Here is a 72,089-nt window from a genome sequence, read left to right as displayed (position 1 = left end):
CTGTTTTCTATGGGAACTTTCTAAATGTCGACTAAAAATCACTGCACAAGTGAATGGAAACAGCTACTGACAGAGATAGCGAGAGACACAGAAAGAGAGGGAGGGAAAGAGAGAGACAGACAGAGAGTGCGAGAGGGGCGGGGAAAGAATGACATATTCAGTCACTAATAATGTAATAAAAACAACATTTCTCTGTGATTTACTCTCTGCATATCATGTGCTATTGTTTGAAGGACGAAAAATGCAGCGACCTGTTTGTAGAAAACATAGCGATATATAGGCCTACAGTAGATACATAACACATTATAGATGTTATAGTCATTTATAAGACCATGCTGGGAGGAACTCTAGTTACATCTCCTACATGCCTCGAGTGTCTCGGGACTCGGGAGCAACAGCTGGTGCCGGGTCATAAAGTTGATCCATATGTTGTGTATAAGCACTCAAGGGAGAAATAAACAACGCAAGCTGATTGCAACAGCACCATTGTCCTTGGCAGCGAGATATCTGCGTTTATCTATCACCACACAGCACTTCAATGGTGTTAACTATGATTTTAGGGAGTTATCAGGGAGCACTTTTTTTATTTTCAAGGAATATGCAGTTGTTGAAACTGTTGCGCTGGGTTCTAAAGAGGCTACAAAGACACACACCAATTTCCGACCTAAAACAAACAACGAATTCAGCTAAAATAGTGTGGCAAATTGGTGTATATCTACACATTTAGCTACCCCACTCTTACAGAGTAGCTAAATGGACTAGGAAATTGTTGTCAATTTAACATGGCTGTTTACTCGCATTGTCTGCAACAACAAATATCGAGTTGTCTGAAAATGTTTGAAGATGTGGTCCTGCTTATATTCAAGTAATGCTAAGCTTCAGATCTTAATCAAAGACTAATCTGAAATATTACACATGAATATATTATTTCCCTCAGGGTTGTGCATGGTGTTTTTTTTCCCGAAGTGATAATTGCAGTTATCAAATATGAGAGATTATTTGCCTTGATCTTGTTATTCTTAATGGCAAAATTTCAGTAAAACTATCATGCCAGTGTTCAATGTTGATTACATTGTACGCTACATTGATCTATATGCTGCCATTGGCATACATGTGGTGTTCTTTGAATACATCTTGCATGTATTTTTAAAGATCAAAGAAATATACAAACAAACAGGCTACTATGTAAGGTCTAACTGCATACTGCTAAATGCTAGTTTAAAGACAAATATATGGAGCGATTTCAGTGCCAACAGAAATTGTGTTTGAATTTTATCATTTCTAATTTGTATTAGGATATTGAATTTTAATTTAATATGTTTGAATGTTTAATGCACAAATTTATAAATATCATACATTTGAATAGTATTTCATCATTTGAGACTGAATTGAATTAATTTTGCATTCAGTTTTCAAATAAAATCTATATTTAATTGAATATTCAAATTTGATATTTCTATATTCAGTTTCAATATGGTAATTATTGCATTCATTGTTTACAAACCATCATGGGGCTAACACAGCCTAGTGACATGCAGGAGACCTGGTTCACACCCAGTCAATCACAAGAACAAGATGAAATAGGTAGTGGAGAGGCTATCCTTAGAAGGACTATAACTGGGCATTTCAACTATATTCTTATAGGGGCCAGATTTGAGTTTTCTAACGCAGCATGTGATCATCATAGAAGGGAACAGAAGGCACGTCCATGCTCCAGAGAGTAGTAGCTTTCAGGAATAGCTCCTAGCCAAAATGTCTCAAACACTAGAGCCAAATTAATTGAAGGAAAATAAATTAAACATGCCACCTTGGCTTCAGAAACTTACGACAGTGAGCGTTTGAATCTATCTGTTCTCCTGGCTTGCAGGAGTACCAGGACGTTGTCTCTGGCTTTGAATCTGAATTTAGAGAACTGAATTTGAAAACTGCATCTGAGAAGTTGAATTTGAAACTTTGATAAACTTGAAATGATAGTTTGTAAACTTGATACACAGACAATGAAAGCAATATCTACCATATTGAAACTGAATATTTAAATATTGAACTATATTGAAAGATCCTTAAATGAATAATCTTGCTCTTCTGTTACACACACACGCACACACACATGCACACACACACACTCTTTGGTCTGGTGAGTTAGTGACAAACTATAATGATGCTGACGCTAGCTTTTCTTTTCAAGGATAGTTGAGAAATGGACCAATAATGAGTGTGTGATTAGGAGGCCCTGGGAGTCTCTCTGCCATGCCATCAGTCCTGCTAATGTCCAGGCTGGGATGCTTACAGGCCTCGGGTGTATTCACATGGGAGGACCGGTGGGAGGGGACACAAACACTGGTGGTTTAAGAGAAGGAGAGAGAAGGAAAAATAGACAAAACAGGTAGCCTGCTGGTTCCATACCATATACTGTAGTCAACTTTTCTGCGAATGAGAGTTGTAGACTGAATAATAAATAGACTGGATCACTAGGCTAGCACAGTAACCAGGTGTAAAGGGGGAAGGAGGTCAAAAAAAGAGAGGGGTTAAACATACTAGTATATCTGTCTGTGCTATAACATTCACACTTCAGACAGAGGCTTCCATAGGGAGTGTTTTCATAGCACACTACAATCACAACCAATTTATTTCTAATTATTATGGTGTTTGTTTTTCCAGATGTGTCTGAAGGTGAAATAATGAGTGTGCACTGCACAATCAACTTATCTTACATCCATGCAAGAACCGTGGATTTCCTCCTCGATTTGACCAACATTATGTCTCCGCAAGAGTTTGCTGAGATATATTCAACATAATCTACCACGTTTACCAAGATAATCATCAGCTGCCTAAAATGACAGAGCGTCTATTGTATCATCTTTATATACAAAATATCAAAAACTAGGACATTTGGCTAAGAATTAAGACATGGCATATGCTCTGCCTATAAATATATGGCAATATGTTTGTTTGAAGTGCTTTGTTCACAGCCAGTGCAGCAGACAAGCTGGTTGGTAAGAACACAAACACCAGTGAAATATCCCTGAGTAAACTCATCCAAGTGCTTACACTGCATATAAAAAGCACAATTTTGCAACCATGTCAACAATAATTACACAGCATTATCATTAAAACAGCCTCAATCAATAGCTTCAACAGACGGATGGTGCCAGAAACAGACACCTCACAAGTCCTCAACTGGCAGCTTCATTAAATAGGACACGCAAAACACCCGTCTCAATGTCAACAGTGAAGAGGCGACTCCGGGATGCTGGCCATCTAGGCAGAGTTCCTCTGTCCAGTGTTTGTTCTATTGCCCATCTTAATCTTTCATTTTTATTAGCCAATCTGAGATATTGACTTACAAGATGGCGTAGCAGTCCTGTTTTGTTGGTCTTGTCCCGTCCCCTGTATATATCGTTTTCTTCGTACATATTTTTTATATTTTTAATCACAATTTCCATCTACGGACTGAAAATACTCTCCTGCAACCGCCTCACCCAATGTGGTATGGATCTGCTATTTCTAATACTTTAGAACCAGAACTCCCATCAGAAGCTAGCCAGCTAACTAACTAGCTTCTAGCTAGTAGTCAGTTAGCCACTGCTAGCGGTCATCACCATTAACTCGTGTGGCGGATGAATCAGAATTAGTTGGGTAACATAGATAATTAAGATGTCTTATCTGCATAATATGCTTATGTGATATACTTGTTATTAGAATGTATCCCTTTGGACTTTGGTGTTGGCAGTTGCACTTCTTCCCTCAGCTGGGGCTCAGTCACTTGGGGCCCAGAGATGGGAGAGGTCAGGCTCGTCTTTCACATGTCCTTGGTGCTATGCAGAATATCAGAAAGGGAAGAGGACAGGATGGAACATTGTCTTCATATGTGAATGTGTCTTTACCTATTCTTAAACCATGTGAAGGGATGGTGTGATTAATGGGGAACCAATTACTTGTCTCCACAATGTCTGTGCGCAAGTCACTCTCTCCTTTGGCACTGGGGGAGGTGTATGGCAGTGTCTGGAACCATTGTATGTCCTCTCTGATGTTGCACTTATCCTGGGATAGTATATGACCTAGAGGCTCACTCCCCTCAGTGAGCTTGTCCAGGAGTGGGGTCAAGAAGGGGTTTTACTTGAGATGGGAGTATCTGGAGTTGAACATTTATTTATGCCATTGGATGAGTTGGTGTTATTGTGCTATGAAGTACCAGGAACTCCCGGTCACTTTTCACTAGGACTCCCGGTCCTAGTGAAAAGCCAAATGTCCCGGTTGATATATTATCGAATAGATATTTGAAAAACACCCTGAGGATTGAATATAAAAAACGTCTGACATGTTTCTGTGGACATTATGTATATAATTTGGAATTTTTGTCTGCGTTGTCGTGACCGCTCTTTCCTGTGGATTCCTGGGCATAACGCACCAAACTAACGGAGGTATTTGGATATAAAAAATATCTTTATGGAACAAAAGGAACATTTGTTGTCTAACTGGGAGTCTCGAGAGTAAAAACATCCGAAGATCATCAAAGGTAAACGATTAATTTGATTGCTTTTCTGATTTTCGTGACCAAGTTATCTGATGCTAAGTGTACTTATTGTTTTGTCGAGCGATCGATAAACTTACACAAACGCTTGTATTGCTTTCGCTGTAAAGCATAATTTCAAAATCTGAGATGACAGGTGGATTAACAAAAGGCTAAGCTGTGTTTTGCAACATTGCACTTGTGATTTCATGAATATGAATATTTTCTAGTAATATTATTTGACTGTGGCGCTATGCTATTCAGCGTTGCTAATGACAATTATCCCAGATCCGGTATGGGTGGTTCAGAGAGGTTAAGTATAACTCTGACTCGTGTGATAAGTTTGTCTCTCCTCATTTGATAAAACAGAACTTAACCACCACACTCAGACATCAGCCAGCGTCAGCCCGGTCAATTCCTGCCAGTCTGCTCAGCGCGATATCAACCCAGAGCCTATCGGACTGCTTTTCTCTACCACATCTCCGGATTCCTCCCACAAACTCTGAACCTTTACAGCGGATCATCACAGCTAGCTAGCTGCTATCGAAGTGGCTACTCCTGGCCCGGGTATCCTGGAAGGATATTGACCTCATCCTGTCATTAGAGGATGCCTGGTTGCTCTTCAAAAGTGCTTTCCTCACCATCTTAAAAATGTAGAACTAAGAACAGATATAGCCCTTGGTTCACCCCAGACTTGACTGCCCTTGACCAGCACAAAAACATCCTGTGGCATTCTGCATTAGCATCAAATAGTCAGGAATAGTCAGGAACCAATTTACTCAGTCAGTTAGGAAAGCTAAGGCTAGCTTTTTCAAACAGAAATTTGCATCCTGTAGCATTAATTCCAAAAAGTTTTGGGACAAAGGCCATGGAGAATAAGAGCACCTGCCCAATGCACTGAGGATAGGAAACACTATCACCGCCGAAAAATCGATAAATCTACGATAATCAATCATTTCAATAAGCATTTTTCTACGGCTGGCCATGCTTTCGCCCTGGCTACCCCTACCCCGACCAACATCTCAGCACTCCCTGCAGCAACTTGCCCAAGTCCCCCCCCCCATTTCTCCACCCAAATCCAGACAGCTGATGTTCTGAAAGAGATGCAAAATCTGGATCCCTACAAATCAGCTGGGCTAGACAATCTAGACCCTCTCTTTCTGAAATGATCAGCCAAAATTGTTGCAAACCCTATTACTAGCCTATTCAACCTCTCTTTCGTGTCGTCTGAGATCCCCAAAGATTGAAAAGTTGCCACGGTCATAACCCTCTTCAAAGGGGGAGACACTCTAGACTGTTATACTGTTATAGACCTATATCTGTTATCTGTTATATCCAAACTGTTATAGACCTATATCCATCAGGTCCTGCCTTTCTAAAATCTTCAAAAGCCAAGTTAACAAACAGATCACCAACTATTTAGAATCCCACTGTACCTTCTCCACTATGCAATCTGGTTTCCGAGCTGGTCATGGGTGCACCTCAGCCACACTCAAGGACCTAAACGATATCACAACCGCCATTTTGCGGTCTTCCGGCGCCGAGAGAGATGGCCGCCTCGTTTCGCGTTCCTAGGAAACTATGCAGTTTTTTTTTTTTAACGTGTTATTTCTTACATTGGTACCCCAGGTCATCTTAGGTTTCATTACATACAGTCGGGAAGAACTACTGAATATAAGAGCAACGTCAACTCACCATCAGTATGACCAGGAATATGACTTTCCCGGAACGGATCCTGTGTTCTGCCTTTCACCCAGGACAACGGATTGGATCCCAGCCTGCGACCCAAAACAAAGACGTCGTAAAAGAAGGAAACGAAGCAGTCTTCTGGTCAGGCTCCGGAGACGGGCACATCGCGCACCACTCCCGAGCATACTTCTCGCCAATGTCCAGTCTCTTGACAACAAGGTTGATGAAATCCGAGCAAGGGTTGCCTTCCAGAGAGACATCAGAGACTGTAACGTTTTTTGCTTCAAGGAAACATGGCTCACTCGAGAGACGCTAACGGAATCGGTGCAGCCAGCTGGTTTCTCCACGCATCGTGCCGACAGAAACAAACATCTTTCTGGTAAGAAGAGGGGCGGGGGCGTATGCCTTATGGTTAACGATGTGTGGTCACAACAACATACAGGAACTCAAGTCCTTCTGTTCACTTGATTTAGAATTCCTCACAATCAAATGTCGACCGCATTATCTACCAAGGGAATTCTCTTCGATTATAATCACAGCCGTATATATTCCCCCACAAGCAGACACATCGATGGCTCTGAACAAACTTTATTTGACTCTTTGCAAACTGGAAACCACATATCCTGAGGCTGCATTCATTGTAGCTGGGGATTTTAACAAGGCTAATCTGAAAACAAGACTCCCTAAATTGTATCAGCATATCGATTGCGCAACCAGGGCTGGTAAAACCTTGGATCATTGCTATTCTAACTTCCGCGACGCATATAAGGCCCTCCCCCGCCCTCCTTTCGGAAAAGCTGACCACGACTCCATTTTGTTGCTCCCTGCCTACAGACAGAAGCTAAAACAAGAAGCTCCCGCGCTGAGGTCTGTTCAACGCTGGTCCGACCAATCTGATTCCACGCTCCAAGACTGCTTCCATCACGTGGACTGGGATATGTTTTGTATTGCGTCAAACAACAACATTGACGAATACGCTGATTCGGTGAGCGAGTTCATTAGAACGTGCGTTGAAGATGTCGTTCCCATAGCAACGATTAAAACATTCCCAAACCAGAAACCGTGGATTGATGGCAGCATTCGCGTGAAACTGAAAGCGCGAACCACTGCTTTTAATCAGGGCAAGGTGACCGGAAACATGACCGAATACAAACAGTGTAACTATTCCCTCCGCAAGGCAATCAAACAAGCTAAGCGTCAGTATAGAGACAAAGTAGAGTCGCAATTCAACGGCTCAGACACAAGAGGTATAAATAAATAACTTTAACTAAATAACTTTTTTGTCTGCTTTGAAGACAATACAGTGGCCCTGACACGGCCCACTACCAAAACATGTGGACTTTCCTTCACTGCAGCCGACGTGAGTAAAACATTTAAACGTGTTACCCACGCAAGGCTGCAGGCCCAGACGGCATCCCCAGCCGCGCCCTCAGAGCATGCGCAGACCAGCTGGCTGGTGTGTTTACGGACATATTCAATCAATCCTTATCCTAGTCTGCTGTTCCCACATGCTTCAAAAGGGCCACCATTGTTCCTGTTCCCAAGAAAGCTAAGGTAACTGAGCTAAATGACTACCACCCCGTGGCACTCACTTCCGTCATCATGAAGTGCTATCACCTCCACCCTACCTGACACCCTAGACCCACTCCAATTTGCTTACCGCCCAAATAGGTCCACAGGCGATGCAATCTCAACCACACTGACCTAACCCATCTGGACAAGAGGAATACCTATGTGAGAATGCTGTTCATCGACTACAGCTCAGCATTTAACACCATAGTACCCTCCAAACTCGTCATCAAGCTCGAGACCCTGGGTCCCGACCCCGCCCTGTGCAACTGGGTACTGGACTTCCTGACGGGCCGCCCCCAGGTGGTAAGGGTAGGTAACAACATCTCCACCCCGCTGATCCTCAACACTGGGGCCCCACAAGGGTGCGTTCTGAGCCCTCTCCTGTACTCCCTGTTCACCCACGACTGGGGGGCCACGCACGCCTCCAACTCAATCATCAAGTTTGCGGACGAAACTACAGTGGTAGGCTTGATTACCAACAACGACGAGACGGCCTACAGGGAGGAGGTGAGGGCCCTCGGAGTGTGGTGTTGGGAAAATAACCTCACACTCAACGTCAGCAAAACTAAGGAGATGATTGTGGACTTCAGGAAACAGCAGAGGGAGCACCCCCCTATCCACATCGATGGGACAGTAGTGGAGAGGGTAGTAAGTTTTAAGTTCCTCGGCGTACACATCACAGACAAACTGAATTGGTCCACCCACACAGACAGCATCGTGAAGAAGGCGCAGCAGCGCCTCTTCAACCTCAGGAGGCTGAAGAAATTCGGTTTGTCACCAAAAACACTCACAAACTTCTACAGATGCATAATCGAGAGCATCCTGTCGGGCTGTATCACCGCCTGGTACGGCAACTGCTCCGCCCACAACCGTAAGGCTCTCCAGAGGGTAGTGAGGTCTGCACAACGCATCACCGGGGGCAAACTACCTGCCCTCCAGGACACCTACACCACCCAATGTCACAGGAAGGCCATAAAGATCATCAAGGACAACAACCACCCGAGCCACTGCCTGTTCACCCCGCTATCATCCAGAAGGTGAGGTCAGTACAGGTGCATCAAAGCTGGGACCGAGAGACTGAAAAACAGCTTCTATCTCAAGGCCATCAGACTGTTAAACAGCCACCACTAACATTGAGTGGCTGCTGCCAACACACTGACTCAACTCCAGCCACTTTAATAATGGGAATTGATGGAAATTGATGGAAAATATATCACTAGCCACTTTAAACAATGCTACTTAATATCATGTTTACATACCCTACATTATTCATCTTATATGTATATGTATATACTGTACTCTATGATCTACTGCATCTTTATGTAATACATGTATCACTAGCCACTTTAAACTATGCCACTTTGTTTACATACCCTACATTACTCATCTCATATGTATATACTGTACTCGATACCATCTACTGCACTGCTTTGCTTTATATTGGCCAGGTCGCAGTTGTAAATGAGAACATGTGATGAGTTTCAGAAAAAAGTTATTTGTTTCTGGCCATTTTGAGCCTGTAATCGAACCCACAAAATGCTGATGCTCCAGATACTCAACTAGTCTAAAGAAGACCAGTTTTATTGCTTCTTTAAATCAGCACAACAGTTTTCAGCTTTGCTAACATAATTGCAAAAGGCCTTTCTAATGAAAAATTATCCATTTAAAATTTCTGAAACTTGGATTAGTTAACACAACGTGCCTTTGGAACACAGGAGTAATGGTTTCTGATAATGGGCCTCTGTACATATGTAGATATTCCATTAAAACGCTACAATAGTCATCTACAACATTAACAATGTCTACCCTGTATTTCTGATCAATGTGATGTTATTTTAAATGGACAAAAAAAAAGTGTGTTTTTGAAAGAAAAAATACATTTCTAAGTGACCCCAAACTTTTGAACAGTAGTGTAAGTATTCAGACCCTTTACTCAGTACTTTGTTGAAGCACCTTTGGTAACGATTACAGCCTTGAGTCTTCTTGGGTATGGCACACCTGTATTTGGGGAGTTTCTCCCATTCTTCTCTGCAAATCCTCTCAAGCTCTGTCAGGTTGGCTGAGAAGCAGAGCATTGCTGCACAGCTATTTTCAGGTCTCTCCAGAGATGTTCGATCAACTTCAAGTCCGGGCTCTGGCTGGGCCACTCAAGGACACTCAGAGACTTGTACCGAAGCCACTCCTGCATTGACTTGACTGTGTGCTTAGGGTCTTTGTCCTGTTGGAAGGTGAAACTTCACCCCAGTCTGAGGTCCTGAGCGCTCTGGAGCAGGTTTTCATTAAGGATCTCTCTGTACTTTGCTCCATTCATCTTTGCCTCGATCCTGACTAGTCTCCCAGTCCATGCCGCTGAAAAACATCCCAACAGCATGTTGTTTCCTCCAGATGGGAGGCTTGGCATTCAGGACAAAGAGTTCATGGTCTGAGAGTCTTTAGGTGTCTTTTGGCAAACTCCAAGCAGGCTGTCATGTGCCTTTTACTGAAGAGTGGCTTCCGTCTGGCCACTTTACCATAAAGGGCTGATTGGTGGAGTGCTGCAGAGATGGTTGTCCTTCTGGAAGTTTATCCCACCTAAAGCTCTGTCAGAGTGACCATCGGGATCTTGGCCACCTCCCTGACCAAGGCCCTTCTCCCCCAATTGCTCATGATGGCCGGGCGGCCAACTGTAGGAAGTTCCAAACTTGTTCCATTTAAGAATGATGAAGGCCCCTGTGTTCTTGGGCACTTTCAATGCTGCATAAATTAAATTAGGTATTAGATGAGGGGAAACAATACAATTTAATCTATTTTAGAATAAGGCTGTATCGTAACAAAATATAAAAAAAATTCAAGGGGTCTGAATACTTTCTGAATGCACTGTATTCTGAGGCAGAGCAGAGTGGTTGTAAAATAGACTGTAATGGCAACAGATGTGGTGTTCCATAAGACATTACATTTCTAACATCTACCACAGACTGCCAGCCTATAACAGGACGTGATTGGAGAGGAGAGACATTGTCTTGATGCTTCAAATAAGTAGCAACTGCCCTCCCTCCTGATTCCACAACAAATAGATGCATTTCCTGAACAAAGCAGGAAATAATACCTCTCATTGATAACAGAGGGGATGTGCACCACAAGTGAGGTCCTGTAATGTATAACACACACATTCACAAGCAGGCACAGAAACGCACACACACTGCCTTCTGCAATAGCCCTGACATAGCTGTGCACCAAATTGCCTTTGAACAGCCGAGAGGAGAGGCAAAAACAATTACCTGACAAGTGAAGGAAAGGAGGGAGACATATAATATCATTAAACGGTTGGCGTGTGGTCTTGGAAAAGCTAATTGGAGTTCATTTCGCTCTCAATTTTAATAAAGCTAATGAAGGGAGCAGTGTTGTCGCATCACACAACACTTCTCTTCCCATTATCTGGTAACCATAGCAGCGGGATGGCAGCGGTGTGTGCGTGTGTGTCTGTGGGCGTGCAGGATGGCGGTGTCTGGATGATGCAGCATGTAGATTTGATGTAGGAGAGAGAGAGAGTAAGTGTCACATGTAGTCATTAGGAATGGGACAGGAGTGACAGACGAGGACACACACAAACACAGTCATTAGGACTGGGGTAGGGTGGGAGTGACATGCTGAATACGGGGAGCATGCACCTGCGGGGAGCCGAGCCGTTTACATACGACTCCAGTGGGGACCATCAGTACGCGGGCAAGGCCCTAGGAGTCGAGCGACACCAGCCAGAGAGAAGGAGCGGACACTAGGGTGTACAGGGAGGGACGAGGAGAAAGAGGAGGAAAGGGAGGAGGAAGGGGAGGACGATAAGAGGAGTCACATGGAGGGAGTTGGCCCCTATAGGAGCACCAGCCACAGAGAAAGAGCCGAGATTAGTGCGTATAGGGAGGGAGGAGGAGAAAGAGGAGGAGGCGGGAAGAAGGAGGAGATGGTGGAGGAGGAAGAGAGACACAGGGATGGATGGGTCCTTAGGAGGAGCAGTAGCACCAATCAGAGAGAGAGGAGGACAGTCACAGCAAACAGAGGAAGAGAAGAGCCACAACTCACCCCGCCCCGATAGGACGGAAGCAACAAACTGACATTCAGCCTGTCTGTCACGAGGGTTCTGGAACCATTATCACCCATCAGGATTGAGGGAATGCAGCGTCAGCAACCAGCCCTCGACAACCAACACCCTGCTCTCACATTCACACAGGCAGACATTCTCCCAATCAATGGGCTTTAATGACGTCCATTTTCCCTCTTTCCCCTTCAATAAAGCCAGGAAAATGTCCCCAGGTCAATAGCTGCTAATAGCGGTATGTGAGAGGGAAATGTTTCATGCAGTGTCTGGGGAGCATTGAAGAAGGAAGAGTGTCGTTAGTTTGGTGTCACACTCGTCTATTACCTATATAATAGCCATGAGAGGGTGTAGATGGTCCCTAAATATGTCTTCTAGGGCCGGGGATTAGCTGTATTTAGCAGACTTCTCTCAATTTATTGCCTTAATTACATGGTATTTCCCCACCGTTATTTAACCAAGTCATTGAGAACACATTCTCTTTTACAATAACGACCCGACCAAGACAAGGCAATAACCTGTGCAGCAAAGAAGAAAGGTGAGGACATTACAAAGCACCCATTTCCTAAAAAAAACTCCAGAAAAAGCTAAATACATATTTACAACACATATCATTAAAACACAGGGGACACAACTAATAGCTACTGACTCTAAAAGCAGTCACAAGGCTAGATAACCAGGTCATGTAAACTGTTAATGAAACTGGGGGTGGAGATGAATTGGTTGGGTTTGAAATCCTGCTGGACTTTATTCCAGTCAGTAGCACCAGTGTTGAAATGTTTGGTAGCCAGAGTTGGAGCAGGATGTGGTTCACGTTTTACTTTCACCCCCCCCCCCCCCTCCCCCTTTACTATCCATTGTTAGTAAAGGAGGGTGGTGTTGACATTGACATAAGAGTGTGTAGGAGTGTATCGATTATCCTTGACGCTGCCATCCCTCACAGAGACATTCAACGAGAGAGGCTTGACCCTACGGTAAACTAGTCTCCATAGGCAGACGGGTTGCCTCCCACAAAGTATCCAATGTTCCAGCATACATGTATGCACATAATAGAACTGTGTGTATCCCCACACCACATTTTCATTATTGAATCTTTAATTAGGCAAGTCAGTTAAGAATAAATTCTTATTTACAATGACGGCCAAACGGGGAACAGTGGGTTAACTGCCTTGTTCAGGGGCAGAACAGATTTTTACCTTGTCAGCTCAGGGATTCGATCCAGCAACCTTTCAATTACTGGCCCAACGCTCTAACCACTAGGCTACCTGCCGCTAGTTTGCATCAATTATCTTCCCTAAAATCACTGCCAATGCTTTGCCTACGAACTTTGGTTTCAAATTGCGACATTGTTGCATGTCTGCCTCATGATTTGTTGGGACAGTGGTCTGTCTGAAGAGGACCCACCTTTTCCTCAAAGTTACCAAAAGAGTATGTCATATCCACCAGACCATAGTCACTGCTGTTGCCTAGGGTCGTATTTATGAGATTAATGGTAAACAATGACAAAGAGTCCTGTCATGCAGTACTATGATCTCAAATGATGACACTATCATTTATAACATACAATGACTGAGGCTGGAATTCAATCCGACATGCCATCTTAAAAAAGAACGAAAGAGGAGGGAGTGTACCTGGTAGTAGCAGTAGTAGGTTAGCCCAAAACCCCTCTGTGACTTGTGAAAAACACCTACTTTTTTAATATGACACGACTGTATGGTTTCAACTGAATCAAGCCCTACATCACCAGCTTGCTTTTATTATATATATTTTTTTAAAGAGTGAAAGAGGGCAGATTTCCTGTCTGTCTGTCACTATGTTGAAAGCAGACGCAGGCTTTTGAAGGACATTTATAGAGAACATACTCCATATGCCCGCGCCTCCCAAAAGGCCAGACCTAATCTGTCTTCAAAAAGCGAGAGACCTTTACTGAAGGGCCCCTGAAGACCCCTGTGGTTTCTGCAGTGCTGCTAGTGTGTGTGTGTGTGTACACAAATGCGAGTATGTGCTGGTACAAGCTCATTCAGACTGATGACTCCATGAGAGAGGCTGTCATCAAAGACATCTGTACCCACCTAACATCTATCCCTCAACACTATGACAGTGTCTATGTCCCAATGGCACTCTATTTCCTATTTAGTGCATTGCTTCTTTTGACTGGAGCTCTGGTCAAAAGTAGTGCAATATAGGGAATAGGGTGCCATTTGGGACACTGCCACAGTCTCTCTCCTGCTCTCACCCCTGGCCTTACTGAATAATATATGGAGGAAGCTGAGACGTGGCCGCTGAGGGGTAGGGTGAGGAAAGGAGTTGGTATTCTGATTCCATTTGGGTGCACAGGGTTCCTGGTGACAAGAAAGCTGTCCAGATATCCCTCCCTGCCCCATCAGATCAAATCAGAACAATAGTGATCTCACTTTCTCCAACAGGACCCAAAGTCATTGCTAAGGTTATTTCTTAAAGTGGCATGCATGCTCCAGAACGTTGCAAGCTGAAGTATGTCTAGGGCAATGTCTGAGTAGAGGTTAACTAGTAAAATCACTGGTCAATTTATGCCCAGTTTAAGACAGTTCTGAATAAATGAAAGTATGAGGAGAACAGAATAGTTACCTACTTTATCCTGCAAACATAAATCTTACAAATAGCTTTCTGGAAAACGTACTAACCTTGAAATGACAAAAACCTTGTTCAAAAGACCCTTATTTTCCTCTCAAATGGAACTATTCTGAATGCCACGACATGTACTATGGTAGAATTTTCTACATGTATTTATTTAAAAAGAATACTGTATACAGGCACCAACATTATATTCTGCTGCCAAGCAACCAAATGTGAATTCTGTCCTCTTCTGACTTTTCTTTGATCTCTATTCTCTCCTCAATGAGTTGTTTTTGTTTTGATTATTAAATGGTGACATATTATTATAAACCAAGCCAAGCTCTTGAGCATGCTTTAAATATAAAATAAAATATGCAAATTAATATAGTCACACTAAGAGAATAGACTCCCACTCAATGGACGATACAGAAATGTAATGCTTGTGTTTCGCACAACATACCACCAGCTTCCATTAGAATCTAAAGACGATTGTTTTTAAATCTAACAAAAATAACTGTCTCAAAATAGGGTGAGTGTGAAAACACTGCACATGTATCGACTCAGACAAGGTGCAAGGCATAGTACTTGATAGTAGACATTAAACTTGTTGATTATCATTAGGCATTTCTCATTTCTCTCAGATAACAAGTGTAGACCAACGCTGAAACGCTTACTTTTCCAACAATGCAGAGTTGTATTAATTAAAACATTAAAATAGTGACATGAAAAATAAATAGTAGTCCGGGTAGCCATTTGATGAACTATTTAGCCATCTTATGGATTGGAGGTAGAAGCTGTTGGTCAAAGACATCTGCGATTGAACAAAAACTAACAGGGCTGAGCTCGCAGTATGCAGGGTTGCATTGTGTAGGCCTTCCCAGCTAGCACATTTGGTTCCTTGGAAGTTGTGGGATAGTATGTTTTTGGTTTCCCATTGGTTCTGGGAACAAAGCCATACATTTTCTGACCGGTAAAAAAAAAAGTGTTTTTGAGAACAAAAGTGAACATTGCTTGTTCTGGGAAAACATTTTTTAGATTGCAGGTAGGTACTGTTTTTCTGTGCTCCATTTTATTTACTTAACAAATATGAAACACTCCGAATGTGCACTTATAAATCATAATTTTTAAAATCATAATAGAGCTGTAGACAGAAGTCAAAGATCAAACATCACACATACAACTGATGTCTCTCATGAGTTCTGCCCCATAGAAAAAGTCTAAGTTGCTTTTATCATGCCTGTAGTCAACCCCCTGTGATGTCATTGCATACGTCATTACCTGCTACTCCTCAGACCAAGCTCATGCATACACAGCTTTACTAACTTGCAAGAGATACAATAGTTCCAGTGTTTTCTAAGGCCTCAGCAGTAAATGTCCACTCCTCCAAGTTGATTTATAGAGGTATGTCTGACTAGCCTCTTATCTCTTCTACTCCCCTGCAGGGCTCTTTGTTCATCTTTGTAATGCTTTCTCACAGACCCCATTTATTTATAAGAGGCAGAGACTTAGAAAAGATTGGAACAATTCTAAAACCGTACAATGAATATATATATTGTTCATCTGTAGTCTAGGACCCTATAAAATGTAGACGAGGGGTCCCATAGCCCTTCCCCTTCTATTAATACAACATAAGAATAATCAATTATTATAATACATCAAACATTTGGTGCAGCCCCTATCATGACCCCATCAGTACTGTGAATGTTTTACTATGGTTCCCTGAATGTTTTCCTAGGTGGTTTTAATGTTTTGAGAACATGTTTTAATCAGTATTTTAATAACCCTCCTAGCCTAGTTTGGATTAGAAGCAGAGTAATTTTGCATGTTGACAAATCATGAGGAATTTTATTTAATATGTTTTGGGTGGCGGGTATTCGACTTTCACTTATACCCACATTTTCAGTCGCAATTTGCTTTTACCACATGTAAAGACTTGCACGATATCAATAAAAATAAAGCCTGGTTTGTTATAATGTTGTACGTTAAGCCTGTACTTTTATATTCAGATAAGAGGGTTAATCGTTAATTTTTGATAGGCTAACGTTACTTGATGAAGACATGCTGTAATATCCTCTGTGCTTTAGTCTTGAAGCTGAAATGTAATATGTAGCCTGCATACGAGGAAATAGCACATACATGCTTGTGAATTGTTGCATTAGTCAAGACATATGTTATGTTTCATATGTAATATGAAAAGTCTGTCATTGTTGAATAGTTTGTGATTACTGGCTAGTAGAGGCTACTGTGATATTTATGGTCAATTTGAGATTTGGACCAAGAATGTTTAGTTTCCAGTCATAATAAAAGGTAAGGCAAGGTTGTAATGTGAATTGAAAAGTAGAATTCTCTTTCGCCACCAAGCTCAACAGACTCCCCTTCATATCTCGTAGCGAGACTATGGTTAGAGACCCACACACACAGACGGATAGGGAGAGCAGTGGAGTGTATTCATGGATGCCAAGGGAGCCAGGCTTCCCCCAAAAAAATGTATCAAGAGAGAGATTTTTTAAATGTAATTTATTGTTAGTCCTCTCTGTGTTTCATAATTCCCCTTCAATTCACAAGAGGCTGAATGTATTTCACCGGAGAAAGCATCCGAGCCAGCGAAACAGCGCCCCTCTGTCTCTGAATGTGTAGCCCATCTAGCGGATTCTGTCTGGTCAAAATTAGGAGGACATTGTTGCCCCCTGTAGGATTGAATGCAAGGGAAGCCAGTGAGCATTTGGCCTCCATTGCTAAAAAAGTATCAAATAATATCCAATCGGTGTTGGGCTAAACTGAATGAACTCAACTTTGAATGGTTCTGGCGCACCAAGATAAAGTGTCAAGGGAAACTTGAATTGTTGCATCTCGTTGTGTCGTTGTCCTCCGGTGGCTAACTAGCTAGTTAAAATTTGCCCCCTCCTAAATTAGCCATGGATGGAGATACAGATTTGGACATGTGGTATACTTAATTCTCCGTACTGGCCAATGATAAAGGCGATTTTGATCCAAACATAAATTCCTACATTGTTGTGCCCCTGGCCTGAGATGGAAGTTCAATATGTAGCTAGATGTAGTAGGCCAATGTTAACTAGCTGTCTTATTGTTGCCCATGAAAAGGAGCAGGCACTTTAGCCAAGTAGGTTAGGACAACAAAAACTAAAAGCGTGCACTGTATGACAGAGTCAGAGACTGTTTTGCCAACATGAAAGAAGATGACATTGGCGTTTCTCTGCAAGTAGGGTGAGTCAACATGTTTTTTCTACTTGCACGAACGCACACAGAAATCAGAACCATGGCCAGCCACATCATATTTAGCTTATGTTGGACAAAAGTACTTTTGGTATCTTTTAGTTGTCACTGCATTAGACTAAGCATAGGTGATTTGATGTTGAAATGGTGCTGGAATAGTGGAGGCAACTCATGTTGTTTTCTTTGCGACTTGCGTTAACTCTCCATGGTTCTAAATCAAGAGTTGTTTAGTAGTCCGAAAATGTCAGAAACATCACCCACGTACAGCTACTTAGAAATAGGCGGAGACAGAGAGGAGGGTGGAGAACAGGGAGTGGTGAGGAAGGGAGACATTTTCTCTGGAATGTTGGAAGCTATCAGAACTGACATGTAACCATAGACATTCTCAAATCTCTGGCTTTATCTCTGTGCCTGTTGACCTGCATCTGTTGATATCTACCATCTGAACCCTAGCAGCGCATTGGAAAGAGGTACCTCTCTGTTACTTTAACAAGAGGAAAATATGGTCCGTCACGTTTACAAAATGGTCCACTAGGCCATGGATTGGCTGTGTTTTCTTCAATTGGTAGTAGACATATTTTGGTTTTGGTGACAGCTGGATTGGCACTGCTTTGTAATTCCTTTGTAAGAGCAAGCATCTATACTGTCTGCCTTCTTGACAATTGCTTGTCGCATAATAACCAAAGCCCTTGTGATTCACAGAGAGAAATCTGCTTCTCAAATGGTACTCTATTTCCTATATAGTCAACTACTTTTGACCAGAGCCCAATGGTCCCTACATAGGGAATAGGTTACCATTTGGGATACAAAGATGACTCAATGTGCAGGAAAGTCATTTGAGTGGAAAATCAGTCACCGCAAATGACAAGTGCAATGATCATCACTCTATCAAGGATGCCTGATTTTGTACTGTGTTGTACAAAGGTTTTCAGGTACATGTCAGTGAGTTGCTAATAAAGGAGAGTATTCAAATGGTCTGTTTACAAACAAATCATTAAGAAAGTGTAATCATAAATGGAACAAGCTTCATGATTTGCTGCAATCACAGTAACCTCTGGGGGGAAAATATTATAATATTTATGCTGGGAGTACACAGGTGCCCACTCTGCATTCATGTCGCATGTAATGAAAGTCTGCAATCTATTACGAATCAAACAGGTAAGGACCAGCGTGTACCATCCACAAACAGACGGGCTAGTTGAACACTTCAATAAGATCCCTAAAGCAGATGCTGAAGGTGGTCATCGAGAGATGGGAGGAACTGGGACCAGCTGATACCCCACCTGATGTTCTCGGTGCGCGAGGTACCCCAAGCGTCCACTGGGTTCTTCAACATTGAGCTCCTGTATGGCCATCAGCCCCGTGGACAGCTGGACCTATCCAAGGAGGCCTGAGAAGAGCAACCAATCCCCCTGCGCAGTGTGGTGGAGATGAGGGAGAGGATGATGGCGATTTGGCCAGTAGTGAGGGAACACATGGCCCAGGCGCAACACGCCCAGGAGCACGTATACAACCGGGGGGGCCCAACCACGAGAGTTCCACCCGGGTGAGAAGGTCTTGGTGCTGATCCCCATAAGAGAGCAAATTCCTGGCTATGTGGCATGGGACCTATGACATCGTTGAGTGGGTAGGCGACGTCAATTATAAGCTTTACCATGATAACTTACTGAAGAAGTGACACGCACGAGAGGCGCTGTGCGTAATGTGGACCCGGCCACTGCAGAACCAGCCCTCTGTCAAAGTTGCCATGAGGGAAGACCTCAGCCCGATCCATTAACAAGAGCTCAGAAAGTTGGTTCAGCAGAATACGGCCGTGTTCTCCGAGGTGCCAGGGCCCACGGATCTTGTGGAACATCATATCCACACACGTCCGAGTGAAAAAGTGAGTAAACGGCCATACCGGAAGCACGGAGAGCAGCGGTCAAGCGCGAAGTGACGACACAGTAAATTCAACGCCTACCCCATGCCCCGGGTGGACGAACTGATCGACCGCTTGGGGAAGGCAAGATAAGTCAGCACCCTGGACTTAACGAAGGGGTACTGGCAGGTTCCACTGGCAGCGACCTCCCGGGAGAAGACCACCTTCTCCACCTCAGGGGGGCTATACCACTACCGGGATCTTCGTTTCGGGCTCCATGGGGCCCCAGCAATCTTTCAGCGACTCATGGACCCAGTCCTGCGCCCGCACTTAGTACGCTGCTGCTTATTTGGATGACAATCGTACACAGTGACAGTTGAGAGTCCCATCTCTGTAGGTTACAGGCAGTGGTGGACGCGCTAAGGGATGCAGGGCTAACTGCAAACCCCCACAAGTGAAAGCTGGGCTACGCCGAGCTGGAGTCCCTGGGTTATCAAATCGGAAGGGGAAATGTGAAGCCGCAAGAGGAAGAAAAAAAACGCTGCCATTAGGGAATGGCTGGTCCCCCGAACCAAGAGGCAGGTGAAGTCGTTCCTGGGGTTAGCAGGCTACTACAGTCAATTTGTAGCGAACTATGCCACAATAGCTTCTCCCCTCACAGACCTAATGAAGGCACGTCTACCCCAGACTTTGTCTTCCGTCCATCGCACCGAGGTGGTGTTCCACTATGTTCGCAACCGGTACTCATCACCTTGGACTTCTCAAAACACCTCCTGGTCCAGACAGACACGTCTGACACAGGGGTAGGGGCTGTCTTGTCCCAAGAGCAGGAAGGCAAGGCGCACCTCATGTATGTCAGCAGGAAGCTCCTTGATTGTCGAGGAGTGCCTCGCCGTGAAGTGGGCACTATACACCCTCATGTATTACCTCAAGAGGAAGTTCACCCTGATCACTGACCATGCCCCCCCCCCTTATGTGGGTGGCAAGAGGTAAGGACACGAATGACAGTGTCACCCGCTGGTTCCTATCCTTATAGCGATTCTCTTTCTGTCATCTACAGGTCGGGGGCCCAGCACGGCAATGCGGACACCCTCTCCAGGAGGGATGCAAACAAAGCCCTGAGCACGCCTCCCTCCTAGTCCATAACACCATCTCCTCCATGCTTTACAGTTGGAAATACACATGCAGAGATCATCCGCTCACCCACAACGTGTCTCACAAAGACACGACGGTTGGAACCAAAAATCTCCAATTTGGACAAATCCACCTGGTCTAATGTCCTTTGCTCGTGTTTCTTGGCACAAGCAAGTCTCTTATTAATGGTGTCCTTCAGCAGTGGTTTCTTTGCAGTAATTTGACCATGAAGGCCCGATTTACCCAGTCTGCTCTGAACAGTTGATTCTGAGATGCGTCTGTTACTTCTCCTCTGTGAAGCATTTATTTGGTCTGCAATTTCTGAGGCTGGTAACTCTAATGAACTCTGGGTCTTCCTTTCCTGTGGCGGTCCTCATGAGAGCCAGTTTCATCATAGCGCTTGATGGCTTTTGCAACTGCACCTGAAAAAAAAACTTTCAAAGTTATTGAAATGTTCCGTATTGACTGACCTTCATTTCTTAAAGTAATGAGGGACAGTCGTTTCTCTTTGCATATTTGAGCTGTTCTTGACATAATATGGACTTTTTACCCTTTTACCCTATTTGGTAAAAGACCATCTTCTGTATACCACCCTACCTCATCACAACACAACTGATTGGTTCCAACACATTAAGGAAATAAATACCAGAAATGTACTTTTAAGAAGGCCCACCTGTTAATTGGTCCGCTCACAGACATTCAGAGACTTGTCCTGAAGCCACTCCTGCGTTGTCTTGGCTGTATGCTTAGGGTCGTTGTCCTGATGGAAGGTGAAACTTCACCCGTCTGTGGTCCTGAGCGCTCTGCAGCAGGTTTTCATCAAGGATCTCTGTACTTTGCTCTGTTCATCTTTGCCTCGGTCCTGACCAGTCTCCCAGTCCCTGCCGCTGAAAAACATCTCCACATGCTGCTGCCACCTGCCACGCCAGGTTTCCTCCAGACTCCTCCTTCCTCCAGTGAAGCTTGGCATTCAGGCTAGAGTTCAATCTTGGTTTCATCAGACCAGAGAATCTTGTTTCTCATGGTCGAAGTTTAGGTGACTTTCGGCAAACTCCAAGCGGGCTGTCATGTGCCTCTTACGGAGGACTGGCTACTGGCATCTGGCTACTCTACCATAAAGGTCTGATGTAGTGGAGTGATGCAGAGATGGGGAGAACCTTCCAGAAGGGAAACCATGTCCACAGAAGCTCTGTCAGAGTCACCATCAGGTTCTTGGTTACCTCCCTGACCAAGGTCCTTCTCCCCCGATTGCTCAGTTTGGCCAGGTGGACAGCTCTCAGATGAGACTCGGTGGTCCCAAACTCCTTCCTTTTAAGAATGGAGACCATTGTGTTTTTGGGGATCTTCAATGCTGCAGAAATGACAAGTGTGTGTTTGCGCCTTTCTAAATCATGTACAATCAATTGAATTTACCATGGGTGGAAGCATCTCAAGGATAATCAATGGAAACAGGATGCACCTGAGCCAATTTGAGTCTCATAGCAAAGGATCTGAATACTTATACAAATAACATATTTCAGATATTTAATTGGTAATGTGTGTTTAATACATTTTAGAATAAGGCTGTAACGTAACATTAAATAGTACACGCAAAACACCAGTCTCAATGTCAACAGTGAAGAGGCGACTCAGGGATGCTGGCCTTCTAGGCAGAGTTCCTCTGTCCAGTGTCTGAGTTCTATTGCCCATCTTAATCTTTTCTTTTTATTGGCCAGCCTGCAACTCTGCCTGGAAGGCCAGCATCCTGGAGTCACCTTGTCACTGTTGACGTTGAGACTGGTGTTTTGCGGGTACTATTTAATGAAGCTGCCAGTTGAGGACTTGAGGTGTCTGTCAAACTAGACACTAATGTACTTGTCCTCTTGCTCAGTTGTGTATTGAACTTAGGAAATCAAGTAAATGTATTGGACTTCATTATTTGCCCATGTTAATCATAAGACATCAACAAAATGTTCACAAGAATGCCTGTGTGCACGTTGTGCGCCTATGTCTAGTCTACTCTTTGTGTAGCCGTTAACGATAAGGCTAATGATAAGTCTGCGAATAGATGGAAAGGCTTTCCCAAAAACCTTCTCAATTAAACATTAACAAAAAAGAGAAAACAGAATGAATTTTCCCCCTGAAATACTTAAATCTGATTTTATAGGACCTCTCTCTCTCTTAAGACCACCAAAGGCAAGTCTAACAGATAGTACTGAGCAAGAGAGCTTTGGGCTGATGCGCTGCACACACACAGGGTGGAGTGAATACAGTTTAAGGAGAGGAAGAGGCTGCCACATACAGACACACAGTAGGAGGCTGCTGGGGTGGGGGGGGGTGGAGCTGATGGATTTGAATTGTGCCTTTATGCACACAAGCAATAACCACAGTGCAAAATGTCTCTAATGAGAGTTTCCCAACACATACACAGTGGGTGGAAGTGATGCTGATTTTCATTTACTAGCCCATTTATAGGCCACTTGGTGATAGCACAGTCAATATGCATTTTCGACAGCCAGCTCCTTAAATCAACATCATCCATGAGAGCTTTCAGTCCTGCAGAGCAATATGTAAATATATGGCTCTGGCCTAAAATAATGGCCCTGTACTCAAAGAAAATCAACATGTGAATTTTTACACTCACTGTCTGCCCACGTAGCAGACTCTATTGTCCTCAACCAAAGTGTCCATGTCGGTTTCCCTCTGAGCCAGGCGAGTATGTGTACGTGTTAACAGCAGCAGTCACATGCAGGTTTGGTCAGATAGCTCGCTGAGATTAGGCTACAGAATTTAGACGTTTACACACATCACTCCGGTTTCGGTTTTAGGAACCATGTGGTGTAGAGCTCTGTATTCAACAAAGTGTCTCAGAGTAGGAGTACTGATTTAGGACAAGCTTTGCCCTTCAGATAATGAATACAACAGGAGGAAACCTGGTCCTAGATCAGCACTTCTACTTTGAGAAGATACAGTGCCTTGCGAAAGTATTCGGCCCCCTTGAACTTTGCGACCTTTTGCCACATTTCAGGCTTCAAACATAAAGATATAAAACTGTATTTTTTTGTGAAGAATCAACAACAAGTGGGACACAATCATGAAGTGGAACGACATTTATTGGATATTTCAAACTTTTTTAACAAATCAAAAACTGAAAAATTATTCAGCCCCCTTAAGTTAATACTTTGTAGCGCCACCTTTTGCTGCGATTACAGCTGTAAGTCGCTTGGGGTATGTCTATCAGTTTTGCACATCGAGAGACTGACATTTTTTCCCATTCCTCCTTGCAAAACAGCTCGAGCTCAGTGAGGTTGGATAGAGAGCATTTGTGAACAGCAGTTTTCAGTTCTTTCCACAGATTCTCGATTGGATTCAGGTCTGGACTTTGACTTGGCCATTCTAACACCTGGATATGTTTATTTTTGAACAATTCCATTGTAGATTTTGCTTTATGTTTTGGATCATTGTCTTATTGGAAGACAAATGTCCGTCCCAGTCTCAGGTCTTTTGCAGACTCCATCAGGTTCTCTTCCAGAATGGTCCTGTATTTGGCTCCATCCATCTTCCCATCAATTTTAACCATCTTCCCTGTCCCTGCTGAAGAAAAGCAGGCCCAAACCATGATGCTGCCACCACCACCATGTTTGACAGTGGGGATGGTGTGTTCAGCTGTGTTGCTTTAACGCCAAACATAATGTTTTGCATTGTTGCCAAAAAAGTTCAATTTTGGTTTCATCTGACCAGAGCACCTTCTTCCACATGTTTGGTGTGTCTCCCAGGTGGCTTGTCGCAAACTTTAAACAACACTTTTTATGGATATCTTTAAGAAATGGCTTTCTTCTTGCCACTCTTCCATAAAGGCCAGATTTGTGCAATATACGACTGATTATTGTCCTATGGACAGAGTCTCCCACCTCAGCTGTAGATCGGCCAGGTCTTGGTAGATTTGCAGTGGTCTGATACTCCTTCCATTTCAATATTATCGCTTGCACAGTGCTCCTTGGGATGTTTAAAGCTTGGGAAATCTTTTTGTATCCAAATCCGGCTTTAAACTTCTTCACAATAGTATCTCGGACCTGCCTGGTGTGTTCCTTGTTCTTCATGATGCTCTCTGCGCTTTTAACGGACCTCTGAGACTATCACAGTGCAGGTGCATTTATACGGAGACTTGATTACACACAGGTGGATTGTATTTATCATCATTAGTCATTTAGGTCAACATTGGATCATTCAGAGATCCTCACTGAACTTCTGGAGAGAGTTTGCTGCACTGAAAGTAAAGGGGCTGAATAATTTTGCACACACAATTTTTCAGTTTTTGATTTGTTAAAAAAGTTTGAAATATCCAATAAATGTCGTTCCACTTCATGATTGTGTCCCACTTGTTGTTGATTCTTCACAAAAAAAATACAGTTTTATATCTTTATGTTTGAAGCCTGAAATGTGGCAAAAGGTCGCAAAGTTCAAGGGGGCCGAATACTTTCGCAAGGCACTGTATGTAATACAGGTTCTGAACAGGTAATTACATCCATTTAGAGAAGACTGACGTCAGTAGTACAGCAGGGGAATGGCAATGTCAATATTCACACTCCTGCTCAAAACCCCCATTGCACTTTGCTCTGAAATATCTGCAAATCACAGAGATGAGACATTGATCCAGGATCAATTAAAAAATGGCTTGGGTGAAAGCGGACATGCGGTAGTTAGATTTGTGACTGCAGACACGCCAACAGTAGATTTATGACTGATGATACGCACAGAGAAAGGCCCAGCCAGCAGAAAGATGTCCACAGTAATAATGGCTATCAAGTAAATGCTCTGCCATTAGCATTGCTACCCCATCGCAATCCACAAAGAGACCAATTCTTGATTAAAACCAACTAGACAGGAGAAAGCCATTTGTTACAGGCTCATTTAAAAAAAAGGACAGACACTGAGCACTCTGATCACATATGGGGCTTCCACAAACAGAGGTCAGGGCCTTGCATTTAGCGCCGACTAAGCAGCAAAAACACATTAATTGCCGATCCTTGAAAGGACTCTCCATTATGCGAGGCAAACAAACCGCTCATCGGGTTTAATTCAGATGAGGGGTGTAACGGAGACATGAGACAAACAACAAAAAGGCACTGAAGACATTGATGAATATTACTCCTGGCAAGGGGAGACTAATGTGCAGGGCCTATTGATTCAGAGTGTAAAGGTTGGGAGAGGGGGGGACATTGGATTCTAGTGGGGAAGGACTTGTCGGCCATTTCTACCTCAACAATCAGGGTCATAGAATTGAGATGGTGAGGCAACAGGTAAGGTAGAAACTGACCTGTTGTTAACATACCAGTACAGAATACTAGAGATCGGTGGTGACTGACAGGTGTACTGTATATAAAAAATAATAAAATGTATCCTCAACAGCAATGGTGTAAAGTACTTAAGTAAAAATACTTTCAGCCTGAAACTCTTTCTAAAGACTGACTTCTAGTGGAAGACCTAGGAACTGCAATTTGGGATGACTTGGGCTTATAATTATAGTACTAGCCATTGAAAATAGTGGTATATAGTGGTGTAAAGTGTTTTTTTGGGGCATATGTACTTTACTATTCAACTTATGCTTCACTACATTCCTAAAGACAATACTCCATACATTTTCCCTTACACCCTAGAGTACTAGTTACATTTTTAATGCTTAGCAGGATAGGAAAATGTTAAAATTCACGCACTTATCAAGAGAACATCCCTGGTCATCCCTACTGCCCCCGATCTGGCAGACTCACTAAACACAAATGCTACTTTTGTAAAGATTTCTTTGTGTTGGACTGTTCCCCGGCTAGCCATACATTTAAAAACTAGAAAATGGTGCTGTTTTGCTTTTACCCAAGTAGTATTTTACTGGGTGACTTTTACTTGTCATTTTCTATTAAAAAAGGTATTTTTACTTCTACTCAAGTATGACAATTGGGTACTTTTTCTACCACTGCTCAACAGTAAGTACAATGCATTCGGAAAGTATTCACACCTCATGACCTTTTCCACATATGCTACATTACAGCCTTGCTCTAAAATTGATTAAATAGATTTGTCCCCCTAATAATCTACACACAATACCCCTTAATGACAAAGCAAAAATATGTTTAGAAATTTTAGCAAATGTATCTTTTTAAAAATGACCTGCAAGATCACATTTACATACAGTACCAGTCAACCTTGGACAGGAATATTCATTCAAGGGTTCTTATTTATTTTGATAATTTTCTACATTGTTGAAAAATAGTGAAGACATCAAAATAATGAAATATCACATTGTTTGTAGTAAACAAACAAAAAAAGATATCAAAATATATTTTATATTTCAGATTCTTCAAATAGCCACCCTTTGCCTTGATGACAGCTTTGCACACTGGCATTCTCTCAACCAGCTCCATGAGGTAGTCTGGAATGGAATGCATCAAATAGGCGTGCCTTAAAAGTTATAATAATAAAATGTATTGTCACAGACATGGTTAGCCGATGTTATTGCAAGTGAAGCGAAGCGCTTGTGCTTCTAGTTCAGGCAGTGCAGCAATATCTAACAAGTAATCTAACAATTCCACAACAACTACCTAATACACACAAATCTAAGTAAGAGAGATGTACTAAGAATATGTACATATAAATATTGGAGGAGCAATGACTGAGCGGTATAGGCAAGACGCAATAGATGGTATAAAATACAGTATAAACACACATTTGTGGGCCTTGTATGCATGACGGAATTTAGAGTAGCAGTGATCCAGTGTTTTGCCAGCCCGGGTACTACAATCAATATGCTGATTGACATTTGATTTGTTAAAATCTCCAGCTACAATAAATGCAGCATCGGGATATGATTTCCAGTTTGCATAGAGTCCAGTGAAGTTCATTGAGGGCCATCGTGGAATCAAGCTTGAGGGGGGATATACACGGCTGTGACAATGACCGACGAGAATTCTTGGGAGATGATACAGTCGGCATTTGATTGCGAGGAATTCTAGGTCAGGTGAACAAAGGGACTTGAGTTCCTGTACATTGTTACAATTACACCATGAGTCATTCATCATGAAACAGCCCTCCTTCGCAGAGAGATGTTTATTTCTGTCAGCGTGACGCACAAAGAATCCCGGTGGCTGTACCAACTCCAACAGCATACCCCCAGAGAGCCATGTTTCCGTGAAACAGAGTATGCTACATTCCCTGATGTCTCTCTGGAAAACAAACCATGTCCTAATTTTGTCTACCTTGTTATCTAGAGACTGGACACTTGCGAGTAATATATTCAGAAGCGGTGGGAGGTGTGCACGCCTCTGAAGTCTGACCAGAAAGCTCCTCAAGTCTACATCATCTGCGGCAATGTTGTTTTGGGTCAGCCTCTGGAATCAGTTTGAATGCCTTGGTTGGTCAGAACAATGGATCAACTTCAGGAAAGCCGTATAAATGGTCGTAGTGCTGGTAAGTTGACGCCTCTGATATCCAATAGTTATTCCCGGCTGTATGTATAAACACTTACGGTTACCTGGGCTAACAATGTAAGAAATAATACATAGAAAATACTGCGAAGTTTACGGTCAAGCCAATCAGTTGTGTTGTGACAAGGTAAGGGTGGTATACATAAGATGACCCTATTTGGTAAAATACCAAGTCCATATTATGGCAAGAACAGCTCAAATAAGCAAAGAGAAACAATAGTCCATCATTACTTTAAGACATGGTCAGTCAATGCGGAAAATTAAGAACATTGAAAGTTTCTTCAAGTGCAGTTGCAAAAACTCATCAAGCTCTGATGGAACTGGCGCTCATGAGGACCGCCACAGGAAAGGAAGAACCCGAGTTACCTCTGCTGCAGAGGTTAAGTTCATTATCGTTACCAGCTTCAGAAATTGCAGCCCAAATAAATGCTTCGGAGTGTTCAAGTAACATCTCAACATGAACTGTTCAGAGGAGACTGCGTGAAATCAGGCCTTCAGGGTCAAATTGCTGCAAAGAAACCACTACTAAAAGGACACCAATAAGAACACTTGCCAAGAAACACGAGCAATGGACATTAGACAGTGAAAATCTGTCCTTTGATCAGAGACCAAATGTAAGATTTTTGGTTCAAACCAGTCTTTGTGAGACGCCGAATAGGTGAACAGATGAACTCTGCAAGTGTGGTTCCCACCGTGAAGCATGGAGGTGGTGGTGCTTTGCTTGCGACACCGATTTATTTAGAATTCAAGGCACACTAAACCAGCATGGCTACCCCAGCATTTTTCAGCTATACGCCATCCCATCTTGCATGCACTTAGTTGGACTATAATTTGTTTTTCAACAGGACAATGACCCAACACACCTCCAGGCTGTGTAAGAGCTATTTGACCAAGAAGGAGCGTGATGGAGTGCTGCATCAGATGACCTGGCCTCCACAATCACCCAACCTCAACCAAATTGAGATGGTGTGGGATGAGTTGGACTGCATTGTGAAGGAAAAGCAGCCAACAAGTGCTCAGCATATGTGGGAACGCCTTCAAGACCCTTGGAAAAACAATCCAGGTGAAGCTTGTTGAGAGAATGCCAAGAGTGTCCAAAGCTGTCAAGGCAAAGGGTGGCTATTTTGAAGAATCTAAAATGTATATTTTGATGTGCTTAACACTTTGTTTTAACACAATTCCATGTGGATTATTTCATAGTTTATATCTTCACTATTATTCTTCAATGTGGAAAATAGAAAGAAAATTAAGAAAAACCCTTTAATGAGATGTCAAACTTTTGACTGGTACTGTTAAGTTGTTAAGACCCTTTACTCAGTACTTTGTTGAAGCACCTTCGGCAGCGATTACAACCTCGAGTTTGACACTACAAGCTTGGCACACCTGTATGAGGAGTTTCTCCCATTCTTCTCTGAAGATCATCTCATACTCTGTCAAGTTTGATGGGGAGCATCGCTGCACAGCTATTTTCAGGTCTCTCCAGAGATGTTCGATCGGGTTCAAGTCCGGGCTCTGGCTTGGCCACTCAAGGATATTCAAAGACGTGTCTTGAAGTCCCTCCTGCGTTGTCTTGGATGAACCTGAGCTCAATTTCTGGTCTCATAGCAAAGGGTCTGAATACTTTTGTAAATAAGGTATGTTCCTTTTTTAAAATAAAATTTCAAAATTCTAAAAATCTTTTCACTTCGTCATTATTGGGTATTGTTTGTAGATTTGTCAACTCAAAGGCAATAACATCTTTAATAAATGGAACACACAAAACGTACAAAAATAAATTAAGTTTTATCTTCCCAGCCAAGTCCGATAGCTATTCCACGAGTGAATTAGACTCATCTAATGTCAATATCACAGATACAAATTCAAACCTTAAGTCAATTCAGTATATTATATATTTTTTTATAAGCAATAAAAAGGTCAATATAACAGGAGCAAAAAAACTATAAACAGACAATTTACCAGATGAAAAGACAATATGAAAATGTTGTGTCCATTTCCCCCTCCTCCACGTATTGATGGTGCAGTTCAGACAAGCATCGCTCTTAGAAAACATGGCATGATTCCGGCTGAATGGCAGATCAAGGAAACTGTTATAGAAATGTGTTAAGTGTAGAAAGAAATGTAAGTCCTATCCATCAGCTTTGAGCCCCTATGCACTTGTGTAGATCTGAGCGGAGTGGATAGTGTAAGCAAAATGGAAATAGTTCAGAAGTCACTCAGGCATGGTGGAGCTATTACAAAATGTCTTATACCAGGGCAATCCATTCCTTTCAGCTCTACACAAAGCCTACAGGCTATTTGGAACAGGGCTTGAATCATGACAATAGAATAAAAAGCTTCTAGGTAAAATGGTTCCACCTGTGCTGGAAGATGGCCAAAAATTTAAAAAGAAATGTAAAAAATGTTTTAAAAAATATAAATGGACAGAATGCTTGGTTACAGTCTTGCTCTTCCCTTCCAGTGGTCCTGATTGGTTGCAACTAGGGATGCAAGATAGATCTGTGAGCATATCAGAAATCTACCGATATTAACTAAAAATGCCAACATCGGCATTGGCCCTATGTCTAGTTTAACGACGATGTGCAAAACCGATTTCAAAGCTGACGCGCATACCTATATAATGTAGGAAGATGACGTAATGACGCCATGAAAAATACAGCACTACACAGAAAAGCAGAAAAATACTAAGCGCACACTTCCAACAACTAAACATCTGTTCCAAGATCGCGTAGCACTCAGACTTCTGTTTTTGTTTTGTACCGGGCAAATCTAGTTATATATATATATATATATTTTTTTTTATTATCTCAATTTCCATCTAGACTGAACATACTCTCCTGCAAACCGCTTCACCCAATGTGGCATGGATCTGAATTTTTTTATACTTTAGAACTGGAACCCCAATCAGTAGCTAGCCAGCTAACTAGTTAGTAGTCAGTTAGCTTGGACATAAGCCAGCCTCTTCGGGACAGCCTCTGTCTCTGTCCCGAAGCAAGCACCAGTTAGCCTGGAGCTAGCCTGGAGTTAGGACCATCTCCCGGCTAGCTGAAGAGATCCATCAGCCAATTCCTGGGCTTCAATACCTCTTTTGCCAATTGGCCTGGACCCCTTTACTGCCGATACGGAGCACCGCCGATCCATCACGACTAATCTGCCGACGACAGTGTCCAAGGGGGTTTCTACAGGCTCTTCCGTTGATGTCCCCCGCAGGCCCATCTGCTTGCCCCGGCCTGCTAGCTGTCTGAATCACCATGTCTCCAGCCTAGCTACTCACTGGACCCTATGATCACTCAGCTACACATGACTCTCCCTAATGTCAATATGCCTCGTCTACTGCCGTTTTGGTTGGTGATTGTCTTATTTCACTGTAGAGCCTCCAGCCCAGCTCAAAATGCCTTAGCTAGTCATTTTGTTCCACCCCCAACACATGCGGTGACCTCACCTGGCTTAAATGGTGCCTCTAGAGACAAAACCTCTCTCATCCTCACTCAACGCCTAGGTTTACCACCACTGTACTTACATCCTACCATACCCTTGTCTGTACATTATGCCTTGAATCTATTCTTCCGTGCTCAGAAATCTGCTCCTTTTACTCTCTGTTCCCAAACGCACTAGACGACCAGTTCTTATTGCCTTTAGCCGTACGCTTACCCTACTCCTCCTCTGTTGATGTAGAGGTAAACCCAGGCCCTACAGCCCCCAGCATCACTCCCATTCCCCCAGGCGCTCTCATTTTTTGACTTATGTAACCATAAAAGCCTTGGTTTCATGCATGTTAACATTAGAAGCCTCCTCCCTAAAAAAATTTAAAAAATCACTACTTCAGCACACTCCGCCAACCCGGATGTCCTAGCCGTGTTTGAATCCTGGCTTAGGAATTTCCACCCCTAACTATAACATTTTCCAACAAGCTAGAACTGCCAAAGGGGGCGGAGTTGCAATTTACTGCAGAGATAGCCTGCAGAGGTCTGTCATACTATCCAGGTCTGTGCCCAAACAAATCTCACACAAATTATCAAGGAACCTACCAGGTACAACCCTAAATCCGTAACCATGGGCACCCTCTTAGATATCATCCTGACCAACTCGCCCTCTAAATAGACATTTGCTGTCTTCAACCAGGATCTCAGCGATAACTGCCTGCGTGCGTAATGGGTCCGCTGTCAAACGACCACCCCTCAACACTGTCAAACACTCCCTTAAACACTTCAGCAAGCATGCCTTTCTAATCGACTTGGCCCAGGTATCCTGGAAGGATATTGACCTCATCCTGTCATTAGAGGATGCCTGGTTGCTCTTCAAATGTGCTTTCCTCAGCATCTTAAATAAGCATGCCCCATTCCAAAAAAATGTAGAACTAAGAACAGACATAGCTCTTGGTTCACTTCAGACTTCACTGCCCTTGACCAGTACAAAAACATCCTGTGGCGTTCTGCATTAGCGTTGAATAATCAGGTCAGGAACCAATATAGTCAGGAACCAATATACTCAGTCAGTTAGGAAAGCTTTTTCAAAACAGAAATTTGCATCCTGTAGCACTAATTCCAAAAAGTTTTGGGACACTAAAATGCATGGAGAATAAGAGCACCTGCTCCCAGCTGCCCACTGCACTGAGGATAGGAAACACTGTCACAGTTGATAAATCTAAGATAATCGAGAAATTCAATAAGCACTTTTCTACAGCTGGCCATGCTTTCCAACTGGCTACCCCTACCCCGGCCAACATCTCAGCACTCCCTGCAGCAACTTGCCCAAGCACCTCAACCACGCTGAAGGTCTTAAATGATATAACCTCCACCGATAAAAGACAGTACTGTGCAGCCGTCTTCATCAACCTGGCCAAGGCTTTCGACTCTGTCAATCACCGCATTCGTATCGGCAGAGCCAATAGCATTGGCTTCTCAAATGACTGCCTCGCCTGGTTCACCAACTACTTCTCAGAGTTCAGTGTGTCAAATCGGAGGGGCTGTTGTCCGGACCTCTGGCAGTCTATGGGGGTGCCACAGGGTTCAATTCTCGGGCCGACTCTTTTCTCTGTATATATCAACGTTATCGCTCTTCTTGCTGGTGATTCTCTGATCCACCTATACACCATTCTGTATACATCCAACCCTTCTTTAGACATTGTGCTAACAAAACTCCAACAGAGCTTCAACGCCATACAACATTCTTCCGTGGCTTCCAACTGCTTTTAAATGCTAGTAAAACTAAGTGCATGCTCTTTAAACGATTTCTGCCCGCACTCTCCCGCCCGACTAGATTCACTATTCTGGACGGTTCTGACTTAGAATATGTTGACAACTACAAATACCTAAGCGTCTGGTTAGTGTGAACTCTCCTTCCAGACACACATTAAGGATCTTCAATCCAAAATTAAATCTAGAGTCGGCTTCCTATTTCGCAAAAAAGCCGCCTTCACTCATGTCGCCAAACATACCCTTGTAAAACTATAATACCAATCCTTGACTTCGGCGCTGGCATTTACAAAATAGCCTCCAACACTACTCAGCAAACTAGATGTAGTCGATCATAGTGCCATCCTTTTTGTCGCCACCCACCACTGTGACTTGTATGCTCATTGGCTGGCCCTCGCTACATATTCATCACCAAACCCACTGGCTCCAGGTCATCTATAAGTCTTTGCTAGGTAAAGCCCCACCTTACCTCAGCTCACTGGTCACCATAGCAACACACACAACATGTGCTCCAGCAGGTATATTGCACTGGTCATCCCCAAAGCCAACACTTCCTTTGGCCACCTTTCCTTCCAGTTCACTGCTGCCAATGACAGGAACGAATTGCAACAAAAAAAAAATGACTGAAGCCTTGTATCTCCCTCTCTAACTTTAAGCATCAGCTGTCAGAGCAACTTACCGATCACTGTACCTGTACACAGCCAATCTGTAAATAGCACACCCAACTACAGAATCCCCATATTATTACTTACCCTCTTGCACCCCAGTATCTCTACTTGCACATTCATCATCTGCACATCTATCACTCCAGTGTTAATGCTAAATTGTAAATATTTCACCTCTATGGCCTATTTATTGCCTTACCGCCCCGCCTGACTCTTCTACATATGCACACACTGTACATTGATTTTCTACTGTGTTATTGACTGTACATTTATTTGTAACTGTTGTTTTTGTCACACTGCTTTGCTTTATTTTGGTGTGTGTAACTTTTAACTAGGCAAGTCGGTTAAGAACAAATTCTTATTTACAATGACGCCCTACCCCAGCCAAACCCAGAAGACACTGGGCCCTATGGGACTCCCAAACATGGCCAGATGTGATACAGCCTGGATTCAAACCAGGGACTGTAGTGACACCTCTTGCACTGAGATATAGTGCCTTAGACCGCTGCGCCCGTTTGCGTGTTAACTATTTAACTGTACTAGAACGCTTAAAAGGCCGCAAAAATGTTAAATATCGGGTATCGTTTTATTTGGCAAGGAAAATATCAATATTGGGCAAAAATGTTGTATCGGTGCATCCCTAGTTGAAACTTCAGAAAGTCATTGAGGAAACTTCCTCAGGCACACAGTAGGGCGGGGGATCAACATGAGGGAAGCCACATACTTTACTTACAAAAAGAGATAAAATGAGGGAGATGCTATAGAGATGGATGGAGAAACAGAAGGAAGGGGCATGTGTTCTATGCCGCCGACCGCCGTCGGATGACAAACGCTCCTCTCTGCAGTTGTCCCAGGTAGATCCTCATCTTTGTGCTGTCACTGGTCTTCCTCACCCAGATCTGTGAGGGGGAAACAGAACAAAATACTCATTAGCTCTCCATGCAATAAGAAAGAGCATCTGTAGGGGGAAATCACAAGTTCAGTGGATGAAAAAGCAGCAAAAATCTAAATGTCACAATTCCTAACATTCCACAGCATTTTAAGTCATGCAGTCTAAGATTCCAAAACTGTAGAAGACATACAGCTAAAACGCATAGCTGTATAGCCTGGCACCAGATCAGTTTGTGCCGTCTTGAACTACACTGAACAAAAATGCAACAATTTCAAAGATTATACTGTGTTACAGTTCATGAGGAAAAATCTGTCAATTTCTATCAATTACGCCCTGACCTATAGATTTCATATGACTGGGAATACAGATATGCATGTGGGTCACAGATACCTTAAAAATGTAGGGCCGTGGATCCAAAAACCAGTCAGAATCTGGTGTGACCAACTCTTGCCTCATGCAACATCTCCTTCAAATAGGAGTTGATCAGGCTGTTGATCGAGGCCTGTGGAATGTTGTCCCGCTCCTCTTTAATGGCTGTGCTTAGTTGCTGGATATTGGCGGTAACTGGAACACGCTGTCGTAAATCGATCCAGAGCATCCCAAACATGGGTGACATGTATACAGGCCATGGAAGAACTGGGACATTTTCAGCTTTCAGGACTTGTGTACAGACGCTTACGGCATCGGGCCTTACATTTTATGCTGAAACATGAGGTGATGGCGGAGGATGAATGGCACGACATGGGCCTCAGGATCTCGTCACATTATCTCTGTGCATTAAAATTACCATTGATAAAATGCTATTCTGTTCATTGTCTGTAGCTTATGCCTGGATATACCATAACCATGGGCACACTGTTCACGTTGTTGACATCAGGAAACCTCTCACCCACACAACGCCATACAAGCCGTCTGCCACCTGCCCGGTACAGTTCAACCGGGATTCATCGTGAAGAGCGCACTTCCCCAGCGTGCCAGTGGCCATCGAAGGTGAGCATTTGCCCACTGAAGTCTTTTAGGTCAAGACCCTGGTAAGGACGACGAACACGCAGATGAGCTTCACTGAGACGGTTCGTGCAGAAATTATTTGGTTTTGCAAACCCACAGTTCTATCAACTGTCCGGATGGCTGGTCTCAGACGATCCCGCAGGTGAAGAAGCCAAATGTGGAGGTCCCGGGCTAATGTGGTTACACATGGTCTACGGTTGTGAGGCTGGTTGGACATACTACCAAACTTTCTAAAATGACATTGGAGGCAGCTTATGGTAGAGAAATGAACATTACATTCTCTGGCAACAACTGGTGGACATTCCTGAAGTCAGCATGACAATAGCACATACCCTCAGAACTTGAGACATCTGTGGCATTGTGTTCTGTGACATTTTAGAGGGGCTTTTCATTGTCCCCAGCAAAAGGTGCATCTGTAATGATTGTGCTGTTTAATCAGCTTCTTGATATGCCACACCTGTCATGTGGATGGATTATCTTGGCAAAGGAGAAATGCTCAATAACAGAGACGTAAACAACATTTGAGAGAAATAAGCTTTTAGTGAGTATGGAACATTTCTGAGATCTTTTATTTCATCTCATAAAACATGGGACTAACACTAAATGTTGCGTTTATATTTTTTGTTCAGTGTAGTATACAAGGACTAAAGACAGCCGGTAGCCTGGTCTAAGATATTTGTGCTATAAGGGTGTGACACCCACCTCGTTTGTTCCCACAGAGCTGATGACACAGCTGATCTTGGTATTCTCCTTTGACTCCAGGTAGATGGCTTGGCCCTTATGGTACCTGACAGGGTCAAGACAAGAACAAAACTACATGAGCCAAAAAAACAGTAGCAATTAAACACTTCTCATGCTGGAAATGAAAGTAAGATCATTATCTTACCTTATAGTCAAGTAGCCATTTCAGACATTTCTAAGCAGTGTCCTTAAAAAAACGGACATTTAAATTAAAAAGACAAAATATTTAAATGTAGTTCCTCTAATGTTTAATCGACTGACATTGAGTGAGGGGGTAAGAGCAGGGATCAGTCCATTCAGGTAAGAATGTCATACACTACCAGACAAACGTTTGGACACCTACTCATTCAAGGGTTTTTCCTTTATTATTACTAATTTCTACATAATAAATAGTAGTGATGTAATCAAAACATATGGAATCATGTAGTAACCAGAAAAGTGTTAAATATAAAATATATTTTGATTTGCTTAATATTCTTCAAAGTAGCCACCCTTTGCCTTGATGACAGCTTTGCACATTCTTGGCATTCTCACAATCAGCTTCACCTGGAATGCTTTTCCAACAGTCTTGAAGGAGTACCCACATATGCTGAGAGCTTGTTGGCTGCTTTTCCGCCACTCTGCGGTCCTACTCATCTCAATTGGGTTGAGGTCGGGTGATTGTGGAGGCCACGTCATCTGATGCTGCCCTCCATCACTCCTTGGTCAAATATTCCTTACACAGCCTGGAGGTGTGTTGGGTCATTGTCCTGTTGAAAAACAAATGATAGTGGGACTAAGCACAAACCAGATGGGATGGCGTATAGCTACAGAATGCTGTGGTAGCCATGCTGGTTAAATAAAATCACAGACAGTGTCACCAGCAAAACACCATCAGACCGCCGCCATTCTTCACGGTGGGAACCACACATGTGGAGATCATCCGTTCACCTACTCTGCTTCTCACAATGACACAGTAGTTGGAACCAAAAAAAGTCACATTTGGACTCAGACCAAAGGACAGCTTTCCATCAGTCTAATGTCCATTGCTCGTGTTTCTTAGCCCAAGCAAGTCTCTTCTTATTGGTGACCTTTAGTAGTGGTTTCTTTGCAGCAACTCAACCACGAAGGCCTGATTTATGCAGTCTCCAATGAACAGTTGATGTTGAGTTGTGTCTGTTAATTGAACTCTGACACTTATTTGAGCTGCAATTTCTGAGGCTGGTAACTAATGAATATATCCGCTGAAGACGAGTTAACGCTGGGTCTTCCTTTCCTGTGGTTGTCCTCGAGAGCCAGTTTATCATAGCGCTTGGTTTTTGCGACTACACTTGAAGAAACTTTTAAAAAGTTGAAATCTTCCAGATTGACTGACCATGTCTTAAAGTAATGGACTGTCGTTTCACTTTGCTTATTTAAGCTGTTCTTGCCCAAATATGGACTTGATCTTTTACCAAAAAGGGCTGTCACAATTGATTGAGCCAAACACACTAAGTAAACACATTCCACAAATTAACTTAAGGCACACCTGTTGAATGAAATGCATTCTAGGCAACTATCTCATGAAGTTGGTTGAGAATTCCAAGCGTGTGCAAAGCCGTCAAGGCAAACGGTGGCTACTTTGAAGAATCTCAAATATATTTTGATTTGTTTAACACTTTCTTGGTTACTACTTTATTCCATGTGTTATTTCATAGTTTTGATGTCTTCACTATTATTCTACAATGTAGAAAATAGTAAAAAATAAAGAAACCCTGGAATGAGTAGGTGTCCAAACTTTTGACTGGTACTGCGCACACACACACTATTTAATGTAATTTTAAAGGTAATCTAACAGAATCTTCTTGTCCTGTATGACAGCCAGCCAGGTAATCTTGGATTATCATATACTCTGTCTGGGGAGAGTCATCCTGAGGTAAGAGCAGAAGCAGGTGGAACAGACAGTAATCACTTTGAAAGGAGATGTAGATAATACATTTCCCCATGGACGTGGTATATCCAGTATCCTCACCAAAGCCATATAGTTTCACGGTTAACAACAGAGTGAGACTGATAGCAGCAAGCACTACTTAGTGGTCCATCACCTGAGCCCTCCCTCATTTCAACATTTAGAGGCTACATGAAGGTCATGGAAAAGGAACAGATTTCAAATTTCCACTCTTCAAAAGGAATTATTAATTGACGTTTGATGTCCTATGCAGGGAGCGCTAGACTCTCCCTCTCTACCCAAAGGGCCTGAGAGGACAGATTATCCAAGTAAAGCCAACATTCAGTCCTTTCTGTCAGAATGGCCAATGCCATGTTCTTGCTCCATGATAGTGGAATGTAAATCCATGGTAGCAGATAACCAACATTCCCACCATTAGTAAGACATAACCTTTCTCTATTGACCAGAGGGCAGATAGTATTGTAGGTAAGTTCACTAAAACTTTGCAGACATGCCAGAAATACAGCCAGTAAAGGCTACAATTCCTGTTGTATAGTATTTATACGGGTGTGTGGCCATCTAGTGGCTAATAAGTCAACTGCATCATGGATTAAAAACTCAATATTCTATAATAAACCAGTTTAGTAGGTCACATGTTTTGCCCAATTTTTCGGGATTTAAAAAATGTGTCAATAAAAAGGACCACAGTGGACCTAAGTTTGACTTTATCAACCTAAATGAAAATCCCCTTTTTCTTCTGCGTTTTTAAAAAAGTCTAATAAAACTAATTAAAGTGAAGATAAACAAAGGCCATTGTGATTGAACAAGCTTCGCATGCATTTACATTCAACTTAAATTAAAAAGCAGTCTCGGATAGCCACCGGTCCCTTTTAAAAGGGGCGGCAGGTAGCCTAGTGGATAGATTGTTGGACCAGTAACCAAAAGGTTCTAAAATTGATTGAAGACATTTAATTCCCTCAATCTACACACAACATCCCATAATGACAAAGACAAAACATGTTTTATTATACACTGCTCAAAAAAATAAAGGGAACAACACAATGTAACTCCAAGTCAATCACACTTCTGTGAAATCAAACTGTCCACTTAGGAAGCAACACTGATTGACAATAATTTTCACATGCTGTTGTGCAAATGGAATAGACAACAGGTGGAAATTATAGGCAATTAGCAAAGACACCCCCATTAAAGGAGTGGTTCTGCAGGTGGTGACCACAGACCACTTCTCAGTTCCTATGCTTCCTGGCTGATGTTTTGGTCACTTTTGAATGCTGGCGGTGCTTTCACTCTAGTGGTAGCATGAGACGGAGTCTACAACCCACACAAGTGGCTCAGGTAGTGCAGCTCATCCAGGATGGAACATCAATGCGAGCTGTGGCAAGAAGGTTTGCTGTGTCTGTCAGCGTAGTGTCCAGAGCATGGAGGCGCTACCAGGAGACAGGCCAGTACATCAGGAGACGTGGAGGGAGCCGTAGGAGGGCAACAACCCAGCAGCAGGACCGCTACCTCCACCTTTGTGCAAGGAGGAGCACTGCCAGAGCCCTGCAAAATGACCTCCAGCAGGCCACAAATGTGCATGTGTCTGCTCAAACAGTCAGAAACAGACACCTACTCCATGAGTGTGATATGAGGGCCCGACATCCACAGGTGCTTACAGCCCAACACCGTGCAGGACGTTTGGCATTTGCCAGAGATCACCAAGATTGGAAAATTTGTCACTGGCGCCCTGTGCTCTTCACAGATGAAAGCAGGTTCACACTGAGCACATGTGACAGACGTGACAGTCTGGAGACGCCGTGGAGAACGTTCTGCTGCCTGCAACATTTTCCAGCATGACCGGTTTGGCGGTGGGTCAGTCATGGTGTGGGGTGGCATTTCTTTGGGGGGCCGCACAGCCCTCCATGTGCTCGCCAGAGGTAGCCTGACTGCCATTAGGTACCGAGATGAGATCCTCAGACCCCTTGTGAGACCATATGCTGGTGCGGTTGGCCCTGGGTTCCTCCTAATGCAAGACAATGCTAGACCTCATGTGTCAGCAGTTCCTGCAAGAGGAAGGCATTGATGCTATGGACTGGCCCGGCCGTTCCCCAGACCTGAATCCAATTGAGCACATCATGTCTCACTCCATCCACCACAGACTGCACCACAGACTGTCCAGGAGTTGGCGGATGCTTTAGTTCAGGTCTGGGAGGAGATCCCTCAGGAGACCATCCGCCACCTCATCAGGAGCATGCCCAGGCGTTGTAGGGAGGTCATACAGGCACATGGAGGCCACACACACTACTGAGCCTCATTTTGACTTGTTTTAAGGACATTACATCAAAGTTGGATCAGCCTGTAGTGTGGTTTTCCACTTTAATTTTGAGTGTGACTCCAAATCCAGACCGCCATGGTTTGATAAATTTGATTTCCATTGATAATTTTTGTGTGATTTTGTTGTCAGCACATTCAACTATGTAAAGAAAAAAAGTATTTAATAAGAATATTTCATTCATTCAGATCTAGGATGTGTTATTTTAGTGTTCCCTTTATTTTTTTGAGCAGTGTATTTCAGCAAATGTATTAAATGTATTTTATATATATATATTTATATATTTTTTAAATACCTTAACTATTCAGACCCTTTGCCATGAGACTCAAAATTGAGTTCAGGTACATCCTGTTTCCATTGATCATCCTTGAGATGTTTCTACAACTTGATTGGAGTCCACCTGTGGTAAATTCAAGTGATTGGACATGATTTGGAAATACACATACCGGTCTACATATTGTCCCAGTTGACAGTGCATATCAGAGCAAAGACCAAGCCATGAGGTTGAAGGAATTGTACTTAGAGCGCCAAGACAGGATTGTGTCAAGGCACAGCTCTGGGGAAGGGTATCAAAACATTTCTGCAGCAATGAAGGTCCTCAAAAACACCGTGGCCTCCATCATTCCTAAATGGAAGAAATTTGGGACCACCAAGGCTCTTGCTAAAGCTGGCAGCCCAACCAAACTGAGCAAACGGAGGAAAAGGTCCTTGGTCAGGGACGTGACCAAGAACACGATGGTCACTGACAGAGCTCCAGAGTCACTCTCTGTGGAGATGGGAGAACCTTCCAGAAGGACAACCATCTCCGCAGCACTCCACTAATCCAGCCTTTATGGTAGAGTGGCTAGATGGAAGCCACTCCTCAGTAAAAGGCAAATGACAGCCGCTTAGTTTGCCAAAAGTCACCTAAAGGCCTCTCAGACCATGAGAAACAAGATTCTCTGGTCTGATGAAACCAAGACTTAACTCTTTGGCCTTAATGCCAAGCGTCACCTGGCACCATCCCTACGGTGAAAAATGGTGGTGACAGCATCATGCTGTGGTGATGTTTTTCAGCAGCAGGGACTGGGAGACTAGTCAGGATCGAGGGAAAGATGAACGGAGCAGGGAGATCCTTGATGAAGTCCTGAGCGCTCTGGAGCAGGTTCTTAGTCTGGGGCGAAGGTTCACCTTTCAACAGGACAACAACCCTAAGCACACAGCCAAGACAACACAGGAGTGGCTTCTGGACAAGTCTCTGAATGTCCTTGAGTGGCCGAACCAGAGCGCTAACTTAAACCCGATCGAACATCTCTGGAGAGATCTGTTTTTGCTTTATCATTATGGGGTAGTGTGTGTAGATTAGGGGGAAAAAACAATTTAATCTATTTTAATATAAGGCTATAACATAACAAAATGTGGAAATGGTCAAGGAGTCTGAATACTTTCCGAATGCACTGTATGTACCATCTCTTGTCATAGTAGAGCTTTCCTTCTTCGATGCGGGCTTCATAGCGCTGTGAAGGGGCCTCTACTGGAGTGGTGGGCATATGGTCTGGAGAAGACGGAGACACTGGGGGAGAAAACATGGCATGAGAACACAAATCTATCTAGTCCTTTCAATGTAAATGGTTAACTTACTAACATGGCCTGGGCAGGTTTTTATATTAAACAATGGTATCTAAAATTAATATAATATTTTCTGAACTAAAATCCTTTAATAACTTGATGTACTTTTTCTCATTTTAGCTGAATAGGTCTTTATACTAACTGAAACAATCATAAGAGTAGTAAAACCTGGATGCTTGGGGGACTTCAGCTGCTTGTTCAGTGTTCGCAGATCTTCCATTATCTGTTCGTCTGTTAGCAAATAGTTTAACTGAGGTGTGCCTAGTTAAGGACAACTCATATCATAATTTGTACCCAGATACCCCAAATAATATTTCTGTAAATAACAATATCTGTTATAACAGCTGTGCAAATTAGAAATGGGAAATGTACTGTAACTAAAGAAAATAAGTAAAGACAAGATTGTTATTGAAGACAGATGGATTCTGCACAGCGCATAGCTCGGGTCAACCCTTATATAAACAAGCAGAGAGTTGTTAAGGATATCAGGTGCAGGTTTCCTTCGTTTGTCTGGAATGGGGACTGGATCGTTGGGCCTCCTCCTCAACTTCCGGGTCATGATGGGTTTCACCTCCATAGAATCTAGAGGGAAACAAACCATGAGCTCACTGCAGCTGACACTCAAAGAAATAACTAAAACTTATTAAATGTATATCAGTATATTGATAACTATAATATATGTAAAGTATTCTCATTACGTAAAGTTACATGACCTTACAGGTTTTAATAACATTACTACACAGTAACAAGATCATCGGCTAAGTGATTAGCATGAAATATGCACATTTTGAGTAAGAGAACACAATGCATCTAAGACTAGGCCATTTTAACTGGCACCCATGTTAATACCAAGGCTGTGAGATCTGAGATTGGCTTAAAAGCTATCCCTCTCATCTCTAAAACACTTCCACTGCATGAACAGAAATAAATGAGCCTACATAGTCTTCTTTCCTCAAATTCTCTTTCTCTCATTCTTTTTAATCCCCACATGAGGGGGGAAGATTTCTCTGTTATCTTATCTTTTTCAGTGATTCTCCTTACCGCCGGTCAACTCCATTGTTAATTTCTCATTCTCGATCATCTTCTTCTTCTCCTCCAGCTCAGAAATTAAATTTTCCTTCAGCTCAACCTTCTTATCGTCAAACTCCTTCACCGCCGCTTTTTTCTCTTTGATGTGGTTCCTTTCCACCTGTTCTGTCTGTGAAAGACAGAAAGAGAGGAGGAGAGGCCCAGGGATGTTCACTGTGTCAAAAGGACATCATGGCAGGCTAATTATTCAATGGAATTACAATGTTAAGTAATAATATCAAACATGTCTTACCTCGAGTTGGAGGAAGAGATCTGTAGGAAACAGACAACACAGCGGTAACGCTCATGTTAACTGAAACATCAGTTACTCCCTGTATGTCACATTGACTTGTCACAAAACCTGCACATCCTTGGGTGAGTTCAAGATCAAATTATAAAGAATATGGACTCTACACGTGGAAAACTACTAAAACACCCATCTAGTTCAAAAACAGTGCACAGTGATCTTACCAGCATTGCGAAGTCTCTCTTTATATTGCTGGTCCAGCTTCTTCATTCTCTTCTGGTACTCCTGAAGTGTTCCTGCAGGGATGAGAAAACAGCATGTAACGTCCAACGTTCAACCAATTTTTGCAAGGAACAACACTACCTCTGAAGTGTCATCGTAACAGTTGTGTCAAATGATAAATAAAGTAGCCTTGCACATGCCTTAGCTTGCGCGAGACAGAACAGCTCATAGGAGCAGGAGCCTATTTCTGTAGCGTGAGGCAGCTTGATGTACAAATATACCCCATGGACAGGATACTAGTCCATCACAGGGCTTTACCGCCAATCTATCTCCGAGATGCATCGGGTCCCATTTTTACAGTCTTGGTTATGACTCAGCTAGGACCCAAACTCCCAATCTCAGGGCGGACACTAACCACAAGGCCACGGAGTAGGTTGAATTCATAAATTAAAGGGCTCCTGAGAGAGGCAGCGGTCTAAGGCACTGTATCTCAGTGGTAGAGGCGTCAGTACAGACCCTGGTTCAATATCACAACCGGACGTGAGTGTGCCGCTCTATGGGACTCCCAATCGGCCCAGTGTCTTCCAGGTTTGGACGGGGTAGGGCGTCATTGTAAATAAGAACTTGTTCTTAACGGATTTGCCTAGTTAAAAAAAAAAAAAATTAATTACAAAAAATAACTACAGTGAGGATAATTAGAAACAGTGACATTACCTTCTTGGAGTTGCGTCAACTGCCTTTTCAATGATGCCAACTTGTCTTTGTACATCCTGCAACAAAACAAACATGATTATCACAACCAAACTACTGTATCTGTACATTTAGTCCTTCAAGATCGGGTTACATTTTGAACATAATTTGGTCCATGTTGTCATCTATTCCAGGGCTCTCCAACCCTGTTCCTGTACAGCTACCCTCCTGTAGGTTTTTGCTCCTACCCCAGTTGTAACTAACCTGATTCAGCTTATCAACAAGCGAATTATTAGAATCAAGTGCGTTACATTAGAGTTGGAGTGAAGGACCTAGCGCTCCGGGAGCAGGGTTGGAGAGCCTTGATTAATCTATCCAGCGTAACCATGCATTTTGGAGAAAACTCACTGTTCTTTAATTTCCACATAGTCATCCTCGTTGTGTTTCGCTAGGTCAGTTTCACTGGCGTCTTCAGTGTCTGAAAAAGGGCAAAAAAGCCTGATGTCAGTTATTAAAGTATACTAGCTATAACCTTAGGTTTAAGGTACCAAATTAGGCAATATAATATGGCATGCCATGACATTTTCAGAACACGTTGGTCAATCCCATTCCCAAATCAATGATATGAATACTTTTAGGACATGCGGTCCTCCATAAAGAGACCGGAAATCGTAGTAACGTTAGACAAGTAAAAACATATGCACTCAGTAAAGTTAACATTATTTGCGTCACCCATGACTCGGATACCAGCCATGTGTTTAAACTTACATAAACGCATACCAAAACACAGAAAAACGAGGTGCGGAGGCTGATAAAAGGGCACAGGTTCCCCCCCACTGATACATTCAAATATAGCTTGGGTAGCTAAGTTAGTTTATGTCATAGGATAAACTAGGTAGTTCGCTACCTAACTGACTTAGCAGGCTACTACGGTCATGAGCAAAGTGGTAAACTAGCACGCTAGACATTCCGCGAACAACCTGGCTCGTTTGTATCAACAACTTCTCGCTGAAACGTCGCAAAAAAAAAAGAAATGTACCACGGCAGAAAGCTACCGACTCAAGTAATTAGTCGTTTCTCATTTGACCATCCAACTAATTCTCAATGGCGAACGGTTTACCTTGAGCGCCGAACGTTTGCCGCATGTTGACTTGCTAGCACAGTTGCTATTGCGTAGCTGATGGAGCCAAGTTCCAGGCGTGCGGTGTGATGTGGCAAGCTAACGTTAGCTAGCTTAGCAACGACTCACTCAGAAGACTTGGTTAGCTAGCTAATTAAGAGTTTCTTAGATTCAATCTCGTGAGCTTGACCTGTGTTTTGCAGAAGGTTGCGTGACATTACCTACCCTGACTAGCTCGTTAGTCAACTAGCAAACGTTGGTTGCCAAGCTACTGAGCTTGCCAGCGCAAAGGTTTTGCCGGTTTCTTGTCAGTGGATTGTACTTTAACGTTAGTTAGATATCTACTAGTCGACAAATTACGCTAGCTAGACAGTTTAAAAATGGATTACCTTACCTTTGATAAAACAACTATCCATCAAAGTCAGTTAACATTGTTGGCTAGCGTCATTGCTGAAAATTTAAATGAGCTTGGCCGGGCCTCAAAATCTAACTATCCAACCACCTTCATCGACATGCAAGGATAATTACAAAAATAAAACATGTCTCATATATTTCACACCAAGAATGTGTCATAACTGGCCAATCAATTAAATCATAGGTGGTAAAGCCATTTTCTTGTCACGTGTCAATATTCTAACGTTACTGAGAATTACTGCCTGCCCTGACTTGTTCCTAACTTTACTACTAATATTTTTAACATTAAATTAGCCAGATGGCAGAATCGAGGCTCCAGTGCATGGGGGTAACAAGATGAACGCTTTCTACGTTAACTTTAGCAATCTGTCCACCACCAGACCAGAACACGGTTTGCTGTAACGTTAACTCGTTAGAAGACTTTACAACCAGGCTTGGATGCAAACCATGAAAGTTGGAAAATACATTAACTCCTCCCCGTGACAGGTAGCTTTCTTGCCAGCTAGCTACTAACATTACTCCTCGTGTGAACCAGAATTTGGCGTTTAAAATGAAAATCGCCAAATTCAACGTCTCCTGTAAACCCTGCCTGATTCTGGTTCACTCGTCGTGGTGCCAGATCCACCACGAATCAGAAGCCTGTAGTGTAGTGATGGGTCGTTCGCGAACGAGTCGGATCTAGAGCCGGCTCTGGTAGGTGAACGTTGGGAGCCGTCTCGCATATCAGAAGAGCGGAATCTATTTATACAAATATAAACAAATTAAGATATGAATAATCCAAATATTTAAATTAATATAATTAACTAATTCAAAATACGAAATAAACGAATAATAAGCCTAAATGCTCAAGCGCACACATTCGTTCTGACCCTCTGCTCAGACTAACAGCCTCACCTGTTCCTGTCAAATCAGACAGTGTCAACCAATTACCAAATATGCGTGAGGGAGGGCCGAGCCAACTCACTCAGTCACACACTTAGCAGCAGAGGAGAGAGAAGGACAGCTGTGAAAACAACAGCTGGAAAATTAGTCAGAAGCACAGTAGCATTTGGATGCATTTTAATAAATGTAGACAATGTTAGAGCACGGTGTAGAATTTGCCAAAACAAAATCTCATATAAAGCCAGTTCTACGCACAACCTACACCGGCATATATGCGAACTGTGAAGCTTCGAGAAACTAGCGAGCCTGCTAGTGATAGTGGTGGAGCCAGCGTATCCACTCAGTTAAGTAGGCCTACTCCGCAACCCACAGCAACACAGTCTTCTATAGACCGGTTTATGCCAAAGTCTGTCTGTAGCAAAACAAGGCCAAATTGATATTGCATTGGCCAAAATGATTGCCACCGATTTCCAACCATTTTCGATCGTGGAGGACTGGGGTTTTGGAACTGTGTACATTGGATTTAGACTATTGCTATCATTTCTAAGCAGGAAACCCTTTCAAAATCACTTATTCCACAACTGTAAGAGAGAGCACACAGGCTTCAGTGCGGGAAGGAGTCCAAAAAGCTACTGCAGTTTGCCTGACATCAAGGGTAACCAGTTCTTACATGTTGGTTACATGTCACTTCAATGAAGATTTGTCGATGTCTAGCTGTCTTCTGGACTGCTTTGAGTTCAGTGACAAACACCTCAGAGAACTTGGCAGAGGAATTGTTGAGAGTGGCCAGAGAATGGTAAGTAGATGGAAAAGTGGTCTGTTGTGTTAGCGACAATGCAGCTAACATAACCAAAGCCATAAATGTTTAAATGGACCCATCATCCATGTCTTGCCAACACAATCAACCTGATTGTAAGATATGCTCTGAAGGTGATGAAGCCCACTGTGGACAAAGTGAAAGCAGCTGTGGAATACTTCCACAGGAGCACAGTAGGTGCTGAAAAACTAACGTCTACACAACGCCGGATGGGGATAGCTGAGCTGAGGCCTAAACAAGACTGCACTACAAGGTGGAATTCAACATTTTATATGTTTAAGCGGTTTCTTGAGTCAAAGGATGCCATCAACTCTAACCCTGGCCATTGTCAATGCACGCCATCATCTCTACCCTGGCCATTGTCAATGCACCTGTTGATGCTCTGACCCAAGAGGAATGGGAGGTGGTGGAGGAGGTGTGCAGAGTCCAGGAACCGTTTGAGCAGGTCACTGTGGAGAGGTACAGTAAGCAATTATTACTACATCATTATTTAATCCAGTATTATATATCTATATGAGCAGTAGATGAGAATGTAGTATCAGTGGACAAAACATGAACTAATAAGTTACTGTTCTTTTTTCAGCTATGTGACAGCCTCAAATTATATTCCTGTGATAGGGTCTGCAGCGAATCACAGCCAGCCGCTAGAGAGAAGCAAATGTAACCACAGGACATGCGACAGAGTTGATGGACACCCTATTTTCATCAATGGACAAAGTTCCACAGAATGGAATATAATCACGTGCTATCAGAAACCGCTGCACTTGACCCCAGGTTTAAGAAGGTAGCCTTCAGTGATGCCAGAGCGGTTGATAAGACTCTTCAAAGAATAACCTCAGCAGCAGGGAGGGACAGCCCCAGCAGTCAGTTGGCTCAGGCACCAGGGCAACAGGAAGAAGAGGGATCAGATGGAGCTGAAGCACCAGCAGTAGTGCCACAAATGTCTGCTGTTTGACGAGAGAGAAACTGGGGATGCAGCACAAAGGAATCACTCAGCAGATGCCATAATGGAGGTCCAATCCTATTCGGAGGAGCCCCTCCTACAAAGATCTGCAGATCCTCTGAGCTGGTGGAAGAGCAAAGCCTCTGTCTACCCACGGCTTACTAAAGTCATGACAGGGAGACTCTGCATAGTGGCCACATCTGTTCCCTCTGAGATGGTCTTCTCAAAAACGGGACAAATAATGACTGAGAGAAGAAACCGCATCAGCCCCTCAAGTGAGGCAGCTTGCATTTCTGAATGCAAATCTCTCATAAAAGCAAAATATGGTCAGCATTGCTGTGTGCTGCTGGTTATAACATGGCACTAAAGAAGAGAGATAAGAGGGACTAGTTTAATGTTTTAAGTGGGTTGCTGCAGTTATGCACATTTATTTATTTATCTTTGATATTGTGCAATATTCTATTATTATGTTGTTCAGATTGTATTAGTTTTGAATGGTTAGATTTTTATTCACTTTGTTTATATACATTAAAAAAGTTATACTTTAAAAGCAAATGTTTAGTAGCATTCTTTTTCATAAACCAATGCATTTTTAAATAGATTGAAGGTAGAATATAATTTCATTTAATAATTTAATTAGAATTGTTTTAACATCAATTAGTCAAACTATCGCAAACTGTTTGACTTGAATTTATTTTCTATTTTTTTTAAACGTATATTTTTTTAAAGAGCCGGCTCTTTTTGGTGAGCTGAAAAGTGAGCTTTTTGGTGAGCTTTTCTCACTGAAAAGAGCTATTGTGTTGTTGTTGATTAAACTGGCCAGTCATCTTTTTTTGTTTTGTATTTTTTTCTATGAAGTAACAAAACAAATACAATCACAGAAATATACAAACATAAACCTAAGTGTTACATATCGAGATTGTCATGTCTCTTGTCAGAAGGCATGGACCAAAGCGCAGCGTGGTAAGTGTTCATGATAAATGTATTACTCAAAACACTCAAACAAAATAAAGAGTGAAAACAGAAAAAGTCCTGTCAGGTGCAGACACTAAACAGAAAATAACACCCACAAAACCCAAACGAAAAAGGACAACTCCTATATGATCCCCAATCAGAGACAACGATAGACAGCTGCTTCTGATTGGGAACCACACCAACATCGAAATAAAGAAACTAGAATGCCCACCCTAGTCACACCCTGGCCTAACCATGATAGAGAATAAAAGCCTCTATGGCCAGGATGTGACAGTGATACATTTTCAATTTGTCAAAAAGGTTTATGATACCAATTGCTTTTTACACTTACTGATAGAATTTTTATGTAATTTAGAAATTTTCTTAGACAAATGTGTAGAGGGGTTTGTTCTCCGCCCACTTCATTTCATGGATAAATTGTCTGCCATGAAAAATAAACAAATTACCGATTAAAGTTAAATCAGGGTCCATTTAATTTGGATCAAATTAAAACAATATAAGAGTCTTTCAAATGAACATTAATAGTAGCTAGTTTCTTTTAAAAATCCAATATTTTAACTCAACCCAAAATATTCTGACATAAGAACAATCCCAAAATAAATGGTCAAGAGTCTCTGGGCTACAACCACAAAATACACGTTATCAATAGTTATTTTGAAACTGTGTATAATAAAAGGTTTTTACAGGGTAGATTCTTTGAATTAGTTTGTATGATATTTCTTTCACCTTTTTAGATATACAGTATTTCCCAGACAACAACAAGACTTTGTTCACTTGTCCTAGGGCTGCATTCTAGTATATTCTAGCAGAGGGAATAGTAACATCTTGACAGTTTTCTTTTATACACGTTATTACATTTATAGCTTAAAATGTCAATTCATTCTAGTCGTATGGAGGCTACAAAATACTGTTATAGTATTTTGTACTGTATTTTGTACAGAGTACTGTTATATTCTCATAAAAGAAGAATAGCACCTTTAGGGACAGCTCTAACAACTATTTGAAACTCCTCTGGATTTGTGTGTTCTCATATATTCTGGAAAATCATATAGTTGTCCATCATTATTCAATCATTGCTTAACCCAGATAATGCTGTTGTCAAACCAGTTATGGAAAAACAAAGACTTGTTTTTGTATCTTATGTCTATTATTCCAGATTGTATATCTATGTGGGGGAAAATTGTGTTTGTAAATGAGGTTCCAAGTTAGAAGTACTTGTTTATTTAAGAAAGTTAGCAAACTTAATAGAGATCTAACCCACATCAAAGTTGCATTTGAGCAAGAATTCTAGACCACCAATCTGTTGGAATATTACATTTGGGACTATATTCCAAATGCAATCCTTATTTCTTAAATAGTTTTGTATCCATTTGAACTTAGATTATATTATAGGTTTTAATAATCCAGAGCATTCAACCCTCCCTCACTTTGGGTTCTACATATTACCGCTTTTCTTAAATAATAAGGTTTAGTCCACCATATGAAGTAAAATAATTTAGTATCAACCATTTTAGTTACAGAGGAACATCCAAGGCAAGGGAGGTAAACACCAACCTTGACAGACCTTCAGATTGACAAAAGTACACGTCCAGATAAAGATCTCTTAATAACCAGCAGTTAAATCTCTTTACAATTTTCTCTACAATATGAGATACATTTAAGATGTCCCTTTCTTTCTGCTCGTTGCTAACTTTAATACGAAGATTTGTGATCACATCTTTTACAAGGATATTACATAATGAGTTTAAGGTCACATTTTTTCAACGCAAATAATTCACATTTTCTAATATTCAGGGATAAACCAGATACACGTGAGAAGGCATTAATACATTCAATAGCTTTCCGGACTTCAATATGTTATTTAAAAAAATGTGGTGTCAGCAAATTGTGAATATTTTCTTTATCTTGTATCTGAATACCCCTAAAACTATATATATTGATATTTTGCCATAACTTGTGTGACCCCAAAATATAAAAGCTGGGCATCCTTGTTTAATTCCGCGCCTAATGTCGAATCTCTGAAGTTCATTGGGATAATTTAACAGAGCTGTTACTATTATTGTAAAGTGTCTTAACTACACATCGAAAATAGACCAAACCCCCAAAATCGAAGTCTCAAAAAGAAAATGTTCAACTGTATCAAAAGCCGTGTAAAAGTGTACAAATAAAGCTATATTCCATAATGTGTGGTTAGCTAGTTAGTTAACTACGGTACTGTAGCTATCGTTACATCGTTGCTCAAGGTAACGTCAGCTCAAACGTACTGCCTTTACAGTTCAATGTGAATGAGTTTATAAAAATATAAAAAAGTTATTATAATATTGAAAAAAAATCTAACGTTAATGTTCCTTAGTAAATATAACAAGTGTAACGCGTTAGCCAGCTAAAGCTAACTAACGCGTCAGTGAACCTAGCTAGTTTAGCTAACGTTACCTTCTTCCGAGTCTATTCCCCTGAAGCTTCGATCATCGTCCTCGTCCACACTATCAAGTTCTTCTTCATCATTGTAATAATCTACCATCGGTGATAGTAAAGCGGAAGCCATATGATGGCTAGCTAGTAAAATTGTAAACAAACGTTAGATAAACAATCGATTTGAATTGCTGTGCATAACAAAACAGCGCCTACGTCTGTTAAGACCCCAATATATCTGAGACGGCCGCCAACGCGCCTGACCAAAATCTCAAATTCACAAAATTAAATATATATTTTTGGGGGGTGATTTTATCACACCGTTGTGGTTAAAACATGTACTAATTGAATCACGTGTATGTAAAATATCCGTTTTCCCTATAACTGCACCTGATGTGTGTTGTCTAAGTAGGCATTTACGAGGTCAGTCCTCGTGCAGAGCGCCACGATTTTCGAGGTGGTGTTGTTGTTGTTGTTGTGATGATTCTTCTTCTATAGTATTTAGAGGTGCATGCCGCCACCTACTGTGTGGGGTGAAAACTGGGGAACTTTAACGCAGAAAACACAGGGGGATAAACGAAAACATTATGCATTGTTTCAGCCGTAAAGTCCTGGAGATCCAAAAGCCTTTTTGTTGCATTCACAATTATGTCAAGTTTCTTCGATTTCGTGCTAGTTTTACTTGTACAATGTATCACCTGCACAATAAACACAATAAAATAAACCTTCTAAACTTTCAGCACTTCAGGATCCCTCAACTGATGAACAACACTTTCTGCTGCGGGGCATCCATTGCCATTTCTTACTCATTTGCACTTGCTCCTTCTGCCATTTGCCTGCCTCTGTATAGGAGACTTGGTGGAAAGCCCGGATTCTTGCTACTTCGACCTCCTTCACCAATACAGGGCATTCCTGGAACTCGGGAACGTGGTTTCCACCACAATTGCAGCACTGTGTCTCTTTCACAACATATTTATTCCGTCTGCACACACTTGCCACAAGGCCCAACGTTTTAAATTCAATACACTGTAACGGTCCCTTCCAGGCTCCTACAAAAATCTGTTAACCACTTAACCAAGGATCTGAATTTAACCTTATGTAATACCCTAGATGCAGTCACACTTCTAAAAACAAAAAACATTTGTCAACATCTGTACCAAACTCACTAAAAGTGGCAGTAATAAAGCCTCTCCTGTAAAAATCCAAAACTTGACCCGAAAAAAAAAAAAAAAAACATTGGCCTATATCGAATCTCCCATTCCTCTAAAACATTTTTGAAAAAGCTGTTAAGCAGCAACTCACTGCCTTCCTGAAGACAAATAATGTATACGAAACGCTCCAGCCTGGTTTTAGACCCCATCATAGTACTGAGACGGCACTCGTGAAGATGGTAAATTACCTTTAAATGGCATCAGACCAAGGCTCTGTATCTGTCCTCGAGCTCCTAGACCTTATTGCCGCCTTTGACACCATCGATCACCAAGTTCTTTTGGAGAGATTGGAAACCCTATTTGGTCTAAATGGACAAGTTCTTGCCTGGTTTAGATCTTATCTGTCGGAAAGATATCAGCAGTGTTGTGTTCAATTCACCTCAAGTGAGACAGATTCAAGACCGGAGGGGGAGGGGGGGGGGGGCAAGACCGAATCGACACAGTAATAAGAGTTCAAATTGTCCAGTATTTCTGTGTTCATATTTCAGAAAAAAAACATATGGAGAAGACATTCAGAATGGTGAAAAAATGCATGCTGAGAGAAATTAGAGCCACTCTACAAAGTATTACTAACTCAAACCCAGTGGGAAACAATGAGGGCCTTTTTAGGACTTATAAAAAACAAAATATAAATAACTCTAATTCTACTATTATTTTCAATGATGTTCTGATTCAATTTCTTCAGTTTTTATTTGAAAGGAAATGGTTAACACTGAATCGAGGCAAAAATATCCAATCAGGATTTTTCTTTGGCGGTCTCTGGGGAGATAATTCTATCTAGCTAAATCAGACATTGGCTAGGAAAGAGGGTGGGAAGAAAAGCCGATCAAGGATGGGTGTGACGGGGAGTAGATGGCAGAAACTTAAGTTTTGTTTGAAATTGCTAGTGAGTCGGGTGAAGCTAATAGTACAGAAAGTAGGAATGAGTGGGTTACATTGGCGAAGAAAAAGAGAAACGAGAAGTAAAGCTGTAGTGGGAAAATAGGAAACCACTAGACACATTTTTAGTCAGAGTGAAGGTTTTGGATCAATGCTACTTGGGAAACATTCCAAGGAAAATCTGAAATGTGTTGGAGGAAAGTGTGGTGTCGGTGAGAGACTTCAGAAGAAGTCTCAAAAAGATGGAATGTTTCTTGTATGGATTTTCGTAGCCGGGCACCTATCAAGGGGGTTATTTCTGGGGTTGCGTAAGAAATAAAGGCAGAGTATATTACTGAAGACATTGATGGAGTGGTTGGTGCACGTCAACTGACCTGTATGGTAAATCAATTCACTTCATCCATGCTACTGCTCTTTGAAGAGTCTCTCCCTTCTCATATAAAGTTAGGATTCATGTCCTGTAAGATTTTTTTGTGCACAATCCCCTTCAGTGTCATAAATGTCAAGTGTGTGCAGAAGGGAAGAGTATTGTATGCCAGATGAAGTGAAATGCTGCAACTGTGGAGATGAACATTCACCTGAGTTCCTGGAATGCTCCGTTAGGGTGAAGGAGAGTGAGGAGGCAAGGGTAAGGAGTGTCCAGCGTGTCTCCTTTTTTGAGGCGGTGCGAAGATTGGAAGGAATGAGTAGCGAGGAAGAAACAATTGTAGTAGTCATCACCATGAGCAGTAAGGGTTTTTCATCAAACAAGGGATAGTGAAATACTACATGTTAAAAAGGTGGACTCTTTACGTTTTTGAGGTCTTTGTGATTTCAGAGCCGAGGCTGTGCAAGAAATCCTGTCGGTGAGTCTTCTGCCATCACAGGCCCATGAGCCTGTGTAGGGATGTATTTTGGAGTGGACTGTGATTGAAGAAGTGGGATGGGTTTTGTCAGTTGATGTGTTTAATTTTGAATTTTGTATGGTGTCATTTTCCCCCTTTCCCGCAATGTTTTTTGTTTCTTATTCAATACCACATCCAGCTGGTGGCGGTAATGCACCATTAACATCGGATGCCCATCGCCGTTAAACCGCATCGAAAAAGAAGCCATTGATTGGCTAGGCCATCAGAAGCTAGATAGAAGGCATCTGCCATTTAACTGTATTAGGGCAAACTTTGTGTAAATAAACCAATCACATTGTGACTTCTAAAGGGTGGGACCGTTTTTACAAAAACAAATGGAAACTTCTGCCTTCTCAAAGGCCAACAGGTCACTGTGCAATTGCAAGCTGTAGTTTTCCCACAGACTAGTAAGCCATCTTTTGTTATAGGCTAGTTTGCAGTGGCTGCAGCAGGTGTTATTGAAGAGGATGTTGTTTGTAATTTGTTAGCTTCTCCCTTTTCAAGAATAACTTTCAACAAGAAGTTCATTTTCAAATTATCGTCATCTGGTGAGTGGAACTGTGTTTGTTATTGGAGCTCGCTAGCTGTTGTTAGCCATCTCTTTGAAAATAAAATGTGTGAAACATTGTTGCATTTAAACTTTAGGTCCCTAGTTACTTTGTGCTTAATGTGAAATGTTTTGTTGTAATGGGAAGTAATAATTTAGATTGGTCAATTTTGATTGGGAAATGCTTAGCCTAATGGTTGTGTTTTTGTATTCTTATTATAGGGACCTACTGGAAGGAATGGACTGCTTATCCTTTAACATCATGCTGTGTTTGACTGCTGTCTTTCCATCGGCCCTATGCAGTGGTGTTGTGGTGCCTGGAGAAGTGGGTATACTCAAATTTTGGCCAAGATTTCTCAAATGGCCCACCCAGTGAAGGAAAGGCTCCTTATGTGAAAAGTTTTCCTATGTATTTAAACACTCAATCACACTTAAAAAAAAAAAAAAGAACATAACATTTGTTTTTCTAACTAAGTCCACAACAATGCTTAAACCAAATAAGGATACCATTTTGGAGAAGTGAGGAGTATTTTTGTATTAATAAGGTATTCTTTATTTGTTTTTGCTCAATCTAATTTAGTGGGCCTGGCAGGGCCTGGCTCACTAGTGTGTGGGCATGTGTCCAGGCCCACTCATGCCCACGCCCCTGATGCAAACAGTACACGATGACTGACCTGCGCATCACAAAAAGCATTTGGACCATACTCATTCAATACATGGTTTGCATACCCATTGTTGCCTTAGTTAGCGTTTTCTATCTACCCTACCGATGACATTCTTCTGTGAGCTCCATGCCAAAACCAGTTGGTCTTGCTGCCTGCAGATGATATTCCGCTGAAACTAGGCTATGTGTGCTGCGCGCATGTGACTTTATTTCACGTACTTTGTGATTGTGTAGGTTAATTTGTGCATGATGGTACTACAGATTGTACTACATAATTAATAAGTCATATACCTACACTACTTTGATATGCATCAGTGGGGATTAAGAAGTGAGTATAAGCAATGCTCACTGAAAAAAAAGGTGGTTTATATGATATGTACAGTTGAAGTTGGAAGTTCACATACACATAGGTTGGAGTCATTAAAACTTGTTTTTCAACCATTCCACAAATTTCTTGTTAACAAATTATAGTTTTGGGAAGTCGGTTAGGACATATGCTTTGTGCATGACACACATCATTTTTTCAACAATTGTTTACAGACAGATTATTTCACTTATAATTCACTGTATCACAATTCCAGTGGATCAGAAGTTTACATACACTAAGTTGACTGTGCCTTTAAACAGCTTGGAAAATTCCAGAAAATTATGTCATGGCTTTAGAAGCTTCCGATAGGCTAATTGACATCATTTGAGTCAATTGGGGGTGTACCTGTGGATGTATTTCAAGGCCTACCTTCAAACTCAGTGCCTCTTTGCTTGACATCATGGGGAAATCAGCCAAGACATCAGAAAATAAATTTTAGACCTCCACAAATCTGGTTCATCCTTGGGAGCAATATTCAAATATTCAAATGCCTGAAGGTACCACGTTCATCTGTACAAACAATAGTACGCAAGTATAAACACCATGGGACCACACAGCCATCATACCGCTAAGGAAGGAGACACATTCTGTCTCCGAGACATGAACGTACTTTGGTGCGAAAAGTGCAAATTAATCCCAGAACAGCAAAGGACCTTGTGAAGATGCTGGAGGAAACAAGTGCAAAAGTATCTATAGCCACAGCAAAACGAGTCCTATACTGACATGACCTGAAAGGCCGCTCAGCAAGGAAGAAGCCACTGCTCCAAAACCGCCATTAAAAAAGCCAGACTACGGTTTGTAACTGCACATGGGGACAAAGATCGTACTTTTTGGAGAAATGCCCTCTGGTCTGATGAAACAAAAATAGAACTGTGTGGCCATAACGACCATCATGATGTTTGGAGGAAAAAGGGGGAGGCTTGCAAGCCAAAGAACATCATCCCAACCGTGAAGAGCGGGGGTGGCAGCATCATGCTGTGGGGGTGCTTTGCTACAGGAGGGACTGGTGCACTTCACAAAACAGATGGGCATCATTAGCAAGGAAAATGATGTGGATATATTGAAGCAACATCTCAAGACATCAGTCAGGAAGTTAAAGCTTGGTCGCAAATGGGTCTTCCAAATGGACAATGACCCCAAGCATACTTCCAAAGTTGTGGCAAAATGGCTTAAGGGCAACCAAAGTCAAGGTATTGGAGTGGCCATCACAAAGCCATGACCTCAATCCTATAGAACATTTTTTGGGCAGAACTGAACAAGCGTGTGTGAACAAGGAGGACTACAAACCTGACTCAGTTACACCAGCTCTGTCAGGAGGAATATACCAAAATTCACCCAACTTATTGTGGGAAGCTTGTGGAAGGCTACCCAAAATGTTTGACCCAAGTTAAACAATTTAATGGCAATGCTACCAAATACTAATTGAGTGCATGTAAACTTCTGACCCACTGGGAATGTGATGAAAGAAATAAAAGCTGAAATAAATAAATCATTCTCTCTACTATTATTCTGACATTTCACATTCTTAAAATAAAGTGGTGATCCTAACTGACCTAGGACAGGGAATTTTGAAAAACTGAGTTTAAACGTATTTGGCTGAGGTGTATGTAAACTTCTGACTTCAACTGTACCTGCACATAGCATCTACTACACCACTGGCCCTTTGTGTTTTACAAAATTGCACTTCTGCGTTGGTATTACAGTTGCTGTTCTTTCAGTATCATGACCTAAGACCTAGGTCCAATAGATATAAAGACTGTTCAGGAATTAATGTATCAAGAAAGAAGTGTGTGTGTGTGTGTGTGTGTGTGTGTGTGTGTGTGTATATATATGTATACAGTTGAAGTCGGAAGTGCATCACGTCATGCCAGGGTTTTTTCCGCTATACTCGACTTGAGTGGGTTGAGTCACTGACTTGATCTTCCTGTCCAGTTTTGCGCCCTTTCGGGCAAGTGACTGGGAGGAGATCTTCATGGGCTATACTCACTCTTGTCTCAGGGCAGTAAGTTGGTGGTCTGTTGATATCCTTCTAGTGGTGTGGGGGCTGTGCTTTGGAAAAGTGGGTGTGGTTATATCCTGCCTGGTTGGCCCTGTCCGAGGGTATTGTCGGAAAGGGCCAAACTGTCACACCTCCCCCTCCTCTATTCTTCTGTAGATTTTGGCAGCTAACTTGGCAGCTAACTTTAAGGTGCATTACTGCCACTAACTTAACTGGAGTGTGGACCAGCGACAGGGAAGGTCTAAATCCTGGAAGCGAAAGAAACCCACACCTGTTTAGGCAGGTGCTGGCTAGTGGAGTAGAACACCTGTTTAGGCGAGGTGCTGGCTAGTGGAGTAGAACACCTGTTTAGGCGAGGTGCTGGCTAGTGGAGTAGAACACCTGTTTAGGTGAGGTGCTGGCTAGTGGAGTAGAACACCTGTTTAGGCGAGGTGCTGGCTAGTGGAGTAGAACACCTGTTTAGGCGAGGTGCTGGCTAGTGGAGTAGAACACCTGTTTAGGCGAGGTGCTGGCTAGTGGAGTAGAACACCTGTTTAGGCGAGGTGCTGGCTAGTGGAGTAGAACACCTGTTTAGGCGAGGTGCTGGCTAGTGGAGTAGAACACCTGTTTAGGCGAGGTGCTGGCTAGTGGAGTAGAACACCTGTTTAGGCGAGGTGCTGGCTAGTGGAGTAGAACACCTGTTTAGGCGAGGTGCTGGCTAGTGGAGTAGAACACTTGAAAAAGAAAAGGAGCTCCGCACACTCTAGGAGCTCAGATGCAATAATTTAATAACCTAATAATTTTAATAACCTATTAAGGTCTAAATGTTACCCAATATTCTCGTCTCCCTAAGGAAACAAAATATATAATTAAATACTACACCCCCTGAAGATTTCTCCAGCAGTTCATTTAATTTTGGCTCTTCAACCTCATTACGCCTCAAATCTAATAAATCGCTCCTTTTCCCTCCCATATTTCTGGCACTGAAACAAAACATGTTCTACTGTCCATCTCCTCCTGACAATGATCACACCTCCCAGTCGGATGTTTCCCCACCAATTTCAATGTACTATTGAGCCTTGTGTGTCCCAGTCTCAGCCTTGTGATTACACTTTCCTCCCTTCTCTCTCAGCCTGATGACCTCCCTGCCCCCACCTGTTCCTGAATCTTATACAAGTGTCTTCCTTTTCCACAACACTTGCCATTTTGTTTTTAACCACTATTTTTAATTAACCTCATGGCTTCACTGATTTGACAATTCCATCTCAACATTAGGATACAGTGCCTTGCGAAAGTATTCGGCCCCCTTGAACTTTGCGACCTTTTGCCACATTTCAGGCTTCAAACATAAAGATATAAAACTGTATTTTTTTGTGAAGAATCAACAACAAGTGGGACACAATCATGAAGTGGAACGACATTTATTGGATATTTCAAACTTTTTTAACAAAAACTGAAAAATTGGGCGGGCAAAATTATTCAGCCCCCTTAAGTTAATACTTTGTAGCGCCACCTTTTGCTGCGATTACAGCTGTAAGTCGCTTGGGGTATGTCTATCAGTTTTGCACATGGAGAGACTGACATTTTTTCCCATTCCTCCTTGCAAAACAGCTCGAGCTCAGTGAGGTTGGATGGAGAGCATTTGTGAACAGCAGTTTTCAGTTCTTTCCACAGATTCTCGATTGGATTCAGGTCTGGACTTTGACTTGGCCATTATAACACCTGGATATGTTTATTTTTGAACCATTCCATTGTAGATTTTGCTTTATGTTTTGGATCATTGTCTTGTTGGAAGACACATCTCCGTCCCAGTCTCAGGTCTTTTGCAGACTCCATCAGGTTTTCTTCCAGAATGGTCCTGTATTTGGCTCCATCCATCTTCCCATCAATTTTAACCATCTTCCCTGTCCCTGCTGAAGAAAAGCAGGCCCAAACCATGATGCTGCCACCACCATGTTTGACAGTGGGGATGGTGTGTTCAGCTGTGTTGCTTTTACGCCAAACATAACGTTTTGCATTGTTGCCAAAAAGTTCAATTTTGGTTTCATCTGACCAGAGCACCTTCTTCCACATGTTGGGTGTGTCTCCCAGGTGGATTGTGGCAAACTTTAAACAACACTTTTTATGGATATCTTTAAGAAATGGCTTTCTTCTTGCCACTCTTCCATAAAGGCCAGATTTGTGCAATATACGACTGATTGGGACGGCCAGGGACGGCCAGGTCTTGGTAGATTTGCAGTGGTCTGATACTCCTTCCATTTCAATATTATCGCTTGCACAGTGCTCCTTGGGATGTTTAAAGCTTGGGAAATCTTTTTGTATCCAAATCCGGCTTTAAACTTCTTCACAACAGTATCTCGGACCTGCCTGGTGTGTTCCTTGTTCTTCATGATGCTCTCTGCGCTTTTAACGGACCTCTGAGACTATCACAGTGCAGGTGCATTTATACGGAGACTTGATTACACACAGGTGGATTGTATTTATCATCATTAGTCATTTAGGTCAACATTGGATCATTCAGAGATCCTCACTGAACTTCTGGAGAGAGTTTGCTGCACTGAAAGTAAAGGGGCTGAATAATTTTGCACGCCCAATTTTTCAGTTTTTGATTTGTTAAAAAAGTTTGAAATATCCAATAAATGTCGTTCCACTTCATGATTGTGTCCCACTTGTTGTTGATTCTTCACAAAAAAATACAGTTTTATATCTTTATGTTTGAAGCCTGAAATGTGGCAAAAGGTCGCAAAGTTCAAGGGGGCCGAATACTTTCGCAAGGCACTGTATTTAAGAGCCTGCTTGGTGATAACCTGCCATCCTCATTCCCCTCTACTCCCACATGAGCTGGTACCCATAGGAACATCACACATACCCCCATCTGTCAAACCTTATACAAGCACTGCAAAACTTCATACAACACATCCTGTCTGCTGAGACGCAAATTAATTTAAGCTCATCAGTGCTGCACATGAGTCCGAGCAGATGACTACTCTGTCTGACCTCACCACCTCCACCCACTCTGCAGCCAAGAGTAGGCCCATCAACTCCATTGTGTAATCAGATAAATTACCTGTTGCTCTTTTTATCACTGCCACCTTAAAACTCAGGAACACTAAAAGCTGCACTTGTCCTTCCTGCTTAGGGTCCTTAGATCCATCTGTGAATATATTCAAGAGAGCATAGTATTGTGTTCAATGTTCATGTACAACTGAATCTACTCCTTCCTCAACAGCTCTTACCCTCTCAATCAACCCTAGATATATCACTGGCTTAGGGAGCAACCAAGGTGGGATAGCAGAAAGAACCACAGAGGGGCTAAACTCTCTCTCTCCATGCCATTGCCTATCCACCCAAAACTTGTATTCAGATTTTGTTCATGTTCCCAGCACTGTGAGCACCTTTTTCTGTAGACTGTGTAACCATATGTTGTTGTAGATTTACCCAATATGTCATGGTTAGCTGTTGTCTTCTTAACTTTAACAGCATCACTCCCAACTCTACCTGCATCGCTGCCACTGGAGAGGTCCTGAGTGCTCCTCAAAGTATTCTCAAGGCTTGGGTCTGGATTACATATGGCTTTTTTAAAGATGCCTGAGCTGCTGATCTATATGCTACACTTCCATAATCAGTGATGACCTTAACAGCGCTATATATAGCATTTAACATTCTATCTGCCACCCACTCCATTCCTGATGGGCAACGCATCACATTCAATATTTTTTTTTCCCTTTGACAACTACTCTGTTAATATGCTCTGTCCATGTCATTTGAGTGTCAAACCAGACTCCCAGGAGCCTAAACACTCCTATCCTCTCCAGATTCCTTCCATACAACTTCAAGTATATTTCCACCCCAATATTCCTTCTAGAAAACTTCAACTGAAAACTTGAAGCCCCACCCGAGGGACCACTGCTCAACTTCACTAATTGCTTCTAGAACTCTCCTGGCTGTATGGGCAATATTTCTTTAGCTCTTCCACAGTGCCCCGTCATCCACAAACAATGACCTCTCAATATCAGGTCTCACCTGGTAGAATACATCATCATTATGGAGAACAACAAAAATGACTTGACACTTCCCTGGGGGTTACCATTATCTACCTCATAGCTTTTGATCCTCCTCACTACTGATTATGTTTCTTTATACTGAATCAGGTGCTGGTAATTATGGGACCTTTTCAACATTCTGAAAGCCCTGATCCTATTCTTCACAGCTTCTCTACACTCTTCAGTCCACTAGGGAACTGTGTTACTCTTTCTCCCCCTTATACCCATAGGAATCACCTGCCTTGCGGCCCCTACTATTGCTCCTCTTACTCGATCATTTACTGTGTCTCTATTTGAATCAAGATCAAATATCGCTTAACTCCTGAAACTGACCCCCACTCCGCTTTCCCAAATATCCATCTCCTCAATCCATTTCCTACTGAATCTTCCAGCCTCATTCCTACAATACACATGATATGATAGTGATCACTACCCACTGTAGATTTCTCCCAAACACATCTGCCTGCCGTTGAACTTCAGTTAGATCCAGAGCAGATTAATTTGTAGTTACTGGGTCAGTCCTTGTTCCCATGCCATCATTAAGACTCACAAGCCCTTTCTCATCAAGTAGTTCCTCCAACACTTGTCTATTGACATCAGTCCGTAACCCTCCCCAGAGCGTACTATGAGCATTAAAAACCCCACACCACATCACCTGTCTCCTATCTTGACCTTCTACATTCCCAAGGGCCATCAACTCTCTCACACAGGTTGTAAAAGTTCACTACACCATTTTCCCAACCACACCTCTACCTGTTCAATTCCCTCTCCCACATGCCTACACTACCGGTCAAAAGTTTTAGAACACCTATTCATTCAAGGGTTTTTCTACATTTGTACTATTTTCTACATTGTAGAATAATAGGGGAGTGGCGCTAGCATGTTGGAGTGAACGGCTGTTTGAGAGGCTCCCGCAACTTTCTACGAGACAATCTGACTTAACCTACTTCATCACACTTTTTACATGCGTCTCTTTTTAATACAATAGTTTAACTTTTTATGTCAACATGTCGAGTACTAGGCGACTAAAGGACAAGAAATCTCCATCGGAGGCCTCCTCCCCACCAAACAACGAGACAGCCATGGCGGAAGGCACAGGTAATAACATGACACTTTCAGAACTTACCCTGGCTCTGGGAGAACTATGTGTTGCTATAGCTGAGGATTTCAAGGCTGCTATTAATGAACTGGACTTAAAAATCGAGAGCACCATTCGAACAGTTGCTTCGCAGGGCCAGAATATTGTGGACCTTGAAAGCTTCTGAATTCAATGCTGGTAGGATCGACGAGTTCGAGAAGCTATGCACATCTTTGCAGGACAGTGCACAGAGGCTTTCCGTGAATGTGGTCGACTTGGAGGGCCAGTCCAGAAGTCATAACCTTCTTATTGTTGCTCTGGCAGAGGGAGTGGAGGCTGGCTCTCGACCCAGCAACTTCTTTGCCAACCTACTGAGGGATACAATGGAATCTGAAGTTTTGGCTTCTGAGCCGCAGCTGGACCGTGCACATGAAATGTTATTTGTCACATGCGCCGAATACAACAAGTGTAGACCTTACAGTGAAATGCTTACTTACAAGCCCTTAACCAACAATGCAGTTTTAAGAAAAATACAAAAAAAATAACCAAAAGTAACAAATAATTAAAGAGCAGCAGTAAAATAACAATATTGAGGCTACAGTATATACAAGGGGTACCGGTACAGAGTCAATGTGCCGGGGTACCGGTTAGTTGAGGTAATTGATATATGTACATGTAGGTAGAGTTATTAAAGTGACTATGCATAGATAATAAACAGAGTAGCAGCAGAGTAAAGGGGGTTTGGGGGTCAATGCAAATTGTCTGGGAAGGTATTTGATTGTATGTTCCGGAGTCTTATGGCTTGGGGGTAGAAGCTGTTTAGTAGCCTCTTGGACCTAGACTTGGTGCTCCGGTACCGCTTGCCATGCGTTAGCAGAGAGAACTGTCTATGACTAGGATGGCTGGACTCTTTGACAATTTTTAGGTCCTGGATGGCAGGAAGCTTGGCCCCAGTGATGTACTGGGCCGTACGCACTACCCTCTGTAGTGCCTTGCGGTCGGAGGCGAGCAGTTGCCACGCCAGGCAGTGATGCAACCTGTCAGGATGCTCTCGATGGTGCAACGTTTTGAGGATCTGGGATCTGACCCATACCAAATCCTTTTGGTTTCCTGGGGGGGAAAAGGTGTTGTCGTACCTCTTCCAGACTGTCTTGGTGTGCTTGGACCATGTTAGTTTGTTGGTGATGTGGACGCCAAGGAACTTGAAGATCTCAATCTTCTCCACTACAGCCCCATCAATGAGAAAGGGGGCATGCTTGGTCCTCCTTTTCCTGTAGTCCACAATCATCATGATGAGGGAGAGGTTGTTGTCCTTACACCATACGGTCAGGTCTCTGACCTCCTCCCTATAGGCTGTCTTGTCGGTGATCAGGCTATCACTGTCATCGCAAACTTAATGATGGTGTTGGAGTCGTGCCTGGCTGTGCAGTCATGAGTGAATAGGGAGTACAGGAGGGGACTGAGTACGCACCCCTGAGGGGGCCCCAGTGTTGAGGATCAGCGTGGCGGATGGGTTGTTACCTACGCTTACCACCTGGGGAGTGGCCCGTCAGGAAGTCCAGGATCCAGTTGCAGAGGGAGGTGTTATCTCCCAGGTTCCTTAGCTTAGTGATGAGCTTTGAGGGTACTATGGTGTTGAACGCTGAGCTATGGTCAATGAATAGCATTCTCACATAGGTGTTCCTTTTGTCCAGGTGTGAAAAGGCAGGGTGGAGTGCAATAGAGATTGCATCATATGTGGATCTGTTGGGGCGGTATGCAAATTGGAGTGGGTCTAGGGTTTCTGGATTAATGGTGTTGATGTGAACCATGACCAGCCTTTCAAAGCACTTCATGGCTACAGATGTGAGTGCTACGGGTCAGTAGTCGTTTAGGCAGGTTACCTTAGTATTCTTGGACATAGGGACTTGGGTGGTCTGCTTAAAACATGTTGGTATTACAGACTTGGACAGGGAGAGGTTGAAAATGTCAGTGAAGATACTTACCTGTTGGTCAGCGTATGCTCGGAGTAGACGTCCTGGTAATCAGTCTGACCCTGCGGCCTTGTGAATGTTGACCTGTTTAAAAGTCATACTCGCATCAGCTGCGGAGAGCGTGATCACACAGTCGTTCGGAACAGCTGATACTCTCATGCATGTTCCAGTGTTGCTTGCCTCGACGCGAGCGTTGAAGAAATTTAGCTCATCTGGTAAGCTTCCCTCTATAGTCTGTAATAGTTTGCAAGCCCTGCCACATCCAATGAGCTTCGGAGCCGGTGTAGTACAATTAGATCTTAGTCCTGTATTGATGCTTTGCCTGTTTGATTGTTCGTTGGAGGGCATAGCGGGATTTCGTATAAACTTCCGGGTTAGAGATCCTCTCCTTGAAAGCGGCAGCTCTACCCTTTTAGCTCAGTGCGGTTGTTCCTGTAATCTATGGCTTCTGGTTGGTATGTACTAGAGGTTGATCGATTATGATTTTTCAACGCCGATACCGATTATTGGAGGACAAAAAAAAGCCGATACCGATTAATCGGCCCATTTAAAAAAAAAAAAATGTTTTATTTATTTGTAATGACAATTACAACAATACTGAATTAACACTTTTATTTTAACTTAATATAATACATCAATGAAATCAATTTAGTCTCAAATAAATAATGAAATATTCAATTTGGTTTAAATAATGCAAAAACAAAGTGTTGGAGAAGAAAGTAAAAGTGCAATATGTGCCATGTAAGAAAGCTAACGTTTAAGTTCCTTGCTCAGAACATGAGAACATATGAAAGCTGGTGGTTCCTTTTAACATGAGTCTTCAATATTCACAGGTAAGAAGTTTTAGGTTGTAGTTATTATAGGGATTATAGGACTATTTCTCTCTCTACCATTTTGTATTTCATATACCTTTTGACTATTGGATGTTCTTATAGGCACTTTAGTATTGCCAGTGTAACAGTATAGCTTCCTTCCCTCACCTCGCCCCTACCTGGGCTCGAACCAGGAACACATCGACAACAGCCACCCTCGAAGCATCGTTACACATCGCTCCACAAAAGCCGCGGCCTTTGTAGAGCAAGGGGAACAACTACTTCAAGGTCTCAGAGCGAGTGACGTCACTGATTGAAACGTTATCAGCGCGCACCCCGCTACCTAGCTAGCCATTTCACATCGGTTACACCAGCCTAATCTGGTGCACAAAAGTGCTGTTTGAATGAATGCTTACGAGCCTGCTGCTGCCTACCACCCCTCAGTCAGACAGCTCTATCAAATCAAAGACTTAATTATAACATAATAACACACAGAAATACGAGCCTTGGGTCATTAATATGGTCAAATCAGGAAACGATCATTTCGAAAACAAAACGTTTATTCTTTCAGTGAAATAAGGAACCGTTATGAACCGTATGCTAATGCGTTTGAGGCTATGATTACGCTCCCGGATACGGGTTTGCTCGTCGCAAGAGGTTAACATCCTATACCGTTAACAATTTAGCTTAGCATGTTAGAATTCCGGATATCATGAGGGGCCGCCATCTTGGAATGGTCACATTATAATAACTGGAAGTGGCGGGTACGGTAACGCATGTTGGCCAGAGGCCATATTGAATATGGAAAAATAACCTTGCGGCCATCTTGAACCTATAGGTTTCAATGGCAAGTAGAGTAAATATTGGCCCAACAGAAAAATTATTAATAATGCGACCATAAGGGGATAAACTGGCTATGTAACATGATATATGATATATATATGATATGATACATGATATTTACATCGCTACCAACTAAGTTACATCAAGTAACAATAATGAATAGTAACAGCACATACAGAAAGTAACTATAAAAGCACTCTGGCTGCAAAGTCCATTTACTCTGGGCAGTGATGCACAAACATATACACACACACACACACACACACACTAAAGTAGTCCAGAGGTTGTAGCACAAAAGGTGTTCACCAGTTGTAGTCCTTGGATGTGGAAGTCCAGATGTGAAGGGTGCAGCTTAGAGACACAGGCGCATCCAATCTCCCTGTGCAGCTGGAGTAGGCTGAGGTTAGAGCAGCCTAAACTGGTCCAAACCAGATAACTCCTTAATGGTGATTGGTTGCATCAGTCTGGTGATCAGTGATATTTTCCCGGCTAAATGGCAAGCAATCAGAGGTCAGTTGACCAAGGTCAGGGGAGGTGAGAGATCTTCAGCCAGACACATCGGCACTGGACTGAGGAGAGGTGTCAATGAGGAGAGGTCTCGGCATGCATCTGGACCCTGACACCTCTTTTGATGAACATATCAGAAATATTTCAAAAGCAGCCTTTTTCCATCTTTGTAACATTGCAAAAATCTGATATTATTATTTTTTGTCCAACAATGATGCAGAAAAGCTAATCCGTACTTTTGTCACTTCAAGATTAGACTACTGCAATGCTCTACTCCCCAGATACCCGGACAAGGCACTACACAAGCTTTAGCTAGTGCAAAATAGAATCTTGACTAGGACCCAAAAATGTGATCATATTACTCCAGTGCTAGCCTGGCTTCCTGTTAAGGCTAGGGCTGATTTCAAGGTTTTACTGCTAACCAACAAAGCATTACCTGGACTTGCTCCTAAATATCTAATTTGTTCCTGCTGTACATACCTACACATACGGTATGGTCACAAGACGCAGGCCTCCTTATTGTTCCTAGAATTTCTAAGCAAACAGCTGGAGGCAGGGCTTTCTCATATAGAGCTCAATTTTTATGGAATGGTTTGCCGATCCATGTGCGAGACGCAGACTCAGTCAGTCAATAAAGCCTTTAAGTCTTTATTGAAGACTCATCACTTCAGTACGTCCTATGATTGAGTGTAGTCTGGCACAGGGGTGCGAAGCAGCACGGGCCTGACACTAGAGTGACAAACCACCCTTGCTGTCTCTGGCAGGCTTGCGCTTCGTGCGGTGGTGGAGACCTTCGTGGGCTATACACGGCCTTGGCTCAGGGTAGTAAGTTAATGGTTTGTTTTATATCGCTTTGATGTTGTGAGGGCTGTGCTTTGGCAAAGTGGGTGTGGTTATATCCTGCCTGGTTGGCCCTGTCCGGGGGTAAATTTGGACAGGGCCACAGTGTTGTCGCTTCCTCTTCACACCAAGACCTGAGCCCTAGGACCATGCCTCAGGAATACCTGGCCTGACGACTCCTGGATGTCCCTGTCTCCAGTCAACCTGGTCGTGCTGCTGATCCCGTTTCTGCTGTTCTGCCTGCGACTATGGAACCCTGACCTGTTCACGTGATTTGCTACCTGGAAGTGCTGCTGATCCAGTTTCTGCTGTTCTACCTGCAGCTATGGAACCCTGACTTGTTCACCGGACGTGCTGCTGATCCAGTTTCTGCTGTTCTGCCTGCAGCTATGGAACCCTGACCTGTTCACCGGTTGTGCTATCTCGCCCGGGACCTGCTGTTTCGTCTCTCTCGCTCTCTCTCGCTAACCAAAGCATAGGTATTAGCTTGGCAGCCAATGCAAGTCTAAAGGTCCGTCAAGGAGCTTATGCAAACTTGGTTCCGAACCACCCCCAGACCATAATACACATGCACTATGCGATGCATCTCTGCCTGGTGCGCATACATTTTCATTTAAAAAACCCTGTCAAAACGCATCACTGCTGCCCTGGCCCCCTGGACTGCAAGGGAGCCATGAGGCATATTCATTTAATTTGTTGCCTGTTTTTGGATCTATCATTCTCAGGTATAACACCAGATGGCAGTGTCGCCTCAGATTTTATGAACACTGCCACGTGACACATTCGGTCAGAATTGACATATTTCTGTGACCAACATTCACGATTTCAGTGTTCAATTAACATGTTCGTTTGATGTGGGCATGAATAATGGACTGAGACCTCATACAGTCTACCCAAGTATTCATGATCGTTTTTAACATTATATATTTATTTAAAGCAAAGGAAGGATGTCTGTGATGATCGCCTATAGCAGATAACCGATTAAATTGTTGTCCTCTTCTGTGACTCTGAACTCGATTGTTTTGCCTTGTAATAAATTGCACATAATATTATGTCAAATTGTGTCGAGTTAAATGTCAAATTTGACAAGAAGCGATCTGATCAGTGCACTTTATTGATCAATAATCAATGGACATTATCTACACAATTGTGGCACATATAGGGGAAGAAAGGTTGAATGCTTGTTTTTGTGCCAAACCATAACATTTCTGGAGGTGCATCGAACTGCTTCTTGACACAATCTACGAATTTATTTTTCAGCCTGTCAAACTAGCTGTCAGTGACGAGGGGCTGTACTCGTGTGTTAGCAGAGGACTCTCGAGCCCTCATTCAGGAAGTCCTGACAACTCTTCAGAAAGTCAAGTCATCTCCTCCGGAGTTGGACTAAATGTTATTGGAGACGTGGGATTCATCACTGGTCAGTTTTTACATTGGTTTATTCATGATGTGCATATCTTATTGATTTAAACGTTTTACTGTTGTAATTTGCTGACCTCATGCAGTACGAGAGACACTTAAGTTCCTACAACGCTGCCATCGTGCCTTAGTTTCCACAAGCTGAAGTCGAAGTATGTTACTGTGAATTGAGTATTTCCTAGTCATGCTACCAGGCTAATGTAGATTAGTCTTCATCATGACTCATAGCTTGCCAGATAACATGATTTACTGCCAAAGTTAAGATTTGAACGCATCTGTTGTATTAACGTCAGTCTGTGACCAGATAGGCAGCCAGTGGAGTGCGTATGGTAGTTAAACTGTGCAAGCCAGTTAATAACTGTTCTGTTGGTTGGTTACACCTGCTCGCAAAACAATTCTCACTATCGGTTTCATTGAACATTGTTTGTACATACAAGGCTATTTAATCGATGAAAGTATTGCTTGGCAAATGAGGAACAGAGGACGCGTTTTCATAAAAGCACCTGAGCTCATGGGTAAGTGTGTTGCCAACAAATGACAAGCCAGTGTGGTACGCAAACTGAATCGCTCGATAAATAGTACACCATGTTTTCAAACCTGTATTCAGTTGCTCAAAAGCATTTAAACTTTATTTTGCTGTCAATTTTGAAAATGGTCATTTTGATCCAAGAGACGTTTTACTTGATCATTGGCGAGTTGTCACTAGACAGATGGGTCTACAGTGTAGCCAGACTGTCTGGCTGTGACAGACTGTTTTCCAGCAGACACATTGTTGCGAGTGAACGCTCTACAACCATCTACTTGATCATTTTCTGGACATTCTACGATTGATTGATTGCCATACATCGACGACGATGGCATAGCGCAATGCACATGTTAGACAATGTCAATGGAATGAGCCGATATAGGCAATACAGTAACTGACAGACAGAAAAAAAAGTACAGTACGCGAGTCTAGTGCGCCTATTCTATTTGTGCTCGAAGCAAATGTTGGACTTGTGTACACTGGGTAGGCTAGTTTAATGACATTGACGGCTACATTCAAAACATTATTCTGTTTTAATTTCCCGTCTTTTGTCATTCGTGCAATGATTTCAAGCAGAGCTTAGCCACTAATACAGAGCTTTTGTTTCCCGTAATCTGCATAAAAGTAAATGTAGGTTAACATGACCCGCTTGAAATGAATGATATTAAATGGCTAAAATAGCAGCCAGTGGAACAGCCTACAAAAAGCAACCTGACTTCATGATGTCATCTCTTTATGTATACAGCTTGAGTAGCAAACTAACAGATATGTTTTTAATGAACATGCAATAGCTTGCAATTTCCCAAGATATTGCCTTAGCCATGTGAGGTCATGAACTGCCATATTTAGCATATTGGTCTTCAGAGCTTGTCTTGTTTATTCTGGTTGCCAGGTGTATGTTGAAACCATGTTCGTCTTTTAGAGGGGTTTGTCTATTTTATTTATAAATAAAAAAAACAACTTGAGTTAAGGAAACAAATTAATTCATAAATAAACATTATTTAATTACATAAATTGCATAAGCCTATGCTTTCCCATACAGTAACCTCAAGTAGGCCATCTAGGTCATCAGTAAGTCTCTGGTTCTGAGAGAGAAGTAGCTATGAACCAAAAGTTACAGTGCCAGGCCTACTTTTCGTTCCATAAGGATGCCTGCATCGCCTGGCTATCTAGCTGATAATACTGGTATCTAGGCCAGTTAAATGTTTATTGTATCAGGATGAATGTTTAATTGAAGACAATAGCCTGAAATAGGTGTGTGTGGCCAAAGTTCAA

General features: G+C 42.5%; 2 protein-coding genes and 1 long non-coding RNA gene across 17 annotated transcripts in view; 2 read left to right on the top strand and 1 right to left on the bottom strand.

Annotated features, from left to right (window-relative positions):
• Positions 1 to 29,987: 29,987 nt before the first annotated feature.
• On the bottom strand, positions 29,988 to 52,488 carry LOC110526024 (sin3 histone deacetylase corepressor complex component SDS3). Of its 13 annotated transcripts, none has more exons than XR_016496694.1 (14): positions 52,268 to 52,467; positions 48,288 to 48,365; positions 45,092 to 45,161; positions 44,708 to 44,763; positions 43,996 to 44,067; positions 43,778 to 43,797; positions 43,498 to 43,654; positions 42,943 to 43,038; positions 42,625 to 42,711; positions 42,295 to 42,400; positions 36,756 to 37,359; positions 36,572 to 36,656; positions 34,703 to 34,868; positions 29,988 to 30,175 (listed from the first exon to the last, which is right to left on the bottom strand). XR_016496694.1 is itself a non-coding variant. In XM_090237986.1 (12 exons), the coding sequence occupies exons 1-12, from the start codon at positions 52,377 to 52,379 to the stop codon at positions 34,770 to 34,772; spliced, it is 1,038 nt and encodes a 345-aa protein (XP_090094112.1). In that variant the 5' UTR covers positions 52,380 to 52,467; the 3' UTR covers positions 29,988 to 34,769. The 13 variants fall into 13 exon arrangements, 6 of the variants coding, with proteins under 6 accessions (XP_090094112.1, XP_021462276.1, XP_021462277.1 ...); XR_016496695.1 differs by lacking the exon at positions 29,988 to 30,175 and having other exon boundaries at positions 34,815 to 34,868; positions 36,756 to 36,797; positions 37,195 to 37,359; XR_016496693.1 differs by having other exon boundaries at positions 29,988 to 34,868.
• On the top strand, positions 47,104 to 49,409 carry LOC149982871 (uncharacterized). Its single transcript, XR_016496697.1, has 3 exons — positions 47,104 to 47,895; positions 48,030 to 48,375; positions 48,500 to 49,409. It is a non-coding gene; the product is annotated as an uncharacterized LOC149982871 (long non-coding RNA).
• A 17,328-nt stretch (positions 52,489 to 69,816) lies between the features above and the next one.
• The window catches only part of taok3a (TAO kinase 3a), a 93,146-nt gene continuing 90,873 nt past the window's right edge, over positions 69,817 to 72,089 (top strand). Inside the window, exons 1-2 of one of the 3 annotated variants that reach the window (XM_036980176.2) lie at positions 69,817 to 70,044; positions 70,133 to 70,289. The gene's annotated coding sequence lies outside the window, so the exon portion shown is untranslated. Of the gene's footprint in view, positions 70,045 to 70,132; positions 70,290 to 70,352; positions 70,804 to 72,089 lie in introns of those variants that run through there. The other 2 variants (XM_090237985.1, XM_036980178.2) reach the window with 2 other exon arrangements.

The sequence above is a fragment of the Oncorhynchus mykiss genome, chromosome 6 (assembly GCF_057628025.1).
Source record: "Oncorhynchus mykiss isolate SJ-2025 chromosome 6, ASM5762802v1, whole genome shotgun sequence".
Lineage (NCBI taxonomy): Eukaryota > Metazoa > Chordata > Actinopteri > Salmoniformes > Salmonidae > Oncorhynchus > Oncorhynchus mykiss.
This window is presented reverse-complemented; position numbering and strand designations above follow the sequence as displayed.

Coding starts and splice junctions, on each gene's coding strand:
- LOC110526024 (XM_090237986.1), bottom strand. CDS start 52,379: ATGGCTTCCGCTTTACTATCACCGATGGTAGATTATTACAATGATGAA. Junction 48,366..52,267: donor GGGAATAGACTCGGAAGAAG/GTAACGTTAGCT, acceptor ACCTCTCCACAG/TGACCTGCTCAAACGGTTCC. Junction 34,869..36,571: donor GCTCTGTGGGAACAAACGAG/GTGGGTGTCACA, acceptor TCCCCCTCACAG/ATCTGGGTGAGGAAGACCAG.